The sequence below is a fragment of the Mustelus asterias genome, unplaced genomic scaffold (assembly GCF_964213995.1).
Source record: "Mustelus asterias unplaced genomic scaffold, sMusAst1.hap1.1 HAP1_SCAFFOLD_1867, whole genome shotgun sequence".
Classification (NCBI taxonomy): domain Eukaryota; kingdom Metazoa; phylum Chordata; class Chondrichthyes; order Carcharhiniformes; family Triakidae; genus Mustelus; species Mustelus asterias.
This window is the reverse complement of record NW_027591812.1, coordinates 2,069-73,060: the sequence shown is the minus strand read 5'-3', so window position 1 is coordinate 73,060 and position 70,992 is coordinate 2,069. Positions and strand designations below refer to the sequence as shown.

At 43.8% G+C, this 70,992-nt stretch overlaps 3 protein-coding genes across 5 annotated transcripts; 2 read left to right on the top strand and 1 right to left on the bottom strand.

The window, feature by feature from the left end:
* The first annotated feature begins 10,328 nt into the window (after positions 1 to 10,328).
* On the top strand, positions 10,329 to 22,676 carry LOC144488796 (synaptosomal-associated protein 23-like). The gene is made up of 7 exons (XM_078206904.1): positions 10,329 to 10,397; positions 11,130 to 11,171; positions 13,517 to 13,565; positions 14,490 to 14,607; positions 18,796 to 18,951; positions 19,491 to 19,635; positions 20,734 to 22,676. The coding sequence occupies exons 1-7, from the start codon at positions 10,341 to 10,343 to the stop codon at positions 20,797 to 20,799; spliced, it is 633 nt and encodes a 210-aa protein (XP_078063030.1). The 5' UTR covers positions 10,329 to 10,340; the 3' UTR covers positions 20,800 to 22,676.
* Positions 22,677 to 23,247: 571 nt separating this feature from the next.
* On the bottom strand, positions 23,248 to 36,060 carry lrrc57 (leucine rich repeat containing 57). Of its 2 annotated transcripts, none has more exons than XM_078206902.1 (6): positions 35,874 to 36,060; positions 31,539 to 31,718; positions 29,810 to 29,945; positions 28,859 to 29,127; positions 26,053 to 26,238; positions 23,248 to 23,898 (listed from the first exon to the last, which is right to left on the bottom strand). In XM_078206902.1, exons 2-6 carry the CDS (start codon positions 31,620 to 31,622, stop codon positions 23,857 to 23,859), a joined length of 717 nt encoding a protein of 238 aa, XP_078063028.1. In that variant the 5' UTR covers positions 31,623 to 31,718; positions 35,874 to 36,060; the 3' UTR covers positions 23,248 to 23,856. The 2 variants fall into 2 exon arrangements, with proteins under 2 accessions (XP_078063028.1, XP_078063029.1); XM_078206903.1 differs by having other exon boundaries at positions 35,768 to 35,906.
* A 154-nt stretch (positions 36,061 to 36,214) lies between these two features.
* haus2 (HAUS augmin like complex subunit 2) lies at positions 36,215 to 49,122 on the top strand. 2 transcript variants are annotated; one of them, XM_078206900.1, is made up of 7 exons: positions 36,215 to 36,240; positions 37,968 to 38,074; positions 39,552 to 39,656; positions 42,426 to 42,495; positions 43,336 to 43,468; positions 44,467 to 44,575; positions 44,986 to 49,122. In XM_078206900.1, the coding sequence occupies exons 2-7, from the start codon at positions 37,985 to 37,987 to the stop codon at positions 45,100 to 45,102; spliced, it is 624 nt and encodes a 207-aa protein (XP_078063026.1). In that variant the 5' UTR covers positions 36,215 to 36,240; positions 37,968 to 37,984; the 3' UTR covers positions 45,103 to 49,122. The 2 variants fall into 2 exon arrangements, with proteins under 2 accessions (XP_078063026.1, XP_078063027.1); XM_078206901.1 differs by lacking the exon at positions 36,215 to 36,240 and adding an exon at positions 37,025 to 37,070 and having other exon boundaries at positions 44,986 to 45,960.
* The last annotated feature ends 21,870 nt before the right edge of the window (positions 49,123 to 70,992 follow it).

Genomic DNA, 70,992 nt, shown 5'->3' with positions numbered 1-70,992 from the left:
AAATCTGAATTTTTGAGTACAATGAGTATGGATGTGTGAAATACATCAGTTAGAGCCTATTCTTTCGTAATCTGGCTGGGTCTGCTGGGAGTGTTGTGAGAAGTGTAACACCAAGATGACTTTTGTCCTGACTTAATCTGAGTTTGTTTATTTGGTTTGACCTAAAAAGAGGGCAAGCATCACAAACATCACGTAAATTTAGTGTGTTTGACATGAATGTTGGTACTGGACACAAAATAAACTTCCTGTTACTTGTTTTTCTGGAATAGAGAAATGTTGATTTTTTATTTTAGTGTATTATATCGAATCACAGAATCAGTACAGTACAGAAGTGACAATTTGGCCCATCGAGTCTGCACCGACTCTCTGACAGAGTGTATCGTACCCAAACCACCTCCTCGCCCTATCCCTGTAACCCCACACATTTCTCATGGATAATCTATCTAACCTATACATCTTTGGACACTAAGGGGCAATTTAGCATGGCCAATCAACCTAACCTGTACATCTTTGGACTGTGGGAGGAAACCGGAGCACTCGGAGGAAACCCAAGCATACACGGAGAGAATATGCAAACTCCACACCAGTCACCCAAGGCCAGATATGAATCCGGGTTACTGAAGCTGTGAGGCAGCAGTGTTAACCACTGTTCCACCGTGCCGCCAATATCAGAAAATATTTTGTTGCACAATTGCAACTTGAATCAACAGCAACTCAAATTAAGCAGTATGACGTGTTTTATCAGCTTTAAATTAGTTTGTGCGCATCTGGAGGTGTGGCTCCTCTGACATGTGACTAGGGATAAAAATAAACGGCTACCTATAATAGATTACCACTGAAATGTCTGACTAAATGTGAATGAATCCAATCTCCAGCCCAAGTTATCAAGCAATAGTTTGATCTCAACCAGTTGAATACTTATGGCAGACATGTTGCTGTCCATCCCACTTGCTGTAAAGTTCTAACTGAACTAATTTGCATCTATTTAGCAACTTTCACAACCTCAGGATGACCCGAAATACTTTCTAGCTAATGAAGCACTTTTGAAGTGACATGACATCGTAATGTAGAAAATGCTGCAACCAATCTGGGCTCAAAAAACTTCCTCAACCAGCAAATTATAATTAGATTTTTTTTTAGTGATGCTGGTTGAGGGATAGATATTGGTCAGGGTGTCCAGCAGAGCTCTCTTGTTCTTCAAAATGGTGCTACGGGATCTTTAATGTTCATTTGAAAAGGCAGCTGTTTAATGTCTTGGAGGGTCGTGAGTTTGAAGAACTCTCTTCCTCAAAAAGCAATGGAAGCAGAATAAATATTTTTAAAGACAGAACCAGATAGATTCTTGGTTAGCAAGAGGGTAAAAGGTTATCGGGGGGGCAGACAGGAATGTGGGATTGAGGTTACCATCCAGATCAGCCAGAGCAGTCTTGAGGGATCGAGTGGCTGACTCCTAATTGGTATGTTCGTACGTATGTAGTTGGCACCTCTAAACAATCTGGTACTGCATTGGAATAGCACTTAGGACTGAAGCCTCTGGAATGGATGGTGGTGACCTTCCTGACTCAGTGTGACATGGCTGATACTCCATTCTCATCAGGAAGCTGCAGCAATGACCCAACAAACTTATCTAGCAATGACTATCTGGGAAATGTTTCCATTATAGAAAGAAAGAAATAAAACTGGCCACAATGTACTAGAAGTGTTCTGTCTGCTTTCAGGATATCCTGGGCATGGGATTGATTGTATCACTACGCTGGATAAAGTTGTTTTTTTAATAGCAGTTCCGGTGTGTTCTGCTCAAAATCACTCGGGGAATATTTCCTCCTTGTGGCATATGTAACAGAATAGTAAATGAGGGTTATAATTGTTTCTCCACAAAGAACCAAGGTCTTTCCTTCTCCTTCATCCCCCAGAAAGTAAAGCAGCAAATATTGAATACTAAGTATCAACCTGACCATTTGATCCTGTATTTATTTTGCCCGGGTTTTGTGCAGATCCTTTCGCAGATACCGGACTTTGCTCTTCCTGTGCAGCTAATTGATTTATGGGACTTTATGTCACAAGCAGACAGCTGCTGCTTTTCCAACTGTATGTTTGGGGAGGGGAGGAAATCACTTGGTTCCTCCACTGTCGACCCAGCGAGGTAATGTAGAGCCCACTGTTACAGCTCGGTAATGTGACTGCTCTGTACAGGTCCACTCCAGCCATCAGGGAAGTGTATCACTTTTCAGGATGTTCCAAAGTGCTTTAAAGCCGATTAAGTACTTATTTAGCGTACAGTCACTGTTGTAATGCAGGAAACCTGGGACAGACAATTGTACACTGCAATGCTCAACAAAAAGCAATGAGATGATAGCCAGAATATCTGTTTTAGTGATGTTGGTTGATGGATAAATATTGGCCAGCACAGGGAGAATACCCCTGCTTCCTTGAATAGTAAGAAGTTTAACAACACCAGGTTAAAGTCCAACAGGTTTATTTGGTAGCAAAAGCCACACAAGCTTTCGAAGCTCTAAGCCCCTTCTTCAGGTGAGTGAGGTAAGAAGGGGCTTAGAGCTTCGAAAGCTTGTGTGGCTTTTGCTACCAAATAAACCTGTTGGACTTTAACCTGGTGTTGTTAAACTTCTTACTGTGTTTACCCCAGTCCAACGCCGGCATCTCCACATCCTTGAATAGTGCCATGGGATTTTTCATGTCCATTTCGGAAGGTAAACAGTGCCTCAGTTTAACGTCTCATCCAAAAAACTGTAGATGGTGCAACAAACCCTCAGTACTTACTGCACTGGAGTGTCAATCTAGATTGTGTGCTACAGGATCTAGAGTGTTGAATCCATAACCTTCTGACTCTGAGGTGAGTGCATTACTCTCTGAGCCACAGCTGATACAGGGTTTAGGGAAGTAGTTACAGAATGTAAATTTGCTGTGACTGCACATTGCAGAAAGATACAGTACCCTGGGGTGATAATGACATGTGATTACCTTTGTATTGCTCAAGCAAGAGTTAACTCAGAAGTAATGGCCTGTGGTTTTAAACTTTTGTGCTTGTTCAACAAGCTGCTGCAGATGGTGTGTGATTTCTGTGTAAATGGTATGTATGGCTGCCAGAAATCTCCACCTAAAAAAACTTGTAGAGTGCAGAGGGATGAGAGAGTGCATGTAGAGGCCTGTGACTGTACGTATGACTTTACCTCTGATTGCACTGCATTCTGGCAGTATCTTGATTTGATTTATTATTGTCACATGTATTGAGATATAGTGAAACGCATTGTTTATTGCACACTATACAGACAAAGCACATCGTTCATAGAGTACATGGGGAGAAGAAAAGGAGAGGGTGCAGAATATACTGTTACAGTCATAGCTGGGGTGTAGAGAAAGATTAGCTTAATATACGGTAGGTCCATTCAGAAGTCTGGCTGTAGGGAAGACGCTGTTCTTGAGTCGATTGGTACGTAATCTCAAACTTTTGTATCATTTTCCCGATGGAAGAAGGTGGAAGAGAGTATGTCCAGGGTGCATGGGGTCCTTGATTATGCTGGCTGCTTTTCCGAGGCAGCAGGAAGTGTAGACAATGTCAATGGATGGGAATGGTTTGAGTGCTGGACTGGGCTTTGTTCACGATCCTTTGTGGTTTATTGTGGTCTTGGACAGAGCAGGAGCCATATCAAGCTGTGATACAACTGGAATGAATACTTTCTATGGTGCATCTGTAGACGTTGGTGAGAGTTGTAATGGATGTGCCAAATTTCCTTAGTCTCCTGAGAAAGTAGAGGCGTTGGCGGGCTTTCTTAACTATAGTGTCCGTCTGGAGGGACCAGGACAGGTTGTTGGTGGTCTGGACACTTGAAACCCTCGACCATTTCTACTTAGTTCCCACTGATGCAGACAGGGGCATGTCCTCCATTACGCTTGCTGAAGTCGATGACTATCTCCTTCATTCTGTTGACATTGAGGGAGAGATTATTGTCGCACCAGTTCACCAGATTGAGTTGGAGATTCTCTACCTCTTTCCTGTATTCCGTCTAGTCATTATTTGAGATCTGATCTACTACAATGGTGTCATCGGCAAACTTGAAAATTGAGTTGGAGAAAAATTTGGCCACACAGTCATAGGTGTATAACAAATATAGTAAGGAGCTGAGGACACAGCCTTGAGGATGATCACGGAAGTGTTGTTGTTGCCAATCATTACTGACTGCGGTCAGTGGGTTAGGCAGTCTAGCATCCTGGTTATAGAGTTCATAGAATCCTACAGCACAGAAAGAGGCCATTCGACCCATCTAGTCTGCACCAACCACAATCCCACCCAGGTCCTATCCCCATATCCCTTTAACCTACGCATCCTGGGACACTAAGGGGCAATTTAGAATGGCCAATCAACCTAGCCTGCACATCTTTGGACTGTGGGAGGAAACTGGAGCACCCGAAGGAAACCCACACAGACACGAGGAGTATGTACAAACTCCACACAGTGACCCGAGCTGGGATTCAAACCCAGGTCCCTGGAGCTGTGAAGCAGCAGTGCTAACCACTGTGCTACCGTGCCGCCCATCGGAGGGATTCTCTGCTGTTGCAAAGGGAGGAACCGAGCCCCAGGCCATGAAGTTTGGTGATGAGTCTCATAGGAATAATGGGATTGTTAAAGGCTGAGCTCTAGTCTATAAATAGGAGTCTGACATAAGTGTCCTTGTTATCTAGGTGTTCCAGGGTTGAGTGCAGGGCCAGGGAGATGACATCTGCTGTGGACCTGTTGCGGCGATAGGCGAATTGTAGTGGATCCAGGCAGTCTGGGAGGCAGGAATTAATTTGTGCCATGGCTAACCTTTTGAAGCACTTCATAATGATGGATGTCAGAGCCACTGGACGATAGTCATTAAGACATGCTACCTGGCTTTTCCTTCGTACTGGGATGATGGTCATCTTCTTGAAGCAGGTAGGGACCTCCGATAGGTGTAAAGAGAGGGTGAAGATATCTGCGAATACCCCCGCCAACTGGTCCACGCAGAACCTGAATGCTCGTCTGGGTAGCCCATCTGGCAGGCTGTCCTGTCTGGAGACAATACACATCTCTTTAACCTGTGCTTAATGCTCCCTCCACCCACATTGCCTGTATCTTTAAGATCTGGTTGGTTGTAGGGATTCGCATTCTGATCAGTATTCTGTAACTCGATTTTGTGACTCTGTGCCTTGTTTGAGAGCACATTTCCACTCCATCTGACTAAGGAGCAGCGCTCCGAAAGCTAATGGTATTTGCTACCAAATAAACCTGTTGGACTTTAACCTGGTGTTGTTGAAGCTCTTGCTGTGTTTACCCCATCCGGGCCAGTTGCTTTCCGTGGATTGACTTTTGAGAAGGCTGCTCTGAGATCGGCAATGGTGACCTCAGATACAGGTTCGTCCGAGGTTTCCGGGATGGAGGGCGTGCTCTCAATGACCACCTGCTCAAAACGGGCATAGAATGTGTTGAACTCATTGGGGAGGGGTGCATTGGAGCCAGCAATTTTACCTGCCTTCATCTTGTAGCCTGTTATGTCTTGCAACCTTTGCCATAGTTAGCAGGAGTCTGTGTGGCTAGCCTGGGACTCTACTTTGGTCCGGTGCATTTAGGGCTATTTTTACTGGGCTACGTTCACAACGCTTTTTGGTTTCTTGCAGTCTTGGTCAGAGCAGGAGCCATACCAAACTGTGATCCATCCAGATAAGATGCTTTCTATGGTGCATCTGTAAAAATTAGTGAGAGTCGTAGCAGACATGCCGAATTTTCTATGGTATTTGTTTCAAGGAGAGTGTTTGAGACCATGCAGAGGAGGCTTTACTTTGTATCTAACCTGTGCTGGGCAGTCCTGATGCTCATGATGTGGAGATGCCGGCGTTGGACTGGGGTAAACACAGTAAGATGCTGACAGGATGTCTGAATTAGAAAGTGTTTGGCGTTGAGCTTCAATTTGAGCAGAAAAGTTAAGAAACATCCAATAGTGAGAAAAGTCAATTTTTCAGAAATAAAAGTAGGATCCCAAGCAAATGGGAGTGAGGGATTGTAAAGGGCACCATGTGAACAGAGTATATTGGTTGCTGTTAGATCCCACTGGTCTGTATCATTGTGTTTATTTGAATGATTCCAGTCTGTGCTGTGCAATGCCTATTTAAAAGTGTGTTTGACAATTAAGAAGCACCTTGGAATGTTTTATTAGGTGAAAGGTGCCATACAAAGGCAATTTTTTTTTGAATGAGGACACTTCTAGTTTGACTGTAATATCCCATGCAGTTGAATAGCCTGACTGCACTTGCTGCTTAAGATCTCACTTGAAATATGGCTGCTTGGCTTGAGTGCAGTGTGCATTCCTGTGGTATCCACAAACTGCAGGTAGGCCTAGAGATATCTGGAAATATGTTCAGCGTGAGTTTTAACTTGTGCAAAACTTGCGTAGAATCATGGTTAGACCACACTTGATGGGAGCACTGTTCTGGCCATATTCTAAATGTACTAAATTTGTTTACGTGAAAAAGGAATAGAAGGATATGCTGACAGTGAGATGTTGATCAATGGGAAAAGGCTCATGTAGAATAGAAAACACTGACATATACCGTAAAAAATGGAAAATGCTGGAAATACTCAGATCAAGCAGCATCAGTGGGGAGAGAGAGGCAGAATAAATGTTTCAGATCTGTAACCTGTCATCAGAACTCATCATCCACCTGAAACATTAACCCTTCTTTCTTATTAAATTGGTTTCTCTTTCCTGCATTTCCAAAATGTTCTGTTGCTTGCCGTGTTTTGTTTTTGTTCCAGCATAGATACACTGAGCTGAAAGGCTTATTTCAGTGCTGTTACACTCTTGTTCCTGGCTTGTTGAACCTGCTGCCACACCCAGGCCTGGAGGCAGATCAGCTGCTATGATCTGCAAATTTACAACTGGGTTCTGTATAAGGGTTCCTTGTTTATGTGTGTATTCCTGGTGCTTGTTTTGTTCCTGTGCAGCACTGCCTGTCTCCCTGAGGTGCTGGTCAGCACTGTAGTTTGGAATTCCTGTTCATTCATTTCCAGGGTTTCTGTGCAAACCACAATCAAGCAACTTGAATCACTTGGAATGGTTCAGTGAGGCAGACAGCCAAAGGAATGCTGTGGAGAGTAGGTTCTTCCTTTTAAATGCAGTAAGTGCTGGTAGGAAGCTTGGTTCAGTGAGTGTCAGTCACTACACAGGACAGGGATTGGTGTGCACAATGTTGAAACCTTGTATATAATATCCAAGTCCCAGCTATGATTAGTCCTTAGCAATCTCTCTGTGTTAATATCGCATTACGCCACTCGGATTTGGAATATCATAGAATCCTACAGTGCAGAAAGAGGCCATTCGGCCCATCAAGTCTGCACCAACCACAATCCCACCCAGACCCTATCCACATATCCCTACATATTTACCCACTAACCTATGTATCCCAGGATACTAAGGGGCAATTTAGAATGGCCAATCAACCTAGCCCACACATCTTTGGACTGTGGGAGGAAACCGGAGCACCCGGAGGAAACCCACGCAGACACAGGGAGAATGTGCAAACTCCACACAGACAGCGACCCAAGCCGGGATTCGAACCCAGGTCCCTGGAGCTGTGAAGCAGCAGTGCTAACCACTGTGCTACCGTGCCACCCGTAATATGGAATATATCAACCAATGGAATATATCAACCAATGAGCGAACAGTGCACAGAACAGCACCACGAAGCTTACTGAGGAGTGGGTAAAAATAAGTTTAAAGTTTATTTATTAGTGCCACAAGTAGGCTTACATTAACACTGCAATGAAAATCCCCTAGTGCCACACTCCGGCACCTATTCGGATACACTGAGAGAAAATTTAGCATGTCCAATGCACCTAACCAGCATGTCTTTCAGACTGTGGGAGGAAACTGGAGCACCTGGGGGAAACCCACACAGCATCAAATAGGACTAAGTAACCTGGGTTCAGGGGTTATCTGTGGCTTTAGGACCACATTAAATTACTCTGATTTTGACCAACAAGGGGGGTTGTCCTTTGAGAGAAAAAGCTAGAATGGATGTGCATTTAGGCAGTGTTTTTATGATTTTTGGAATAGCTTTACAGCAAATGTAAAAAACCCAGTAGCCAATTTACACACAGCAGTATTCCCCACAGCAATCAGATTATCAATTTCAGTGATGTTGAGGATAAATATTGATTAGATCACAGGGAAAATCTTATACATGGGGTGTCTCCGCCTACCTGTCTTATCTGAAAGACAACACATCCAATAATGCTGCACTGCCTCAGTACTGCACAGGGAGCATCAGTTTAGATTTTGTGATCTGGAAGGGAGGGAGAAAGTAGGTGTTGACCGACCCATTAGTTTAGTAGTTTTTAAAATCCATCACCATGATGATGGAACACTTGGACCAAAATTGAGCTGATCAGAGAGTTAGCATGGATTGTGAAGATAGTTCAGGTTTTGAATGACCTAATTGAATTACGTTGGAAGGTGTGGCTAGAGTTTTGGACAAGGAAGTGCCTGTAGAAGTTTTCCAAAGCAGTGTGCATTACATCATAGTAGTGTAGATATTAATGAGTTAATCATAGAATCCCTACAATGCAAAAGGAGGCCATTTGGCCCGTCGAGTCTGCACCAACCACAATCTCACCCAGGCCCTATCCCTGTGACCCCACATATTTATCCTGCTAATCCCCCTGACACTAAGGGACAATTTAGCACAGCCAATCAACTTAATCTGCACATCTTTGGACTGTGGGAAGAAACCGGAGCACCCGGAGGAAACCCATGCAGACGCGGGGATAATGTGCAAACTCCACAAAGACAGTGACCCAAGGCCGGAATTGAACCGGGGTCCCTGGCGCTGTGGGGCAGCAGCGCTAACCACTGTGCCACCGTGCCGTCAATTTGCCGTGCTGCCAGTGTGAATTTATTGAACAATAAACAGTAATGGAGGAGGGCAGTTTGAAACTTAAGATTAAGATGGATAGATTTATTTGTTTGCTAACAATATTGAGGGATATGGAATGAAAGTGGGTAAATAGCATCAGCCATGATCTAAATGAATGATGGAATTGGCTGCAGGGGCTGAATGGTGTCATCCTATTCGTGTATAATCCCATTATTGTAGGTTTCAGTGGATAGCTGTATTGCCTGGTGTGTCACAAGTTTCAGGGTTCAAATTGCACTCCAGGACTTAAATACAAAAATTAAGGCTGACACTCCAGTGCAGCAATAAGGGAGTGCTGCATTGTAAAAGGTGACGTCTTTCAGATGTGATGCTAAACTGAGGCCCCAACTACCTGCTCTGGTGAATGTTAGAGATAGTAAGAAGTTTAACAACACCAGGTTAAAGTCCAACAGGTTTATTTGGTAGCAAAAGCCACCTTTTGGCTTTTGCTACCAAATAAACCTGTTGGACTTTAACCTGGTGTTGTTAAACTTTTTACTGTGTTTACCCCAGTCCAACGCCGGCATCTCCACATCATGAGTGTCAGAGATCCCATGGCACCGTTTCAAAGAAGAGCAGGTAAAGTTTATTTATTAGTGTTACAAGTAGGCTTACATTAACATTGTAATGAAATTACTGTGAAAATCCCCTAGTTGCCACACTCTGGTACCTGTTTGAGTACACCGAGGGAGAATTTAGCCTGGCCAATGCTCCTAACCAGATTGTGGGAGGAAGCTGAAGCATCCGGAGGAAACCCACGCAGACACGGGGAGAATGTGCAGACTGCACAGATAGTGACCTAAGTCAGGAATCGAACCCGGGTCCCTGGCGCTGTGAGGAAGCAGTGCTAGAGACTGTGCCACAGGGCCACCCTAAGTTAACCCTGGTGTCCTAGAAAATATTCATCTTTCAACAGCACTGGAACAAGAGATTATCTGGTCATTATCACAGTACTGTTTGTGGGAGCCTGCTGTGTGCAAAGTTTGCTGCCACATCTCCTGCACTACAACAGTGACTGCGGGTCAAAAGGGTAAAGCACTTTGAGACTTCCGATTGTCGTGAAAGTGCTATATAAATGTGAGTTAGTTTTCTTGTGAATAGCATGATGGTAGAATTTATTTTGGATGGACCTTGGGTTTTTATTTCTCATTCTGTAATATCTATGTAGGAACCAAAGGAATAGATGTAACATCTTTGCCAAGCCTGTGTTGAGCAAGGCTGAGCTGTTGCCCCCACTAGTATTTGCAACATTTGTTTGACATAACTCTTCCCGAACCTCAGGAGGAAGGACATCTGGTTCTGTTTTATACGTCTCACTCTCGCTCTCTTCCCTCTCTATTCTCTCTCTCTCTCTTCCCCCCCCCCCCCCTTACAGGTCTGGGCAAATCAGCATGGCAGACACGTCTGTTGAGGATATACAGCTCCGAGCAAACCAAGTGACAGATGAGGTGAGTCTGAGGTGAGGGGAAAGGTTTCAGTGGAAAACAGGCTGTGGAAGAGTTGGGTGGGGCTGAGGATGTGTTCTTTTAAACAGAAATAGGATTTTTATTCATTTCCTTCAAACTTTCCTCCTTTTATCCCCTCTGGACCTCTATAAGACTGGGATTGGTGGAAAGGTTGTGGAATTCTCCAGAGTGGGGTCTTGACATCCTCCAGAATCCCAGCAGATGAATAATGGTATCCGATTATTCAGTCAATGTCGGACATCACACCTGAGCCCAATTCTGTTCTCTCCACCCCTGCTCTTTCAAACAGGAGTCACTCAATAGAGAGTAAGTGCCCAACAGAAACCTGAGAGGCAATTTAGTCCTTTAATGCTTTCCCAGCTGAAATCAACTTGTTTTTTGGGCAAGGCTGTTAACAGCGCTGACCTAATGTCCCCACTTCAAACAATTTGCTGCCATTCCATATGTCAGCTATGTTGGAGTTGGTTAGACATGCCCCACATGATGCTCCCATTGTGCTTGGTTCAGCATCGGTTTCACTGGTGCTGAACCAAGGCCAACGCCTTTCCAACTATCCTGAGTTTGTTTACTTTTTGAAGGGGGCTGACTGCCAAACAATCAGTGCAGAACCTAGCAGTAAGGCTACAGAAGTGCAAATTATCACGGCTAGTGAATATCAGGCTGCTGGTTTGTGTGTTAATGCTCCCAACATGATTTCGGTTTCTCTATTCACAGTCCTTGGAGAGCACCCGGCGGATGCTGCAGATGGCGGAGGAGGTAAAGTTGAACTACTACTTTTATTGGCCTTGCGGTGCTTAGTGCCGGACGCCTGTCGAGGGTCACGGTGTCAGGTGCCAGTCAGGGGTCAATCATTAGTCTTTGCTACAACTTTGGACCATGCATTGTTCAGGTTTAATATTTTCATTGGTGCACACTAGAAATGTTGATGTTGTAGCTTTCCAAGAACGATGGGTGGGAGTGTCAGTCAAGCGAGGAGCAGACTGGAGCTGATTAGGCAAGGTTGTGCTTGACCATATGTCAATATTAAAACTCTTGTGTTTGTACACACCTCTTGCTCAGCCTACTAGGTTTCCTTGTGTAATGTTGCCCCTTAAGCTTTTGTCATTATAAATTCTGATGTCCACAGTTATAATACTAAATATCTCCTATAAACTAGTTGCTTTGAATTGTCTGGTCACCAGGTTCACACAATTCTCTCAAAATAGTCTCTGAATCTTGCAGCAAAACAGCAAAGGAGGTCATTCAGTGCATCAAGACACTTTGAAAGAACTATCCAATTCCCCAAAGCCCTGTGTTTTTCCCCTTTAAAGAGATATCCAATTCCATTTGAAAGCCATTATTATTCCCTTTGAAAGATATTATTTCCACCAATTTTAACAATTGTGTTGAATCTGGATCCTCTGATTACTGACCATCCTGCCAGTGGAAATAGTTTCTCTTTATTTACTCTATCATAATTCCTCAATCTTGAGCATTTCTAAATCACCCCTTAACTTTTTCTGCTTTAAGGATATCTCCAAAATTCTGTCTTTTCCACTATCCTTGCTACCATTCCAGTAAATCTTCTCTGCATCCTTCCCATAGTGTGGTGACCAGAACTGAGCATAATATCCCAGCTGATCAGTCATTTGTAAAGTTTTATTACAACTTCCTTGCTTCTGTACTCTATAGCTGTTTATAAAGCTTGTATGCATTTATTTTAAACATTTTCAACTTGTCTCGTCACCTTTAGAGATTTGTGTTTGTACACCTCCAGGTTCTGGCAACTGCCTTAACATTGTATTGTTTATTTTGTGTTGCCTCTCCTCATTCTTCCTATCAAAGCACATTACCTCACACTTTTCTGTGTTACGTTTCATCTGCCAGGTCCCTGCTGATTTCACCAGTAACGTCCTTCTGAATTCTGACTATCCTATTTATTGTTTACCACATTTGAGTATCGTACCAAACTTGAAATTATGCCCTGTATACCCAAGACCAGGGTATATGTATACATGTATTAAAAAGAACACTGATCTCTGGGGAACTTCTTGCATGCTTACCTACATTCGGGTGAACAATTGTTCAGTGCTGTTACTCTGCTTTCTAACCCATACCCAACGTAGTATCCACACTGCCATTATCCCTTTAATTCCATGGATTTTATTTTATTTGATTTATTATTGTCACATGTATTAGTATACAGTGAAAAGTATTGTTTCTTGCATGCTATTTAGACAAAGCATACCATTCATAGTGAAGGAAAGGAGAGACTACAGAATGTAGTGTTACAGTCATAGCTAGGGTGTAGAGAAAGATCAGCTTAATGGTCTATTCAAAAGTCTGATGGCAGCAGGGAAGAAGCTGTTCTTGAGTAGGTTGGTACGTGACCTCAGACTTTTGTATCTTTTTCCCGACGGAAGAAGGTGGAAGAGAGAATGTCCAGGGTGCGTGGGGTCCTTAATTATGCTGGCTGCTTTTCTGAGACAGCGGGAAGTGTAGACAGAGTCAGTGGATGGGAGGTTGGCTTGCGTGATGGATTGGGCTACATTCACAACGTTTTGTAGTTTCTTGCGGTCTTGGGCAGAGCAGGAGCCATACCAAGCTGTGATACAACCAGAAAGAATGCTTTCTATGGTGCAGTTGTAAAAGTTGGTGAGAGTTGTAGCAACATGCCAAATTTCCAAATTAACCAAATTGGTTAAGTATTGGAGAACGGGAAGGGCAAAAATGCATAATGAAGGAGGACACTGCAGATGAAGAGCTAGTGCAATGTTAATTTACAATCTACCTCAAGCAACCAAGTGGTTTTTGAGATTATTTTGACTCTTCAGATTCATGGTCCCAGTGTGAACATTGTAAACAAGGTGCTAGGCTTATTGGGAATTTGAAGCAGAGGCTGGAGATGCATAGACCTATTTTTCTGGGCTTTTAAATTGCAGATTGGCATCTTGAATATTGGTGGTGGGGATACAAAGGGAATGTCTGTACCATGGTTTCATTAAATCTGGCACAATGGTGGATATGGAGAATCAAGCTCTGTAGTACCATGCACACTGTTTCTGCTACTGTGCAACACCCTCCTCTGATTAAAAGTATGCTGACTTTTCTTTTCGTTTCAGAGCAGGGACGCTGGTGGCAAAACTTTGGTCATGCTGGATGAGCAGGGAGGTGAGTATGCAGTTCTGCCTGATAATCAACAAGGAGGTGGGACCCTGGGACTAATATTATTACTACATGGAGACCTATGGCTGGATAGGTTGCACCCATACTTGCGGGGGATGGGGTGGAACAAAGAACATGGGGGTGGCCCTGCAATGAGCAACAGGCAGTTTCCTTTAGAACAGCTGGGCTGGTTGAGGGCAGATTGTTGGGTGTATATGGGGTCATTGCCTCCAGTTCTGAATGCTGTCAGCCACTCAACTGTTGGGCCTTCCAATGGAGAGAAATTTCCTATTTCATTGTCCCCTCTCCTAAGTTAAACATTAAAAGTGAAGTTATGTTCCTCAGCAACCTCCAGACCTTTCAGTCTGTTTGACGGAGAGTTGGCTGAACAGGAATGATTGTGGAGAGGGGAAGTATTGGTTCTTGTGTTTCACATATTTGTGTGCTGATTCCTGGATGGAGTGAGCTTGATCTCTTTACATAAAAGTAAAATATTGATGCTGGAATCCGAAAAAACAGAAATAACTGGAAAATCTCAGCAGGTCTGAAAGCATCTTTGAAGAGAACTCTGATGAAGGGTCATCCAGACTTGAAACATTGGCTGTTTTCTCTCTCTACAGATGCTGTCAGACATGCTGGGATTTTCCAGCATTTTCTGTTTTTGTTTGAGCTTGATCTCTTACTGGATTATTCCCACTATGAGGGAAGTGGACCATGCCCTTTGTCAGAACTGGTAGGATGAAGCCTGATAGATGAAGTGTATGTGTGGAGAGGAAGGAGCTTCTGGTTGTTCCAGTAGACTTTCCCACTTCACATTTTGTGGCATTCTAAAGATTCATACAGTAAAATCTGGGTGAGTGCGGGAAGGGAACCCAATGGAGAGCAGTTCAGCTACACCTGACTTTACGATTATGTGCTGTTTTTGTTTAGAACAACTGAGGCGCATCGACGAGGGGCTGGATCAGATCAACCAGGATATGAAGGAAGCGGAGAAAAACCTGACCGACCTGACCAAGTGTTGTGGCCTGTGTGTATGTCCTTGCAGTAGGTAGGTGTCACTGGGCACATCCAGTGAATGGCTTCCAACTGACCCCATAGTTCCCAACCAAACCAGAGTACAGTCGAAAATTGGGCTTACATTTGTATCACACCTTTCATGGCCTTGGAAAGTTTCAAAGTTACAGGCAGTGAAGTACTTTTGGAGTGCAATCACTATTGTAATGTAGAAAATATCAGTTTATGCCTACAAGCTCCCACAAATGGCAACGTAATAATGACTGGATAATCTGTTTTAATGATATTGGTTGAGGGGTAGTGGCTGGGACATTGGGGAGAGTTCCTCTGCTCTTCTTTGAAATAGTACCATGAAATCTTTTGCACCCAACTGAGAGGGCACGCAGTTTAACATCTCACTCAAAAGATGGCATCTCTGATAGTGCAGCACTCCATCGGTACTGGAATATCAGCCTAGTTTATGTACTCAGGCCTCTGGAATGGAACTCTCAACCTTCTGACTCCGAGGTGGAAGTAATACAAATAAACCACAGCTGACAATATGTCACAGTAGGAAATTAATACGACGCTTTCAGTCCAGGCAAGTTACCAGACATTGTCCTTCAAATTAGATCCCCTGACGGTAAAATGGAGAGACTGAAATTGATCGAAGAATATATCTGGGCAATGGCTGTTTTACACGGTTACAGATGGGCATGCTGCTAGGGTTAAGGAATAATGTGGGAGCAATGTTGAGGGAAATTTACTCTGTATCTAAGCTGTGGTGCAGTTACCACTCCAGTTGTTGTTGTGTTGAGGGTTAATGTGGTGTTACTTGCTGTGTTGCAGCTGAGAGCTGCCAGTAGATTTGCTTCATGCTGACTATTTATGTAAAGTTTGTGCAAATGTGACTTGTAAATTGGACAGCATTTAACTTTAAAACCATAGGAGTCTTATCAGAATTTCAAGTTCTGGAACAGAAACTGTGGTTAAAGTGTGACATGCTCAGCATGAAGTGTGATTGTGTTTTTGAGTCTCTTGTGTCAAACCAACTAACTTTCTCCTCGTCACAATTCAGCTAAAACAATTAATTCTAACCAGCACAATCTGTTTGCTTTTGCTCCCATTGTTCATTAACTGGTTAACCAAACCAAGCTATGGCTGATAGGAATCTTAATTTCAGTGAGCAGCTCAGGGGGAGTGCTCCAGGCTTTTTCTGCAATACACAAATCTTCATTAACACTGCTCTACCTAAAATGTCTAATCTTTTGAGTTCGTTTTCTTGCTCTCTTTCTCTCATTCGCCCTCCTTTTCCCACCCACCCCCTTTTTCCTCCTAATGCTTCATTCGTTGGAGATTAACCTTAATATAAACCTGAGTGGAAAGTGGGAGCCAGTCAGTGACGTCCAGCGTGGAATCTGATACGGAGAACACATCCGATTTGGGATCATATCCACATATTAAGTAGGTGGTACGTTTAACTGCATGCTGCATGAGCCTGTTGTGTGCCTATTTAATTGTGTAAGTCTTGCAATTCCGTGCCATTAAATCAAAGAACATACAAACAAAGAACGCTTCTATAACATCTTTCACAACTTCTTGTCAGAAAGTGCTTCACATTCAGCTAAATACTTCCCTGTAGTATAATCGTTGTTGTAGCTCATCAGTGCACAGCAAGACCCCCACAAACAGCAATGTGATAATGACCAAATTATTTGCTTTTAGTGATGTTGAAAGAGGGATAAATGTTGATCAAGGCCCGGGGAAGGTCTGTTTGAACATAGTACCGTGGGATCTTGTCCACCTGACCAGGTGGAAATGGCCTCAGTTCAGCATCTCATCCGAAAGCAGTGCAGCAATCGCTCATTACTGCAATTAGTATATCAGTCTGGATTATATGCTCAAATCAAAAAGTGTAAGGAGAAGGATAAAGGAGATTACTAATATACTGGAACCACCAACAGAATGTCAAGATATGGGGGACAAAGAAGGAACTGGGAATGAGCAAAGTGTTGAAACTAAACCTAACAGGAAGAAATTATTCTGTAAATCATGAGAGAAAACACGAAGTGATTACTTCCTAGAAGTATTAACTAGAAAGGACAGAACAGTCAACTACATGATCTCCCCTAATTTATCCCTAGTTATTTTAGAGTCAGAGGTTTACAGCATGGAAACAGGCCCTTCGGCCCAACTTGTCCATCCTGCCCCTTTTTTTAACACCTGCGTTAGTCCCAGTTGCCCGCGTTTGGCCCATATCCCTCTATACCCATCTTACCCATGTAACTGTCTAAACTCTTTTTAAAAGACAACATTGTACCCGCCTCTACTACTACCTCTGGCAACTTGTTCCAGACGCACACAACCCTCTGTGTGAAATAATTACCCCTCTGAACCCTTTTGTATCTCTCCCGTCTCACCTTAAACCTATGCCCTCTAGTTTTAGACTCTCCTACCTTTGGGAAAAGATATTGATTATCTAGCTGACCTATGCCCCTCATTATTTTATAGACCTCTATAAGATCACCCCCTAAATCTCTATGATTCTATAAAAAGCATTTAGATAGTTACAAGGGTACGATGGGTATAGAGGGATATGGGCCAAATGCGGGCAATTGGGATTAGCTTAGGGGTTTAAAAAAAAAGGGCGGCATGGACAAGTTGGGCCGAAGGGCCTGTTTCCATGCTGTAAACCTCTATGACTCTATGCCTCCTACGCGCCAGAGAAAAAAGTCCCAGTCTAACCAGCCTCTCCATGTAACTCAAACCATCAAGTCCCGGTAGCATCCTAGTAAATCTCTTCTGTACTCTTTCTAGTTTAATAATACCCTTTCTATAATAGGGTGACCAGAACTGTACACAGTATTCCAAGTGTGGCCTTGCCAATGTCTTTTACAACTTCAACAAGACGTCCCAACTCCTGTATTCAATGTTCTGACCAATATCAATGGTTCCAGTACACTGGACTGTCCTGATATCCCTTGTATAAATCCATACTAACATTTGTCCATTAGTTTATAACTCCTTGCAAGCTTTGCTAGTTTGACCTTGATGATCGATTTTAGAACTTGCCTTGGTTCAGAACTTCCTGGATCATCCAATCCACGCTCCATCAAGGTGCTCCATTTGCTTTTTCCAGTTGTCTGATATCAGCTTTTATGGAGTGTCCCTATAATATTTGTGGGTTATTCTCAATTTTTAAAAATTCATTTATGACCAGACCAGCATTTATTGCCCATCCTCAGTTACCCGTTGAAACTGTGAATGGATTAAAATTGTATTTTCTTAGACTCACGATACCTTGGAGTGAGAGGGATGTTGTTTCGAGAAAGCTCCATGATTGAGTAAACGGCTCTCTCTGTCCCCATGTACATCTCAATGCATGTTCATCTAGCCATGAAAAGCACAGATGACCGAAACAGAGACTGAGAGTACAATGTTTGCTTCCTCTATCTTTTTCAGGAACTAAACAGTACGTCACAGAGGATATCTCTTACAAAGATCTTTTCAATTTTTTTCAGATCCTACACTCCTCTCCATACCCTGATCGTGTTAGTTAAATGCTCCCTGTTGTAGCCTCTGACTTATTATTAGAAATGCTACATTAGGGGATAATTGCATAAGTAGATACCTTTATGGTTCAGTTGGTTGCAGGCAGTGTGTAACTGACCAATTTGCCTTGGTCAATGTCTGATTCTGTCCCTGATCTGTGTTGAGTTAGCTGATCTCAGTCAGGCCACCATGATAAACCCATGTGCTATTGTATCAGGGATGGAGAAAGCAACTATGTCTCTATTCCTGATCCTTTGGCCCTGTTGGGAATTGTTTAGCGAGGACCAAATTGGACACTTAAAGGGACTGAATTGTTAAAGATGGTCTTCTGAATGAGGTGGCAGAGGCAGGACCTGTGGCAACCAACTCCCAGTGGTCCATGAAGGGAGGGAAACTTTGGAAAGGATCTCCAGATTGCAGTGCAGACTATTATAAGAGAGAAACAGGGCACAGGAAGAGGAGATTGCTCACAGCTACAGCAGGTACTGTTATGCTCATGCTAGAGAAAGACCTGTATTTACACACCACATTTCACAATCTCAATGTCTCTGTGCACGCTACAGCCAATGAAGTAATTTGTGTATAGTCATTGTTGTAATGAAATGGAGTAAACGCCTACCTCCCTCCCCAATGGAGGGATAAGTGGATGTGATTCCTCAATAACTCATTGTCACCTATCTTTCTCTCTCAGGGTGAAAAACTTTGAGATGCAGGATGCTTACAAGAAAGGCTGGGGCAGCGATTCTGATGGGAACACAGGCAGAGTTGTCTCCAGTCAGCCAGGCAACACGCATAACAACCATGAGATGACCAGACGGGGTGGTGAAGGAGAAGGCTACATTGCCAGGTAGTCAGGATGGGGCTACATCACAATCCAAAACCAGGGCACAGATAGCTGGAAGTGGTCACATACACAAGTCACTTGTCACTCCTCACATGCTGTGATCGGCGAGCAGACAAAGGGTCTTTTTAGCATTGATTGCCAATGGAAGCAGCAAGCACAGCCTTTCAACCTCTATTTTGTGAGAAGGTTCATGATCTTTTCACCTCTTCTTCCACTGTCCCTCAAGTCAGCATGATTTTTCCACCCATGAGAACGGGCGGCACAATCTCTCCAACCTCATCAAAGCCCCCCCCCCCCCCCCCACCCCCAAAGGGGGAGAGTAGGCATACCTCCCATCCCTTCTATTCCCCTTGGGAGATCTTTGCACGTTTCCAGAGTGTAGAAATCACCTCTTTCCTAATGTCTGTCTCACACTACCCCTGATTGTTAAGCGCCCCACTGGTGAATTTATTTTAAAAAAAGGATAATGATGGAGAAGCATTCAGTACACCAAGTCTCTAATGTCACATAGATCTAACTTGAGAATTTTGGTTCCATTTCAGGATAACCAATGACGCTCGAGAGGATGAAATGGAAGAGAATCTGCAAAATGTGGGCAGTATCATCGGAAATTTGAAAAACATGGCCGTTGATATGGGCAATGAAATAGACAGCCAGAACAAAAAGATTGGCAACATTACCGAGAAGGTACTTGCTGTGCTTTTACCCTCTTTCCTCAAAATGCTAATAATTTCAAACTGTAGATTACACTTAGAAGACAAGTGCTAGCTCCCTAACGTCTTGAGTATCTCCTCTTGAGAGCAAGATAACAAGCCCGGGAAACCCATCCTTAAATTACTGTGGTTACTAGACCCACCCAAGAGACTCGCATTGGGTCACGTTCCAGGTCTTTATTTTAAAAATGACCAGGTGAATGTCTAGCACATTATGGAAAATATATTTGTAGAAACTGTGCTAACCTGTTCCTTGCAGGAAAATCAAAATATAAGCTATTCCTTTGTGGATGGCGTTTTTAGGTTTCTTCAACTTGTCAGTTGTATGTGACTTCTAGTTAGTGTAACCTATTCATCTCTGAGGAAGACTGATAGACTTGTCTTAACTTGGTTGAACAGTTGTTGACTTATTACAGCTATGAACAACTTATAAGGCTTCCTGGATTTGAAGAACTCAGACACATCTAAAAATAACCAGTCATAGAGATCGTAGCAGATTACATGTTATGTTTGTTTAAATGTGGCTTGGCTCCTCCCTCCAGCCTGGATTGATGAACATTTATATTGTTACAAAGGGGTAGAAGTTACACTACATTGTAAAATGGCTGTTGTTAATGTGTCCCGTGTTTAATTCTGAGTACTACATCTCTCAAAGGATATAGTGGCCTCAGAACACAGTGCAGGTTCAGAATGATATTGGAGCTAAAAGAGTTAAATTGCAAAGACAGGTTAAGTAGCCTCGGCTTGCATTCCTTTGAATAGATTAAGGGGTTATCTAATTCATGTGCTTAAGATGATTAAAGGATTCAACAGGGTAGACATTTCAAAATTGAAATTGATAAAGACTTTTGTTAGGCACGGCTTTAAGGGATGTGGAATCAAGGTGATCTATTGTTCCTATATTGAGTTAGGCTATGGTGTAGATTTTAGTTGCAGCTAGTTATAAATTTATCTTGTGTTATATGTTCATTTTTAAAACTCAAAATAGCAACAGCAAACTTAATTTTGTGTGTGCAATTAGTACAGGAAAGGAGTGTGTGCACAAGATGCTGACTGTCTCTATGTTCAACAGGCTGATGCCAACAAAGCTCGGATCGATGATGCCAACCTGAGAGCAAACAAACTCATCAAAAACTAATATGGAGCTGAACTCGAGACTTGGCCTTGAATGTACAGCTTCACCTTGAGTCTGATTTCTGCATCCCTTTCTGTGGAAGTTATTATGCCATCTTGTGCCTTCCTGCACCTTGTTTTCACCCAATGAGCTGACTCCCTAAAATTCACATTGGTGCTAAGTGACTCTGTGCTTTTAATCAGTGCAGATTCCAAGCTGAACTCTGGAACCAGTCAGGAAGTGTCTGATTTCTTTTGCTCTCCTCCACATGTCCCCCTCCACCTTCCTCAGCACACACTGGCTTGATGTTTAAATGCGTTTTCGCAGCAGTACATTTATTTGTATGTTTCCAGTGTCCTGTTGACCACCGATACAAAGACTGTGGAAGGCTGACTGCAAGGGTCAAAACTGGGAGTTGTGAGCAATCCTCCAAATCAGCAATATCAGGGAGACTGGTAACTCTTTTCTCCCACTCATTTTTGCTCTTGCATCCTTCTTTCTTTCACCTCTTGCTGTGTTTGTCTGCTCTATCTTTAACTATTCATTTAAACTAAATATCTCAGACAGAGCTACATTGGCCAAGTAAGATGAGGATAATGTTGCTGTGAAGGAAGGTGAGGAGTAGTTTAATTGTACATGGTCTGGAATGACTATTTTCAGTTTGATTGTGATGAACTCATATTGAGAGTTACAGTGATTCTACCCACTTCAGTCTCTGGGTTATGGCATTAATCCAGATACTTACAGCCTCAGTGTCTCCCTATCCTTGCTCTGATTATTCCTTATTTCTTACCTGCTCTTGTTTTAGCTGTGAATGCTTCTCAATTGTTAATCATATTTAGTTTGGCAACCTAATGTTTAATAACACAATTCTGTTTCCTTTTGGTCAGTGTTCCCTCCCTTTTGGGGGAGGGGAACACTGACCAAATGTTACGATATGATGAATCCGCTGGAACTCGGACATTGAGAGGGAATTGAACCAGATTTGAAAAGTACTGCTGTTTGATGGTGACTGTGGAAATGCTACATCATATCAAACCACCTGGGCCTTCCTGTCAACCTCAAACCCTGCCTGTCACAAACCCCCACCCTTGCATTTCTGGCTTTGGTCTTCCCATCTACCCTGGATCATGGGTTTTCCTGTCAAATTCGTAGCACAGAGGCTGCTGTGACTAGGCCTACCCATCAACTTTAAACCTTTTCCTTAACCACAAATGACAAGGGCACCAATCATTTGGATTTCCCATCTGCTTCAACCACACCCCTGTCCCAATCCATCAACCTAAACCACCCAGTACACAGACCTTCAGTGAATGAGCCTGCACCCAGCGCACCATAGCAGCTGGATTACAACACTTGTCTTGCACCACACAGGGGAGCCACCCCCTCCCTTCCCCCCCCCCCCCCCCCCCATCTGTCCTTGTAGCACCGGGTAGGGAGCTGATCCAATGATAAAACTCTTCAATGGAGTAAAGTCAGTGGCTACTGAGGGCCAGCTGCAAGAACAATCTGAAATTAAAAATAATGATCTGCATACGGCTGAAGGGTGTGTGCAGGTTGGATGAAGCTGACTCCCCCCTTGGGCAGTATGCTCTATATAAAAGTCTGGTCTTCAGCCAGTGTGCCCCTTGCAGCTTCACATCACTTGCTATCAGCTACTTTTGTACAAAAGAAAAGATGATGAGTGGTGGTTGGGGCTGCACAGACTGTACAGTAGATATTACCATGCTTGTGGCTTGCTGTTATATTGCACATTTAATCATTTCTCTACTCTTCAATTGCATTGAGCTCATTTGGAAGTAATAATGTTTAATAGAAATAATGTGATTGCTAACTGCAACCTGACTCTACCTTAAATATGTTTCTTTTTCTAAAATAAATAAATCATCTTAAAAAAATCATGACTGAAGTAAAACTTGACATTGTATCAGATCAGGACTGTCGGACCCAGAGAATTATGGAATATTAATCAAAAACATTTAATTGTTAATTAACTAGTGTGGGAGGGAGGCCCCCACTCAGTACTTTCCTCACAACTAGCTAGCTCTTCATTTAGCCATTTTCAACGAATCCCCACAACTTTAGACTGATTTCTTCCGGCCTCTCCTAGATTGTACCTGTAGTAATAATCAAATCAGCTTATTTCTGGCAGGAAAAATGCCCTGATATTACTCTGTTCCACCTTTTCAAAGTTTTCCTGAAGGATTGAATTATTTCTGTTCTGGTGCAATTATAAGGGGCATTACTTCCCCTTCACAGTGGACAATTCTTGCTGTAATTTTGGTGACCATGTAGCTGAATTCCAGGTTCCCTTTTGCTCCTCTTACCACTAAATGTTTGCTGGAGTGGGGTGGGCGGGGTCTTGTATTTTGCCTCCTGAACCCCTTACCAAAACAAGTGATTATCTGGCTGGCCTTCCTGTTCCTACTGCTACTCATCAAACCAAAAAAGGGAAAATAATTAACAATGAAGCATTTTATATGTATGTACTTTATTTTATATATACAATGCTGTTTGAAATGATGGATAGAATGGAGCAAGAACTCTCAAACAAGTTGTTGGCACAGGGGCTGTGGCTGCATCATCACCTTTAACCAAGAATACTGAACCTTATCAGCATAGATACCAGCCCTGATCCCAGGCAGCAGCCTCTTTGCCAACAAGTTATAGCTTCAAGCTAAGGTTGAGCTGTTGTGGAGTAGGAAATACAGTGAAGAATGGTCAAGATACCCAAGCCATCTCTACCCAATTCCAGCTCCTATCCCAACTTAGGATATCATATGAGAAGTGTTACTGTTCATACAAAGTGTAACTGTAGTGGATTCCATCAGGAGTGTGCAGGACTGTTCACAGCAGTTTAAAGACACTAAAGTACAATGCATTTTATAAATTAAAGGCAGCATATCAGTTTTACTAATCCCAATGACTGGAATGTAGGCAGGGCTGAAGCCCTCGGTATCACATCATACTACCCTTCCCACTGTCTCCTTCAATGGGTTGGAATCAACTCCACGGTATGGTCTATTGCAAGTTACTACTACTGTTTAACCAGCTGTCCAGATAAGCAGTGACTTCAGATCTTCAAGAGAATTTCTTCTTTGTTGCTGTGAAGCGTTCCATATACTGAGGGAAGAGAAACACAAGTCAAGACCCATACACCCACTCAGGTATGGTGCAAATCATCACCACACTCAACCACCCACACCTGTCAGACTGTGCCATTTGCTAATCTATTGCCACACTCAATTTCACCCCTGCCACACACTGACTTCTCAGGTCTACCCTTAATCACTCAACCATGCCCTTATACTCAGTCCTTCCATGCACAACAACCCCATTCAGGTGGAACTAACCTTCTCACCTAGATCTCAGCCCTACCGACGAGTTTCTGCAAATTCTCAAACTATTTGCCTTCCCCACTCTGGATTGTGCACTGGAGTCAGAGTGGCATCAGGCTCTCGACAGAAATGAAAAGAATTCTGTGGATTCAGTTACATCAGTGAGTGGCACAGTGTTTAGCACTGCTGCCTCACAGCGCCAGGAACCCAGGTTCAATTCTAGTCTTGGTCACTGTCTGTGGAGTTTGCACGTTCTCCCCGTGTCTGTGGGTTTCCTCCTACAGTCCAAATATGTACAGATTAGGTTGATTGGCCATGCTAAATTGACCCTGTGAGGAATTAGCAAGGTAAATGTGTGCTGTTATGGGAATAGGGTCAGTACAGTAACAATGGGCCAAATGGCCTCCTCCTGTATTGTAAGATTCTATGAACATCGACATTCACATCAACAGAACACCTCTCGATCACTAATCACTACACCCTTCCCTTATTAATCTCATGTTCCTACTTGGGCCAATTTTGAGGAGTGGGTTGAGACTATGGGGAATGAGTGGGATATCAAAAGGATATAGGGAACTAGAGCAGGACAGTGGGTTTATCCAAGGTGGGACAAAGAAGGTGGGGGGGCGGGGCGGGGGGGGGGGGGGGGGGGGAGAAAGAGTGGATTCCAGGAGAAAGGTATAGAGTCAGAGGTTTACAGCATGGAAACAGGCCCTTTGGCCCAACTTGTCCATGCTGCCCTTTTTTTTTTGAACCCCTAAGCTAGTCCCAATTGCCCACATTTGGCCCATATCCCTCTATACCCATCTTAGTCATGAAACCATCTAAACACTTTTCAAAAGACAAAATTGTACACGCCTCTACTACTACCTCTGACAGCTTTTTCCAGACACTCTCCACCCTCTGCGTGAAAACATTGCCCCTCTGGACCCTTTTGTATCTCTCCCCTTAAACCTATGCCCTCTAATTTTAGACTCCCCTACCTTTGGAAAAAGATATTGACTATCTCGCTGATCTATGCCCCTCATTATTTTATAGACCTCTATAAGATCACCCCGAAGCCTCCGACACTTCAGAGAAAAAGTCCCAGTCTATCCAGCATAATGCATTTTGGTAGGTCCAATGCATGTAGGAGTTATACAGGTGGTACCCTTTGGACTATTGGTAGGCAGAGAGATCTGGGCGTACATGTCAACTGAATACTGAAAGTGGCAATGCAGGTGGATAAGGTAGTCAATAAGGTATACGTGCCTTCATCGGTCAGGGCATTGAGTATAAAAATTGGCAGGTGATGTTGCAGCTGTACAGAACCTTAGTTAGGCCTTATTTAGAATATTGTGTACAATTTTGGTTGCCACACTACCAGAAGGATGTGGATGCTTTGGAGAGGTTACAGAAGAGATTTACCAGGACGTTGCCTGGTCTGGAGGGTATTAGCTGTGAGGAGAGGTTGGATAAACTCAGTTTGTTCTCATTGGAACGACAGATGTTGAAGGGTGACCTGATAGAAGTTTACAAGATTGAGTAGCAAGGACAGTGTGGGTAGTCAGATGCTCTTTCCTAGGGTAGAAAAGTTAAGTACTAGGGGACATAGGTTTCAGATGCATAGGGAAAAGTTTAGAGGAGATGTGTGAGGCAAGTTTTTTTTAAACACCGATATTAGAGTTGATAATTTATGAATCAAACACTAGTGTAGACTAGATTAACCTGTTTTGTCCTGGTACACTAACAGACTTGAGTAAGCACTGACAATGCGAGTACAGATGTTAAAACCTGGCTCCAATCTGATTCCACAGCATTCTGCAAGCACAAGGAATGTTGTCAGGGTTTCAAATGGGATTCTTTGCCAGAAGTGACACATGAACCTGCCTATTCTGTTTAAGGTGTTGGTTATCCTATTGGCACTACTAGTCCTTGCCCTTTACACACTGTAACCAACCTTATCGTACCCCTCCAGATCTCGCAGATTCTTAATTTCAAAAAGATTTCCTTCAACAGCCAGCAGGGAGATCTGAGAGTCAGCCAGAATGCTGACAGGGATCATGGAGATTTCTAAACAGTTCTCCTCAATCCGCAAAACCTTCAGCCGTGGACAGCGGGAGATGTGCGATGAAATCAGAGAGACCTGAAAGTACAAAATGGTTACTTTTAAACTTCAAACCAAGACATAAAACCAGTAGCTTATCATGCACAGGCCTCATACTGTAGATGTACTGCTCTTATGTAGTATATTCTACCTACACCTTTTCCCACCTATGGGTTCTTGAATCAGTACACAATTAATGGCATTTTTTCCACAAAAAAAAACATTGTACTGATGGATTTGTACAATAAATTGAATTGTATTGATGCTTTTGAGAAAAACACTGGTTGCCTAATTTATGGGGATCAATATTGTTTTAACAGTTATTAATAATGCACACCCCTCATACAGTGCACAACCCCCAGTGGATAACCTTTACTAGGTACAGGAGGCCATTCAGCTCCTCAAATCTGTTCTGCCATTCAATTAGATGAGGCTGACTTGTATCTTGACTACAAACCCACCTTAGTTCCATAACTCTGAATTCCCTTGCCTAACAAAGATCAATCTCGGTTTTGAAATTTTCACCTCGCTAACAGCTTTGTGTGAGAAGAAATATTTCCTGACATCACCGCTGAACGCCTAGCTCCAATTTTAAGATTGTGCCCCCTGGTTCTGGACTTCCACAAGAGGAAAGAGTTTTCTAACTACCCTACCAGACCATTTAATCAAATACTTTAATCAGATCACCCCTATAACTTCTAGACTCAAAAGGGTTACCAGCCTAATTCATACAAGATCTGATAACTGAACCCTTTTAGCCACTATGATGATCAATTTGTGCTCCAAGACCAATATATCTTTGAGATACATTGTCCAAAGTTGAACAGAGTCAAACCAGAGAGTACTATAATTTCCACTGCTTTATATTCCAACTCTCAGCTAGTACTTTTCCATTAGCTTTTAGTGATCTCTGTATTCAAACCTCAATCTCTCTCTGCTCATCCTTGGTTCATTTTTCATCATTTAGAAAATGCTCTGATCTATCTATCTTGGGTCCAAAGTGGTTTTCTATTCCTCCTTCCAAACAAGAGTGAAAAGCTGTGACTCTGAACCCTGGAGGCACCAGTTGTCCCACCTACCACTGAGTACATACACATCAGGCCCAGTCTTTGTCCCTTCAATTCATAGAATCATACAGTGCAGAAGAGGCTCTTTGGCCCATTGAGTTTGCACTGACATGAGAAACACCTGAACTCCCATCTACCAGCACTTGGCCCATAGCCTTGAATGTTATGACATGTCAAGCGCTCATCCAGGTACTACTTAAAGGATATGAGGCAACATGCCTCTACCACCATCTGGGTAAAAAGATTTTTTCCTCACATTCTCTCTCTTTCTCTCTCTCTTCCCCCCCCCCCACAAAAACCACCTGCTCCTCACCTTGAACCTATGTCCTCTCACGACTGACTCTTCAACTAAGGGGAACAGTTGTTCCCTTTAAACTGTCCATGCCCCTCAATCGGGTTGCCCCTCAGTCTTCTCTGCTCCAATGAAAACAACCCAAGCGTATCTTCATAACTTTATTCCAGGCAGCATCTGGCTGAATCTCCTGAGCACCCCCTCCAGTGCAATCACATCCTTCCTACAATGTGGTAACCAGAACTGCATACAGTACTCCAGCTATGATCTCACCAAAATTCTATACAACTCCAACATGACTTCCCTGCTTTTGTAATCTATGCCTTGATTGATAAAGGCAAGTGTCCCATATGCCTTTTTCATCACCCTACTAACATGGTCTTCAGAGATCTATGGACAAATGCGCCAAGGTCCCTTTGTTCCACAGAACTTCGTGTCATGCCGTTCATTGAATACTTGTGAAATTATTCGTTCCAAAGTGTATCACCTCTCGCTTTTCAGGGTTAAATTCCATCTGCCACTTATCTGCCCATTTGACCATTCTGTCTATATCTTGCAGCCCAAGACACTCTGCTTCACTTAACCACCCAACCAATCTTTGTCATCCATAAGCTTACTAATTCTATGCCCCACAGTCATCTATATCGTTTTTGCTACTACGATCCTAGGTATTATGTATGCCTCTGTGGACTAAGGGGCATAAAGAATCAAGTAGACTTCAATACTAGGAGTTTTTTATTGAAGGTGTGCACTCATACATAGTTAAGTCTAAGATTACTCAATGGGATCCCACACTGGGCTGACCCATACTCAAAGGGGCATTCTGCATCCCAAACCCAACATACAATATATATATACACATCTCATTAGGTGGAACCTTGTCAAGTGCCTTCTGAAAATCTATAAAGATAATATTCACAGGCAATCCCATATCTATATCAGCAAACCCTCAAAAAATTCAACTAAGTTCAATAGACATGGCATAACCGTTACAAATACATTTTGGCTTTATCTGCGTAGGCAGTCACAATTAATAATGGACATAGCTCAGTGCTAGGCTTATACCGAGAAGAAGAAATAATGCAGATTGTAGTGTGGGCAATAATGCATGCAATTTATGGTGTACATATAATGACACACAGTTCACATTGTGCACAACAATACAAATCTTGGTGTACAAATAGTGTACACAAACTGTAGTATGCACAACTATTAGCACACCCAACTCAAAGTGCACAATTAATATACACAGTTCATCCTCTTGTACTATTGAGCAGTGTAGTGCTTGCCTGTGACAGACCTGGTTCTGGTTGACATTGAGTTCAATGGCCTGCAGCTGCTCCAATTCATCTGGAAGTCGCTGGATTCGGTTTTTGGACAGATCCACGACGTCCAAGTGTCGGAGGCGGCAGAGCTGGAGTGGGAATTCTCGAAGCTGGTTCCCAGAGAGATTCAGGGTTTTCAGGGCTGCGAGCTGGCCAAAGCTGGAGGGAAGCTGTTTCAATGAGTTATTGTTGAGGTGAAATGCTTCCAATTTCTTGAGCTTGCCCACATCCTCGGGGAGAACAGCTGACAGAGAAAAATGTCAAGAAACCTGTTCAATGAGTAGAACTGCCAACCACTGAGGTACCAAGCTACATGTTAGTTACTGGGTCATTCTGGGCCTGGGGACATGATATGAAAGGGAAGGGCTCAGATTCATGGTGCATTAGGATCAGTTTGGAGGCAGGATGGGTCTGTACAGGAGAGACAGGGTACATGAGAGATGGATTCAGGTTCCTGAGATTGGGATCAGTGAACATAGTTTGGGGGGGGGGGGGGGGAAGAGGAGGAGAGGAAAGAGGAGGAGAGGAAAGAGTACTTTATACAAGATGGACAGGCTTCACATGAACAAGGCTGAGACAAATGTCCTTCCTGGCAGAGTATCCTAACTAGTGTTTTGGGGATGAGTTAAACTATAATGGACAAGTAGAAAGAGAAAGGACAATGAATGCAGGAAAGAGAGAGAAGAACAGGTAAATTATAGAAAAGCACATCAGGAGGAAGAGCAATTAAAAGAAAACCTTAAATGGAAAGTAGTTTGCAGTAATAAACTCACATTTCAAAGGATTGTGAATAAAATTGGTGAGCTGGAGGGACCGAATGCTTTAGGGCACAGAGTGATCTAAAGTAATGGTATCAATGAAGATGTATGCTGCATGGGATTGGAATGGATTGGGCTGTGTGCCACTGATGGCCTACTGAGTCTTACCCAATTTATTGCTATTCAGATTCAAACTCTTCAAAACTGTGAAATGGCCGATGAGAGAAGGTAACGTTTCGATCTTGTTTCCTGAAAGATCCATTGTCCTTAAACTCGATGCGAGTCTTTGCAGGTCCATGGGAAACTGAACATTAAAAGAACAAATCCAGAAATCAATAACCTTTAAAGAACCGTTAAAGAAGAAAAAAGGGAATTCCACATGCACCACACACTACACAAGAGTCTGAACCAAATACCTTCCCTGAATAACCTTGTCCATCATAACCACCTGCTAGGAGAACATATGGGTGTAAAGGATTTAGGTAATTAAGCACTACTTTAATTTCAAAGGGCTGCAGTTTTCTCAACAGATTAATGAGGTTTGCTCCTGTATCTTGTGCACAGTTTCACTGGAATAGCACAGGAGGTTAAAATAGTGAAGTAAAAGAATGGGAGGGGGTGTTAAAGGAGAGTGAGAATGGAAGTGAATGTTAAAGTTGCCGAGATGAGAAATGTCTTACTCTAATCACTGATTCCTCAGATCAGCGAAGTACATTATGTACAAGAAACAATCATTTTCACATTCCGTTCCCAAGAATTAGAAACATAATGACCTAGATTAAGAGCTGATCTGATTGGAGATGTTTAAGATGATTAACGGTTTTTGTAGAGTTGATACAGAATAATGATTACCTCTGGCAGGGCCACTCCAGAACAAGGGGATACAACCTTAAAAGTTAGAGTTAGGCTGTTCAGTGGTCATTTCAGAAAGCATTTCTTCACAAAGGATAGTAGAACTCTTTCCTCTCTCTCTTTCCCACCCATCCACGATCTGTGTCACAGAACAGTTCAAGGGGCTGAATGGCCTCCTCTCCTACGTTCTATTGACTGGTTACTTATGATTTTAGCCTTAGCAGTAAGTAAGTTAAAAAAGGTATAGAAAAGGATCATTGTGTCTCACTCAAATTGGCCTTGCTGTTTATCTCATTTTGTGAAGGGAAGCATCAGTCTGGGTCGCTGTTTTCCATTACTCTCCCATGACTGTTATAGTGAAGTGTGAAAGGAGATATATCATTGGGAGTAGTACAGAGGTGGTTTACTGGGATGATCCTGAGTATGGAGGGACTGCCATATGAGAAAAGATTAAGCAGGTTGTGTCTGTACTGCTTGGAGTTCAGAAGATGAGGGGTAATATGATTGAAACATAAGATTCTTAGGGGGTTAGATAGGATAAATGTTTCCATTCATGAGCGAGTGCAAGACCAGAAGGCATAATCACAGAATTAGGGGGTGCTCATTTAAAATGGATTTGAGAAAGAATTTCTTCTCTCAGAGTGGTGAATCTTTGGAATTCTTTACCCCAGGAAGCTGTGGAGCCCGAATCCTTGAACATTTTTCAAGGCTGAGATTGATAGGTTTTTAATCAGTGGTAGAATTAGGGTTACAGAGATAAGGCAGGAAAGTGGATTTAGTGAGGGTTAGATCAGCTATGATCTTATTAAATGGCAGAGCAGCCTCGAAGGGCTGAATGGCCTACTCCTGTTCTTTTTTCTTATGGTCTTATGCAGAGGAAGGGACAAGATCCAGGGTCGAATGTGAAGTCCCCCCCCCACAGTTTTTTTCAGGCTGCTGGCAATCATGATTTGGACACAAACACAATCCTCGACCACTGTGACAAGACATCACTAAGATCCAACACAAATATCACAATTCTCTCAATTTTGCTGCAGTTTCTTACCTCATTCAGCCCTTTCCCTGTGAGCTGGAACACCCCCGTCTTCTGTGCAGTTTCCAGATGAGCTTTCAGGGCACTGTTCCCCATGGCAAAACTGTGCAAATCCAAAAAACACAATTTCCCCAATCTCTGGTCACATCCACGTCTAGTCTAGACAAGACCCGCAATCCCACCAGAACATACCTAAGATAAAAACACACAAGTCAACAAACTCAAAATCCCATCGGTAAATCTCAACCACTCATCTACTCAGAACAGTTAAAATAATCCCCCCTGGGACAACATGCCTAACATTCCCCAGAGGTCAATATGATTCCTGCCCCCAACTCGGGTGAACCCATTCATGTCCCCCTAACCCCATGTCAAGGTGCTCTCACTACAACATGCTCCATTTGTCTCACTTCATTTCCCAGAAATGGATCCAGCATTGCTTCCTTTCTCGTTGTGCAGGAAACATACTGACCAAGAAGATTCTCCTGCACACATTTCAGGAATTATTTCCTTTTACACTGTTATTACTGAAGTACATTAGAATAATTGAAATCCCCCATTACCACTACATTGCTAACCACTGTGCTGCCAATGCTGCCTCACAGCGCCAGGGACCCAGGTTCAATTCCCGGCTTGGGTCATTGTGCAAACTCCACACAGACATTCTCCCCGTGTCTGCGTGGGTTTCCTCCAGGTGTTCCGGTTTCCTCCCACAGTCCCAAAGATGTGCTGGTTAGGTGTATTGGCCATGCCAAATTCTCCCTCAGTGTACCTGAACAGGTGCCGGAGTGTGCTGACTAGGGGATTTTCACAGTAACTTCATTGCAGTGTTAATGTAAGCCTACTTGTGACACAAATAAAATAAACTTTTAAACATAATTCACACACCATTTTGCAATTTTCCTGAAAATATTCTCCTCTATCTCCTTCCATTATTTAGTGGCTTATAATATATAAGGTGTAGCGCACAGCTTATAGCATCAGCTGTACTTCAAGCCTCTGTATCACTTGTAGGTTCAATTCCACTCCTGGAATTGGACAAAAAAAAAATCAAAGCTGACATCTCAGTGCAGTACTCGGAGGGAATGTTGCACTGTCAGAGATTTTAAAAGACATTTACAATATTTAAAAGACATTTAGACAGCTACATGGATAGGAAAGGTTTAGAGGGATACGCAGGCAAATGGGACTAGTTCAGTTTAGGATACCTAGTCAGCATGCATGATTTGGGCCCAAGGGCCTGTTTCCGTGTACATCTCTCTATTTCTAGGTGGCACTTCCAGATCAGATGTTAAATTGAGGCTCTGTCTCTCCTTCAGGTAGATGGCACTATTATTGTGAAGATAATGAAGGGCAGCACGGTTGCATAGTGGTTAGCACTGCTGCCTCACAGCGTCAATTCCGGTCTCGGGATCACTGTCTGTGTGGAGCTTACACATTCTCCCTGTGTCTGCATGGGTTTCTTCCTGGTGCTCCAGTTTTCTCCCACAGTAATGCTAAATTGACCCTAGTGTCAGGAAGATTAGCAGGTTAACACGTGGGATTACAGGAATAGGGCCTGGGTGGGATTGTGGTCAGTGCAGATTTAATGGGCTGAATGGCCTCCTTCTGCACTGTAGGGATTCTATGATGTGGAGATGTTAGCGTTGGACTGGGGTAAACACAGTAAGAGTTTTAACAACACTAGGTTAAAGTCCAACAGTTTATTTGGTAGCAAATGCCATTAGCTTTCGGAGCGCTGCTCCTTCGTCAGATGGAGTGGAAATCTGCTCTCAAACAGGGCACAGAGAGCAGATTGTTTGAGAGCAGATTTCCACTCCATCTGACGAAGGAACAGCACTCCGAAAGCTAATGGCATTTGCTACCAAATAAACCTGTTGGACTTTAACCTGGTGTTGTTAAAACTCTTACTGGGATTCTATGAATCGGGGAAGTTAGCCCTGATGTCCTAGCCAATATTTATCCTTCAATCACCATCACTAAAAAGCTTCCTGTGTGCAAATTGGCTGCTACATTGCCTACATTACAAAGGTGACTATATTTAAAAAAATATTTCATTGATTGTAAAGTGCTTTGCAGTGGTCATGAAGGATGCTACAGAAATGTAAATCTGTCTGTCTTTATTCAAAAAAAAAACTAAGTCTTCATTAGAGAAGAGGATGTTGTCAAAATTAAGCAAAACTAAACACTATGGGATTAAAGGGTCTAAGGCAGCATGGATACTACATTGGGTAAGGAGCAGAAAGTAGAGCGCAGTGTCAAGCAGTTGTTTCTTGGACTACAGAGAATGGCATTGTCCACAGATCATTGTTGGTATTGCAGTTCTTGTTGATATTTAATGACTTGAAATTGTGTACACAGGGTAAAATTTCAAAGTTTGCAGATGACACAATACTCAAAAATAGTAAACAATGAGAAGAATCATGATTGACTTTAGCAGGGCATAGATAGATAAATGGATGGAATAGGCAGATGCATGGCAGTTGGTTTGCAAATGGAAGTGTGGAGCGAGACATTTTCGGTAGAAGAATGAGAGGCAACATAAACTAAAGGGTATAATTTCAAAAGGGGTTGCGAAAGAGAGACACCCAGGGATATTTGTATATAAATACAGATGCAGAGTGTAAAAGGCTTCAGCAAGAATATTCAACTACTTGCATTTATATAACACCTTCAACCAGTACAACATCCCAACATGCTTCACAGGAGCATTATAAAACAAAATTTAAACTGCACCACACACGCGATGTTAGGACAAGTGACCAAAAGCTTGGTTGGAGGGGTAGCTTTGAAAGAGCATCTTAATGGAAAGAAATGTATAGAGAATTAGGGAAGGAGTTCTAGAACTGAAGGTATGGCCACCAATGGTAGGAGGTAGGTAGATCAAGGAGTGGAGTTGGGATTTAGGAAATTACCCAAGGAGGAAAAATGAAAGGAGACATGATGATAAGAGACTGGTCTAGCAGGGATAAAAGAGAAAAGTTAAAATACTGAAACTAGAAGTGATGGACTCATGTCCTGGAGTGCCAACTAAAAAATGCAAGTGAGTGGATACAAGAAAAACTCAAGTTACATAGGTCTGGTTTTGTAGTAATTAAGATACTTATGTCCCAGTAGAAAAAGACAATACGAGGGAGTCCAGAGTTGAAGTCAGAAATCCTATGGTTGAATAAAGTTGATACAGGTAGGGTCAAGTTGGCATGGAGCTTTCGTGAATTGTTGTCACATTTTAGAGGATGGGATTTCAAGGCCATACAGTGGATGCAAAGAGGACTTCAATCATGTGGAGAATCTGGAAAGGCTGGGTTGTTCTCCTTAGAGCAAAGAAGGTTAAGAGAAGATTTGACAGAGGTTCAGGAATAATTTTGGTAGAGTAAATAAGAAGTGGCAGAAGGATCAGTAACCACAGAACACATTTAAAGGTGATTGATAAAAGAACCACAGGTGACATGAGGAAACATTGGCCGGAGTTTTACCGTTCCACCTGCCATGGGAATCAGAGCAGGCAGGGGGTGGAGCATGGAAAGGTCCGTTGACCTAGGGCAGGATTTTACAGTTTTGGGAAGAGCAAGGCCTTAAAATCCCACCCATTACCTTTTCCACAGCACGTAGAATCATAGAATCCTTGCAGTGCAGAAGGAGGCCATTCGGCTTATCAAGCCAGCACTTACAACAATCCCACCCAGGCCCCAATCCCGTAAAACCACTTATTTATCCTGTTCATCACTTTAACACTAAAGAGGTAATCTAGCAGGGCCAATTAACCTAACCTGCACATTTTTGGACAGAGAGGAAACCCGAGCACCCGTAGGAAACCACGCAGACACGGGAAGAATGTACAAACTCCACATAAGACAGTGACCCGAGGCAGGAATCGAACCCAGGTCCCTGGCGCTGTGAAGCAGCAGTGTTAACCACTGATGACGATCTGCAATGCACTACCTGAAAGGGAGGTGGCAGCAGATTCAATAACATTTGGCGAGAAAATTGCTTAAATACTTGAAGGAGAAAAATAATAGGATTACGTGGAAGTAGGACTGTTGGCTCTTTTAAAGAGCTGACACAGGCACAGAGACCACTTCTGTGCAATTCTTTGATTCGATCTATGCATTTTTCCAGTATCAGTTATAGGTAAGACTCAGAGGAACCCACTGTCCACAGGCTGTCAGGGAGAAGATGAGACAGTTAAGTAGTGGCTGGGCAGCTTGGATTTTAAACGTAATAAAAAATGTTGTAAATACTGAGCAGAAGTGGCAGCAGTCCCCTCGTCAGATTTTCGAGCTCTGCTGATTTTAAAGGAGATTGAATCTTGAAGGGAGTTAGTCTCCCTTGGATCCCGGTCAGTACCTGTCTCTGCGGCCTGCTCCTCCATTTGTTGTGGGTGGACGGGCGGCGCCTTTTCCCAGTTACAGGGTGGAGCCAGCTTCACTCCATAATCCGGAAACCGACTACAAAACGATCCCCCAGGCATTTCCGCTGGGCCCGGACTCGGAGCCTGTTCCAACCCCGTGACCGTCCCACTCACCGTCACACCGCCCGCGCCTTGCAACGTCTCCAAGGTAACCGCCTCCTTGCAAACTCCCAGGACAAGTGCGCCAGTCGCTCCTGACCGTACCAACATGGCGGGACCTGGGCAATACGTCATCATTCAGCGCCCAAGATCATAAATGACCTCACAGTGCGCGTCGCAGAGTGAAGATCGAGCGCGCGAGCGGTGAGTAACGGTCGGAGCGGGAAATTGCTGCTTTGGGACCCTGTCCGCTCGCCCCCTAAAACTAATCAACCGCCTCCCCGATCACATCCCCGAACCCCCATCATCCACCCCGCAACACTCACCTCCGCATCACTCACATCAACACCCCCATCACCGGTCTCCCCCTTCACCCACTCCCGTCACTCTTGACCCCCCATCACCCACTTTCTCAGAAGGCTAAGGACATTCGGCATGCCCGCTAGGACTCTCACCAATTTTTACAGATGCACCATAGAAAGCAGCCTTTCCAGATGCTTCACAGCTTGGTATGGTTCTTGCTCTAGCCAAAACCGCAAGAAACTATGAAGGGTAGTAAACAAAGCCCAATCCATCACTCAAACCAGCCTCCCATCCATTGACACTGTCTACACTTCCCACTGCCTCGGAAAAGTGGCCAGCGTAATCAAGGACCACAGGCATCCCGTACAAACTCTCTTCCACCTTCTTCCATTGGGAAAAAGATACAAAAGTCTTAAGGTCATGTATCAACTGACTCAAGAACAGCTTCTTCCCAGCTGCCATCAGACATTTGAATGGACCTACCTCATATTAAGTTGATCTTTCTCTACACCCTATCTATGACTGTAACACTACATTCTGCACCCTCTATAAAAGCAAATTACTCTGGATGCTGGAATCTGAAACCAAAAGAGAAAATAAAAAGACAAAGGGTCATCTGGACTCAAAACGTCAGCTCTTTTCTCTCCTTACAGATGCTGCCAGACTTGCTGAGATTTTCCAGCATTTTCTCTTTTGGATTCTGCATCCTCTCCTTTCCTTCTCTAAGAACGGTATGCTTTGGCTGTATAGCGTGCAAGAAATGGTACTTTTCACTGTATATTAATCCTTGTGACAAATCAAATCACCCACTCCTGAACACTCCATCAACCACCCTATCACTCACCACCCAACCCCCCAATCAGCCCCCCCATATTGTCCACCTCCTCATCATCACCCACTCTGATCTGACCGCCCATCGTTTATGCCATGGCATTCCCCTTCACCCACCACTATATATGAGACCACAATAAATAGGAGTAAACCACTCAGCCCATTGAGCCTACTCTACCATTCAATATGATCATGGCTGATTTGATTGTGGCCTTAGTTGCACTTTCCTGCCTTCCCTCCATATCCCTTGATTCCCTTGTTGACACAAAAGCTATCTAACATAGCCTTGAATATATTCAATGAGCCAGCCTCCGTTGTTTGCTGGCAAAGAGAATTCCATAGACTAAGAACCCTCTGAGAGGAGGAATTTCTCCTTATCTCCATCTTAAAATAGGAGACTCCTTATTTTGAAATTCAAGTTCTAGAAACATCCTCTCAGCATCTACCCTGTGAATCTCCCTCAAAATTGTATATGTTTCAATATCACCTATCATTCTTTTAAAAGCTAATAAGTATAGATCCCCCCAGCTCTCGCTCGAATTCATGAAGATGACCTGGGCGAGATAACTTGGGCTTGTACAAATGACTAATTACAGAAAATCCTTTGCTCCAGACTCATAGGGCAGGATTTTCTGGCCTCGCTCTCCCTGAAACCGGAAAATCTTGCCTGAGGTTAACAGACTTTCCCATGGTCTGCCCCGCGCCCGCTCCGATTCCTGTGGCGGGCGGGTGGTAAAATTCACCCCTCAGTTTTACTGATGCCAGCTGAATTCCTTTTTTTCTGCAATCTTTTTCAGCCCATCTTCAAGTGAGAATGCAGTCCGCAAACCCATGGGAGCCAGTAGCAGCGAACCCAGCAGCCTGTTTCCTAGAGAAGTGCCTGGGAAAGGGATTGTTGACACAGGTATTGCTGTCTAAGCCTTGGAGCAGTTTAATGCCTCTTACACTTTTCAAAATCCATACATTTACTTTGTCCCTTTAAAATACCAGTTGTTTCCTCAGCCCTGCTTGCCTTTGCAAGTGTTCCTTCACTCTTGAATCCACTCAGTGATTGTCCCTATGAGGAAGACCCCAACTGAGCTTCATCTGATGCTTGGTTATGTTGACATCAATACATTCAGATATTAGCATTTTGTGTGAGAATTCCCAAAACCCGCAAGAAAGACTTTCATTTATATAGTTCCTTTCACAACTTTAATGTTCCAAAGTGCTTCATTGCCAGTTAAGTACTTTTGAAGTGTAGTCACTGTTGTAGTGTAGAAAATGCAGTGTCCAATTTGCGCGCAGCAGAGTTCCAGAAACCGCATGGTGACCATGTTTTTGTAATGTTAACTGACGGATAAATATTAGCCCGGACACAATAGTGCTATGGGTTCTTTTAAATCCACCTGCTTGGGCTGAGGGGCTGCGGTTTAACGTCTCATTGGAAAGATGACACTTCTGACTCTGCAGCACCTCTATATGCTCAAGTCCCTTTCCTAACGCTTGAACCCACTACTTTCTGACACAGAAGCAAGAGTGCTAAGCCACAGTGCTGTGGCTGACATGGACATTGAACCTATTTGTAGCAATCACCTTCTAATGTTCTGTAGAAGAGTCATATGGACTCAAAACTTAACTCTGTTTCTCTCGCTGTTTCTCTCTTCATAGATGCAGCCAGACCTGCTGAGGTATCCAGCATTTTCTGTTTTTAGTTCAATCCTCCAGCATCCACAGTATTTTGCTTTTATTGCTCGCCAGTGTCTACCTGACTGTGATCAGCCATTGAACTTGTCATCAGCCTTGACATGGAAAGCTGGTGGATTTTAAAACAAGATGCATCTCACAGGCCCTTTCCTGTCCTTTGGTGCCCAAATGCGCACACTTCCACTAAATGTTTTTCCTTAGCAATCCAAATTGAAATCCGGGCTCAATATTATGTTCTTCTCCCTTTGCTCTGGATGATGAGGCCAGTTAGAGTATTCAGCCTCTGCTGAATGGAAAAAAAACTTCACAGACCAGGAGTTCTGCTCTCTGACTTGAGTGAAAAGTTTTCCAAAAGGCTGATTTACATGGTGGTTTCCTCACCCTCTCCTGGACCACTGTGCCTCCTCCCACAGCCTGCAAATGTTAAACAGTCCTGCTTGGATACCATCTAACAAGCTTTCTAAAATTAAAGCTGAGCTCCTGATTTCAGCACAGCCTATCCCACTGCTGTCTTCTGTGCTGCAGGATTCTGTTCTTCAGGAAAATCTAGCATAGGATGTCATTGCTCGTCCAAGCATTGTGCCTGGCAGCATTGGAGAAATGGGGAGTGTGCTGACTGTTATTGTAATTATAATTTGTGCATTTGTTTTATTCCCAGATTACTGACATGTAGGTTTTTTTCCCTTGTCGAACAGGATATGTTAGATTTAAACAAGGTAGAATTTGGAAACACAGTACCATTTGTTCAACGCTTCAGATTAATAGATGAAATTTCACACACCAAGGCAGAACTTGAGCAGGTACTGGCATTTCTCACTCTAGACAATAAAATTGTTCACTTTGTAAAGGACGGGTAGGAGCTAAGTCCAACAGCAACTTGACCTTGTATAGAGCCTTTAACTTGCATCCCAAGGTAGTTTGCAGGAGTGATATCAAAACAAAACATTTGACACCAATTTAGGGGAGACATGCCATGGACACTTGCTTGTGCAGGACTATGTTTCTAGTATGCAATAGGATTTAATAACAGCTGCAGCTGCATTTATACAGGATCTTATTGTGAAGAAGCATCTGAAGATGCTTACATAAATAAGTGTAAATAGGATGGAAACTGAGCCAGGAAGGGAGATGAGGCGTGACCAAAAGCCTGATGGAAGAGAGAGAGGTCCAACAATGATTTCCAGCTAATTAACTGTGGTCACTGCTGTCTTGTAGGGAAATGCAGCAGCCAAATTGTGCACAGTAAACTCCCACAAACAGCAACGTGATAATGAGCAGATAATCAGTTTTTTGTGATGTTGGTTGTGGGAGAAATGTTGGCTTGGATACCAGAACACTCCTGCTCTTTTTCTAAATACTGACGTGATTTTTTACAGTCAACTGAAAGGGAAGACTGGACCTCAGTCTCATAACACCACATCGAAAAGATGGTACCTCTGACGTTGCAGCATTCCCTCAGTATTACACTGAACTATCAGCCTAGATTTTATACTCCAAGTGTCTGGAGGGAGCCTTGAACCCACAACTTTCTGACTTTCTTACTTACTGAGCCATGGCTGACTTCTAGAAAAAGATATAAATAACTAAATCATGTGTAGGTGTTTCAGTAGAGGCTGATAGAGTAGAAATGATACCCACGTAGAGATTAAAGCAGTGACTTAAAAACAAAGTAATTAATTGTCTGTAAGTAATTATTTGGTTGTAAAGTCCTTTGGAATGTAGTGAGATTTTGAAAGGCATTGTATAAACTTAACTTTGTTCTTTATTGTTTGACTTTTACCATGTTCATTTTGCAGAATTTGTACGAAATCTTGCCTCAAACTGTTTCTTAGCTCTCTCCCCTTATTCCCTGAAACAATGATGCAACTGAGATCAGGTCGCTTGGATATTGTCCACACTTTGACATCTTATCTAAGTGGCCATTCCTCATGTGTGGATCTCAGTAGTGAGTGTGAGCAGGATATTATATAGCTGGGGGGGCCTACAACAAATTACTGACTAGGTTTGGAAATTGGCTAATTGGAAGGAGACAGCAAGTAGGGATTAGTGGGCAGGTACTCTAATCAGCAAGATGTGACTCGCAGAGTTCCACAAAGATCTGTATTGTTAACCCTGTTTCTCTCTCCACAGATGCTGCTAGATCTGAGTTTTTCAGCATTTTCTATCTTAAAGGGGCCTCAACAATTAACTATTAGTGAATTTAGCTGGATGGAAAACCACATATCGAGAAACAGGTGGCATTGTAAGCAATAAATGGAAGCATCACATTACAAAGAGATTATAATATATTAAGTGAATGGACAGATCAGTGGCAAATGAATTTCAGTGTAGGCAACAGTGAGGTCATTCACTTTGGACCTATAAAGGATAGAACAGGATACTTCTTAAATGATGAAAAGCTAGAAACAGCTCCAGAGACTTTGGGGCAAGGGGACGGTCCAGGTACACAGGTCATGAATAGGTATAGAAAACAATCAAAAAGGCTAATGGAATGTTGGTCTTTCTATTTAGAGGGACAGAATATAAGGGTATATTCAATAATACAATCCCTGGTTAGACCACAGCTGCAGTTACTGTGAGCGGTTCTGGGTACCATACCGTAGAAAATTTATATTAGCTGTGAAGGAGATGTAGCATATGTTTACCAGTGTTAAATTACAAGAAACTTTTTGAGGTTATTTTTTGTGGAACTTCGAAGGTTAAAGTGTGATTTCAAGATATTATGGGGAACTTGTAGATAGAGAGAGCTGGCTGGGGAATCTAGGTCTAGAGATTAGAGCCAGACCTTTCAGGAGTGCTTCTCTTTTCATCTTTTCATGCTACGTGGTGTCCACAATGATGTCGTTGATCACATTTTCCTCTCAATTTGCGCTTTTTTTTGATTTAGTGGATAATTTTAAAGCTAGGTGCTCTTCCTACTGCTAACCCTTCCCATTTATCTGGGCTGGAGATTAGCATCAATACACCCTGGCTTACCTGCACCATTTTCCATGGCCATCTATTCCTGAAGTGGGATTTGAACTCAGGACCTATCAGCTGGTAGCACTACAATTGTGCCACTCAGGCTCCAGACCTTTAAGGAGTGAAACTGGGAAACATTTTTACACACAAAGGTGATGGAATTTTGGATGCTCTTTCACAAGTAGCAATTGATGCTAGATCAATTGTAAATTTTAAATCTAATAGATTTTTGTTTACTGAGGGGTCTGGGGGGCAAAGTTGGGTATATGGAGTTGCGCCACAGATCAAACATGATATCACTGAATGGAGGAACAAGTTCAAGGGACTAATTTTTCTTTGTCCCATTCACAGACAACCTGATCTTGCCCTTCCCCCAAAATTTACGCAAATACATGTTCAGGCAAGAGGCACTGAACAACAGACATTTTGGCTAATCAGCCAAGGGGCACTGAAGCCACTGATGTGACCCAAACTTTCAGCCCGACTGAAAGCAGATCACTCAACACAGTTCAGTAAAATATCTAATCCTGGTCTGTGTGGCCCTTCAAGCTATTTGAGGAATCTCTGCCATGTACTGTTGTTAATGTTTCTTCACTTTTGACCATCAGAAATCTATGGAGTTAAAGCTGCTGAAGTTGCAGAATGACACTGCAGATATCGCCCATCCTGTGCATTTGAGTAAGTCTGCTGCTGGTACTTCTGGGTATATGAAGTATTAAATGGGGCAGAAAGGTTACTGGGTGAGTTTGACATATTCCTGTAAGGGACTGTAATCACATGTAGGACAGACCAGGGTGGTGTGGTAGGTCCCTTCCCTCTAGGATATTTATTGGATTTTTACCACAGCCCAGTGGCTTTGTATCTGTTATCAGCCTATAAGTGACTAGATTTATTGAATTAAGCTTCATGACATTCCCTAGAGGGGATTTCAACTCCCATTCCTAGTTCAGTACCAGAATCACTTGGTTACTGTATGGTCTCCTCCTGCTAAAATATCTCTTACTAATACATGAGCCCAAGTTTGGAAGAAGGTAAACAGTTTCTAATTCGTTACATTGCATAGGGAGTGAATGGAATCGACTGCCGAGGGAGGCAGATATGTGAGAAATGGGTAATTGAGGGAGTGTATGAGTGAGAGAGATTAGGGTTCAGAACCACAGAACTGACTGGGCCAATCACTAACGATGTGACCCAGTGCTGAATGTGCTTAGATGAGTTTATCATGCATTCATTGTGGACCTTGAGCAGTAATTTCAGAGGGTCTCAGTCTCTCACTTGAGTTTGTACTGAATTACCCAAACTCACTCCTGAACCAAGTAGGGGTGAATCAGCCAGAGTCCTGCCCCTGATTTCTGGTTGAATGGCCTGACAGGAGGGCTCAATGCAGAAACGCCATTTAGATAAGCTACCCACCTGTTAAACTCTGCCCAGTGTGAGTTCGCACCTTCAATATAAAGGGGGAAAACATTAGCAGAGAGGGGAAGGACTCTGTACTGATTTGGTGTGTTGTATCTGTAGCTGAGAAATACAGTCGGCTTCAGTCGATGAACAGCCACTTGGAAGCGATCTTGCAGGAGACGGTGTTACTGAAACAGCGTTTGGTTCAGCCTATTTGCCATCAATGCCTTCCAGTTGAAGCCAATTGTCACAGGTGAGCTCTAGGACATCTCAACTACAACTGGCTTTAGTGATGTCAACGACACAGTAATTGATATATAATTCAGGCCCTGAGAATTCTTTGGCATCTCAAAGCCAGTTTCTGCAACAAACCCAGACAGATTGGTATAGGAATGTAGATTCTGCAGTAAGGCTGGCCATTATTTGAAGACATCTCAGTTTGATTTTAGTATTAGGTTTTGTGGGTGGTATTGGGAGCGTTCAGTTCACTGAGTATTGATTGTGGGTTCAAGTCCTATCCCAGGGGCTTGAGTACATTGGGCTGCACTGTTGGGCCTGCAGATGAAACATTAAACCAAGGATCATCTGCACATTCAGATTGATTTATTACCTTTTATCTAATTATCTGTTATCATGTCACATGGATGGCAGATGGCGAACTAGACAGTCTTTCTTCTAGCACTTTCAATGTTCCTACGTAAGTACTGCTAAAACATGTTGCCTGGTTATCATCGCTTTGCCATTTGTGAGACTTTGCTGAGTGCAAATTGTTTGTGGCATTTTCTGTATTACAACTGTGGCTGCACTTTACTTTATTGACTGTAAAGCACTTTTGGACATCCAGTGGTCATGAAAAGTACTTTATAAATGTAATCCTTCTTTAAATGATAACCCAATTGTAACTAAATCCAACAATATGAGAGAGCTGGATTAATATCAGTACAGAGATAATTAACAACATATGGCATAGGAAAGAGGCACTACTGTCAGTGAAGGAGTAGGAATACACCAGTAGAGTTACAGTCGGGAGCATAGGGGGGGGGGGAAAGAGAGCTTCTGAATTGAAGTAGCTGGATTAACATCAATAGAAATACTCAGTAACAGGCTGTTGAGGAGGGATTACTGAGTGACAGTGAAGGAGGTGATTAACATCAGTAGGGATACAGTCAGTAACATTGCACACTTGAAATGAGACTGAGCCCTTTCCCTATAACCTTTATCTCCCTGCTAATCACATTATTGTTTCCCTAGGTATGTCTCTGAACTCCTCCCTATGATGGTTAATTTCATTGAGAAACTGGACTCCAATCTGCAGCTGATAAACAGCATCCCTCAGGTGACCAAGAAAGTGAAGCTGATAGTAAGTAAACAGTTAAAATTTCCAACTGTTTGTGATTTTTTTCTCTTTGTGTAGAATGGAATGTTTTCCATTTCAGTCACCCATATCACAGCCTGAATCAATGCACAGTCTATTCTACACTGTCCCATCAAGCACTCTGACTGAAAAATGCAGCCCCAGCTCAGTGAGTCGTGGATGGGAACTTTAAAGGGAGCTTTACTCTATATCTAACCACATACTGACTGGGGTGTTTGATGTGTAGAGGAGAATTACTCTGTATTGTGCCTGTCCCAGAAATGCCCGGAACAAGCATTGGTGTTAGAAATAAAGAAGTGTTCTTCCCAGCACTGATGTTCGTCTACTTGTAATCACTGTAATAGAAAGATGCACTAAGAGTATCGGCATTTGAAGACTGTCTGTTTTCTGTTTAGGAAAATCTTGTTGCCAGAATGGTATCTGAGGTGCTGGAGCTGAAGGAAGCAATGGAGTTTATTGTGAGATGGAGAGAGCAGCAGAAGACTGAATTGGAGAGCCTGGGAACTAAATGATGACTCTGCTTTCTGGCTGGAAGGCCATAATCACCCAGAGAATTGGGCCATTTGATACAAGAGCTTTTTGAGTTTCTAAATTTGAATATGTGAACTCACTGTGGATAGTCTTATCAACAGAACTAAATCAGTGTTTGTGATTGGGCAACAACTCAGCTGCTTCCTTGGGACATCAGTTGTGGGGAATTATCTGGGCAATCTGCCAATACTGTAAATGATCAGCATCCGTGGAGAGAGCAAAGGAGCTAATACGTCAGGTGTGAACCCTTGGTCATTTCCTGTAGTGCTGGTATTGTACATGTCTGACGGGTTTTACTTAGCAGTGTCTGTGGCTGCTGTGACTTTTCTTGGGTATCAATGCTCCTCTGGTATCTCAACTCAAGCAACCAATCTTCCTGTCAGCCCACGCAAAGTGTCAGCAGGGCTATTTTACGGTGTAGCCAAGTCCAATCTTGTCCCAACTTCGTGTCCATCCGTGTGCAATTTTCAGCAAGTGCCACTGAATCATGACTAGCACCAGGACTATTGTTTCCCAGTCTCAACTCATTGTCCCTAGCCTTGAAACTTGGGGCTCTTCACTCAGTGCCTTTACTCTTGAAGCCACTGGGGATCTGTTTTCTCAGGTAAATAGGGTCTTGATTTATCCTGACCGGACATGGCACTTCATTGGAGAGAGTCAGTCCCAAACACAGCACTTGAATGAATCCTTTATTGTTGAATAGGTTACTGTATCGAATTTTATACTCCCAATAATAATCTTGCTTTTCTGCAAAGGGTAATAGATTTTCTCACATTCCTTTTTATAAGAAATTGGTTACGATTATGCTCATTTGTAAATAAAAGTTTTTTTGCATAATTAATAATTTTTGGAATTTTATTAAAATAAATCAGGTTCACTAACTGGAAGCGTAAGGGGACCAACAGTATCGGTGTTGGTGCTATGAGAGCGATTAGTGCCTTAACTCCTGACCCATAAAAGCCTCCACCGTCTACCAGGTATAAATCACAAATGTGATGAAATATTCACCATTGGCCTGGTTGGTGCAGTTGCAACAATTTGCCATGCTTGACGCCTTCCATGATACAGTAGTTTGCTTTGTCAGCAACTTTTCTACTGTTGCTGGCAGAGTTTCTGCAGGTCAGGGTAAAACTTGGAAAAGTAATGGAAATTTCCAAAAAAAGGCCCAAAGTAATAGAAAAGCCATGAAATATTATAAAGACAGGGGTGAGACTTTTCTGACTTGGGCAGAATTCCAATCTTTTCCAATGTTTTTCCAACGTCCACTTCCCCCTATCTGTAATTGTTTGGTTTGCATGTCCAGAATCCAGTACAGGTTTTGTTTCCCCTGCCTGATCCCATTTCCACTACGGATTGGCTGTTTTGGAGACTTCCAGAACAACAGCAGTCATTGGCCAAGTAACTATGTGCCAGGTTGGTTGCTTTGGAAACCTCCAGAAGAACAGCAGTGATTGGCTGAGTGGGACGTGCCAGATTCCTCAGTCTTTTCTTGCTTGCTTTGTGTGAGGAGACACAAAAACAGGACTGTTTCTTATTGCAATTTCACACAAAATCCTTGCTGTCTCTTAACTGTTTAAAGTCCATCAATTACAATCTGAGCCCAGTGTCTGATTCTAAGCCTGTTTCCCTGTCTACGCTGCAGATATGAGACTTAATTCTCTTTTCAATGATTGGCCAAACAAGATTTATAGCAGCAAGTTAGAATTGATTCAGTAAGTTAGTAGTGAGAAAGCTTTCTGCTATTTAGCCTTAATCCACACAGAGCAGAGATACCTGGTGTCTGGTGGCCAAGTGTGGCAGCTTCATTTCTCTTTCTTACCAGAGACATTTTGAAACCAGTTGGTGCTTTGCCTGAAGTGAACTACTGCTCTATGGCATTCCTCAGTCCCATGCCGTTGTTAACTTTTCTTGACTAAAGCTTGGTGAGGCTAATTCAATATTTTAAATGCTGCTACTTGAGATTGTTTTCCTGTAAATGAGGGGGGGTTCTGCTTCACCAACCCTCTTTCTGTCCCTCGGTGGCTGTTGCTGCTCCGTTCATCAGCAGCTTTATTTGAGAGGAAGTATTTCCTAGCTTAATATGGATACTAGCTATGCAGAACCCCTACTTGCAGCTGAGGCAGAAACATAAAAAGAACCAGGGATAAGACAGGTATGGCCATGAAAGATGCCAAAAATATCAGAAGATAGATATTGAATTTGGATGCTCTTGTGGCAGTGAGGAACTACAGTTTAGCAGCAATTTTAGAAACATGGCTCAATCGAGCCAAAAGTAAGTATAATATTTGGAATTTAATGTTCAGTACAGAGAATGGATAGATAAGGAGGTGGGATAGCGCATTGTAACAGGGCATGTGAAAAGTATATGAGATGGACCCTGTGGGATGTGCAATGCAGTACTCTGATTATATATCTCAAGTGGAAATGCTCAAGCTCCTACTTGGGATCTGCAAAATAAGAAGAAAGACAGTTTGCTCTTTCAAGAGATAAGATGGGCTTGTGAAAACAGACCAGTCACTTCATTTTAAAAACAGACAAATATAAACTGTACAAACCTAAATGGTTTAATGGTAGAGCTGGTAGATGTACATTGTGAAGACCTTTGACCCGGAAGAAGTACAGTAAAGAACATTTGTAATTTCTTTCAAGACTCATGGTGTAGGGGGTAACATATTGGCATGGATAGAAGATTGGTTAGCTAACAGGAAACCGAGTAGGCATTTTCTGGTTGGTAGAATGTGATGAGTGATGTGCCACAGGGATCGGTGTTGGGGCCATAATATATATAAATGACTTGGATGAAGGAACTGTAGTATGGTTGCTAAATTTGCTAATGACATAAACTAGGTAGGGGACTCCTGATGATCTTAAAGATACAGGAGTAAGGAGGAAATACGTCAGTTATACACAGCATTGGGAGACCCTATCTGGACCACTGCGTATAGTACTGGTCTCCTTATTTAAGGAAAGCTGTAAATGCATTGGAATCAGTTCAGAGAAAGTTTACTAGACTAATACCTGGAATGGTCACATTGTCATATGAGGAAGGCCTGGACAGGCTAAACTTATATTCACTGGTGTTAAGAGTAAGAGGTGACTTGATTGAAACATACTAGATCCTGAGGGGATTTGACAGGGTGGATATGGAAAGGATGTCTCCTTTTCTGGAAGAATCTAGAACTAGGGGCCACTGTTTAAAAGAAAGAGGTCACTTATTTAAGATGAATATTTTTTTCTGAAGGTTGTGAGACTCTCAAAAGGCAGAGTATTTGAATATCTTCAAGACAGAAAGAGAGATTATTTATGAGCAAGCGAAGAAAGGTTATCAGGAATAGCAGGAATGTGAAGTTGATATTAAAATTAGATCAGCCATGATCTTGTTGAATGGTGGAGCAGGCTCGAGGAGTCAAGTGGCTTACTCCAGCTCCTAATTCGTATGTTTGTATGAATCTAATTGTTTTTAAGAATGAAAAGGACTGAGTTTGCATCAATTGTAAATTTCTTGGATAATAAGTATTATTGCTGGTCCATATGACCAGGCAACCTTTGACCTGGAAGCAATACCAACAGGAAGTGAAGGAAAAGAGTTAAGAAAAAGAGACAGGAGCTGTTGGATATGTTGTGCAAGCTGGCTAAAGATGTCTAAAATCCAAATAGCTTGGAGATAGTAAAGAGCTGGCTGTTTTCCTAGAAATTACCAAACAACCGGGGTGTTAGTGGTTGGTTAGTTGAAAGGGAGTTCTGGAATGCTACACCAAAACTGTCATGACCCGGAGGAGAGAAGTGTGCTTTGCAGATGACATTGCGTAAAGAACAGCACATTGTGGAACTGGGTAGCTGCATAGTTTCACATTTGTGTAGAATGTGATGAGATTGCTTGTTGTTGTTTATGTATCTTTGTTGTATCGACAAATAAAAGTAATATTTACCTTTTTTATTTGAAGTATGTTAATTCATGTGTTATTTGTGTTAGTTCTGATTCACATTAAAATAAAAGCTACAAAAACTAGAATCTTGTTGGTAATTTCTTCACTTGGAGTCATTTAATGAGTTTGGTTATTTTGGTTTACAGTTTCCCTCTGGTTTTATTATGTATTGCTGTGCTTGACAATGCAGAAAGGCAAGTAGTTGGCATAGTTTGGGCAATGCAAACCAAAAGCCACACCTGGCTAGTACTTGGTTAAACTTGGCATGTAGCAAAATGCCAAGATATGAAGATTCTTAATGTGCCATAAAATAAAAGCACTGACAAAACTGCAAAATTCTGGTTCTTTTATGCAGTAGTCATCATACTTGTAGTCTTCAATGCACGGGATGTGAATGTCATTGCCATTGCCAGCATTTATTGAAATTGCCCTTAAGATGGTGATGAGTGATTGCTTTCTACAGTCTGTGGTGAAAGTATTCTATCGCTATTTTTATATAGGGACTTCCAGATTTTTGACCCAGTAATGAAGAAGAAATGACAATATATTTCATAGAATCCCTACTAGAAGAGAAGAGGCCATTCGGTCCATAAGGGGGCGGCACGGTAGCACAGTGGTTAGCACTGCTGCTTCACAGTTCCAGGGACCTGGGTTCGAATCCTGGCTCGGGTCGCTGTCTGTGTGGAGTTTGCACATTCTCCCCGTGTCTGCGTGGGTTTCCTCCGGGTGCTCCGGTTTCCTCCCACAGTCCAAAGATGTGTGGGCTAGGTTGATTGGCCATTCTAAATTGCCCCTTAGTGTCCCAGGATGCATAGGTTAGAGGGGTTCGTGGGTAAATATGTAGGGATATGTGGATAGGGCCTGGGTGGGATTGTGGTTGGTGCAGACTCGATGGGCCGAATGGCCTCTTTCTGCACTGTAGGATTCTATGATTCTATGTCTGCACTGACTCGTAACAGCATCTTATCCAGACTGTCTCCTCCACCCTATCCCTGTAACTCCACACACATTTCCCATCTAATCCTTCTAACCTACATATCTTTGGACTGGCAAGGATAGTACATGCTTTTATGATGAAATAACCTCAGGTCAAATGGAGTATGTCTGGCTTCACTATTCACAATAAAACAAACACCACCAGCAGGCATAGTCACTTTGTACAATTTAGTTGATAAAGGAAATGAGTTTTGACTGGGTAGTAGGTTTAAGATGCTAAGAGATGTATGGTGGCACAGTGGTTAGCACTGCTGCCTCACAGCGCCAGGGACCCAGGTTCAATTCCGGCCTTGGATGACTGTGGAGTTTGCATTCTCCCCGTGTCTGTGTGGGTTTCCTCCAGGTGCTCTGGATTCCTCCCACAGTCCAAAGATGGGCAGGTTAGGTGGATTGATTATGCTAAATTGCCCCTTACGTGTAGATTAGGGAGATTAGCAGAGTAAATGTGTGAGGTTATGGGGATAGGACTTGGATGGGATGCTCTGTGCAAACTCGATGGACAGAATGGCTTCCTTCTGCATTGTAAAGATTCTATGTTGCTGGACAGGTTGATGCTTTATTTCTAGTATGATCCATGTATGAAACCTTTCGGGGACCTTTAATCAATTGAAGGTTTCTGCAGCCACTCAGGTCCCTTGGGAATTAAGTCAATTGTCAGCTCTTCAAACAGGCAGATGTGCAGTGTTCATTGTACTTTGTTACATATTTTGTGTGGCCAGCGTCTGGAATTATTAAGAGAGGCTTCAGACCTTGTTTGGAACAAGGAAGGTATTTATTGAATAGAGCAACTTAGGTACAGGAGGTTTATGCAGCACGAAGGCTGCTCTGGGGCACAGCCCCAGTTCTACATGCTTACTCCATGCTTCCAGAAGGTTCTGCTGAGAGACAATGCCACACTCTGGTGTGAACACTCTCGGTTTCCATTGGTCCCTCAAGTCAGGCGACCCTCTTATTGCTGTACTGTCTTAAAGAGACAAAAACCACATACACAACATCCCTCCCCCTTTAACTTTCTTATACAATCTTCAACATCAACACACTCAACCCACATTGTAAAGAAACATTATACACACGTTAGACATTTATAAATTGATGTAGTAATATTCAATGGTCAGATCTTGAGACTTGCATTTAACATAACACTTCTAGTAGTAGGCTTCAACTCGGCACAATTCCAAATATGGTCTTGTCAGGGATTCATCCATACAGGCTTGTTGCCTTCTAAGTTCTGTCCTAGACTGTGCACTGATCAAGGACGATATACATTACTCTGCGGTCAATGTCACTCTCCAATCCTCCACAGATTCTTTTTTCTGTTACACACCTTATTCTGCAATGCATGCAGGTACCAACATCACAATACAACACAGTCTTGTATCTTAACAGCTCATACATAATCTTAGTTTGTCACTTGTGGAGGAAATGGTTGTGGTACTCTATTTCTGGTACTTAGGTTGTGTCATAGAATTCCCTCTCTTCACAGCATTTCAATTCAGCATCTTTTTCATCGACATGGTGACACAGCGGTGACCACTGCTGCCTCACAGCACCAGGGACCTGGGTCCAACTCCCAGTTCTCCATCCTCCTCCCCATGTCCAAAGATATGCAGGCCAGGTGGCAATGTCCGGGGCCACAGGGCGGGGGAGTGGGCCCAGGTAAGTAGACACAGACCCAACGGGCCAAAAGATCCCTCCCCCCCCCCCCCCCCCCCTGCACTGCAGGCACTCTATGGATTCTGCTTGGACTGGAGTTATTTTTTATTCCATGCATTCACTTCTTCCTCTGCACCGAAAGTGTCCTGCACTCTGTCTTCACCAGTTGCAGTTTGGTCTGAGCCATTTCCAGCTCCATCTTCAAGAGTTAATAACTTCTTCAAAGAGAAGTGTAAGGAGTTTAAAGAGCGGGAACACAGAGCGGTGACAGTTTAAGGAGCGGGAACACAGAGCGGTGACAGTTTAAGGAGCAGGAACACAGAGCGGTGACAGTTTAAAGAGCGGGAAGACAGAGCGGTGACAGTTTAAGGAGCGGGAACACAGAGCGGTGACAGTTTAAAGAGCGGGAACACAGAGTGGTGACAGTTTCAGGAGCGGGAACACAGAGCGGTGACAGTTTAAAGAGCGGGAACACAGAGTGGTGACAGTTTAAGGAGCGGGAACACAGAGTGGTGACAGTTTAAAGAGCGGGAACACAGAGTGGTGACAGTTTAAAGAGCGGGAACACAGAGTGGTGACAGTTTAAGGAGCGGGAACACAGAGTGGTGACAGTTTAAAGAGCGGGAACACAAAGCGGTGACAGTTTAAGGAGCGGGAACACAGCGGTGACAGTTTAAAGAGCGGGAACACAGAGTGGTGACAGTTTAAAGAGCGGGAACACCGAGCGGTGACAGTTTAAGGAGCGGGAACACAGAGCGGTGACAGTTTAAGGAGCGGGAACACAGAGTGGTGACAGTTTAAAGAGCGGGAACACAGAGTGGTGACAGTTTAAAGAGTGGGAACACAGAGTGGTGACAGTTTAAGGAGCGGGAACACAGAGTGGTGACAGTTTAAAGAGCGGGAACACCGAGCGGTGACAGTTTAAAGAGTGGGAACTCAGAGCAATGACAGTTTAAAGAGCGGGATAACAGAGTAATGACAGTTTAAGGAGCGGGAACACAGAGCGGTGACAGTTTAAAGAGCGGGAACACAGAGCGGTGACAGTTTAAAGAGCGGGAACACCGAGCGGTGACAGTTTAAAGAGCGGGAACTCAGAGCAATGACAGTTTAAGGAGCGGGAACACCGAGCGGTGACAGTTTAAAGAGCGGGAACACCGAGCGGTGACAGTTTAAAGAGTGGGAACTCAGAGCAATGACAGCTTAAGGAGCGGGAACACAGAGCGGTGACAGTTTAAAGAGCGGGAACACCGAGCGGTGACAGTTTAAAGAGCGGGAACACCGAGCGGTGACAGTTTAAAGAGTGGGAACTCAGAGCAATGACAGTTTAAAGAGCGGGAACACAGAGCAATGACAGTTTAAGGAGCGGGAACACAGAGCGGTGACAGTTTAAAGAGCGGGAACACAGAGCGGTGACAGTTTAAAGAGCGGGAACTCAGAGCAATGACAGTTTAAGGAGCGGGAACACAGAGCGGTGACAGTTTAAAGAGCGGGAACTCAGAGCAATGACAGTTTAAGGAGCGGGAACACAGAGCGGTGACAGTTTAAAGAGCGGGAACACAGAGCAATGACAGTTTAAGGAGCGGGACACAGAGTGGTGACAGTTTAAAGAGCGGGAACTCAGAGCAATGACAGTTTAAAGAGCGGGAACACAGAGCGGTGACAGTTTAAGGAGCGGGAACTCAGAGCAATGACAGTTTAAAGAGTGGGAAGACAGAGCGGTGACAGTTTAAGGAGCGGGAACACAGAGTGGTGACAGTTTAAAGAGCGGGAACACAGAGTGGTGACAGTTTAAAGAGCGGGAACACAGAGTGGTGACAGTTTAAGGAGCGGGAACACAGAGTGGTGACAGTTTAAAGAGCGGGAACACAGAGCGGTGACAGTTTAAGGAGCGGGAACACAGCGGTGACAGTTTAAAGAGCGGGAACACAGAGAGGTGACAGTTTAAAGAGCGGGAACACCGAGCGGTGACAGTTTCAGGAGCGGGAACACAGAGCGGTGACAGTTTAAAGAGCGGGAACACAGAGCGGTGACAGTTTAAGGAGCGGGAACACAGAGTGGTGACAGTTTAAGGAGCGGGAACACAGAGCGGTGACAGTTTAAAGAGCGGGAACACAGCGGTGACAGTTTAAAGAGCGGGAACACAGAGTGGTGACAGTTTAAAGAGCGGGAACACCGAGCGGTGACAGTTTAAGGAGCGGGAACACAGAGCGGTGACAGTTTAAAGAGCGGGAACACAGAGTGGTGACAGTTTAAGGAGTGGGAACACAGAGTGGTGACAGTTTAAAGAGCGGGAACACAGAGCGGTGACAGTTTAAAGAGCGGGAACACAGAGTGGTGACAGTTTAAGGAGCGGGAACACAGAGCGGTGACAGTTTAAGGAGCGGGAACACAGAGCGGTGACAGTTTAAAGAGCGGGAACACAGAGTGGTGACAGTTTAAGGAGCGGGAACACAGAGCGGTGACAGTTTAAGGAGCGGGAACACAGAGCGGTGACAGTTTAAAGAGCGGGAACACAGAGCGGTGACAGTTTAAGGAGCGGGAACACAGAGCGGTGACAGTTTAAGGAGCGGGAACACAGCGGTGACAGTTTAAAGAGCGGGAACACAGAGTGGTGACAGTTTAAAGAGCGGGAACACCGAGCGGTGACAGTTTAAAGAGCGGGAACACAGAGTGGTGACAGTTTAAAGAGCGGGAACACAGAGTGGTGACAGTTTAAGGAGCGGGAACACAGAGCGGTGACAGTTTAAGGAGCGGGAACACAGCGGTGACAGTTTAAAGAGCGGGAACACAGAGTGGTGACAGTTTAAAGAGCGGGAACACCGAGCGGTGACAGTTTAAAGAGCGGGAACACAGAGCGGTGACAGTTTAAGGAGCGGGAACACAGAGCGGTGACAGTTTAAAGAGTGGGAACTCAGAGCAATGACAGTTTAAAGAGCGGGAACACAGAGCAATGACAGTTTAAGGAGCGGGAACACAGAGTGGTGACAGTTTAAGGAGCGGGAACACAGAGCGGTGACAGTTTAAAGAGCGGGAACACAGAGTGGTGACAGTTTAAGGAGCGGGAACACAGAGCGGTGACAGTTTAAAGAGCGGGAACACAGAGTGGTGACAGTTTAAAGAGCGGGAACACAGAGCGGTGACAGTTTAAGGAGCGGGAACACAGAGCGGTGACAGTTTAAGGAGCGGGAACACAGAGCGATGACAGTTTAAAGAGCGGGAACACAGAGTGGTGACAGTTTAAAGAGCGGGAACACCGAGCGGTGACAGTTTAAAGAGCGGGAACACAGAGCGGTGACAGTTTAAAGAGCGGGAACACAGAGTGGTGACAGTTTAAAGAGTGGGAACTCAGAGCAATGACAGTTTAAAGAGCGGGAACACAGATCAATGACAGTTTAAGGAGCGGGAACACAGCGCGGTGACAGTTTAAAGAGCGGGAACACAGAGCAATGACAGTTTAAGGAGCGGGAACACAGAGCGGTGACAGTTTAAAGAGCGGGAACACAGAGCGGTGACAGTTTAAAGAGCGGGAACTCAGAGCAATGACAGTTTAAAGAGCGGGAACACAGAGCGGTGACAGTTTAAAGAGCGGGAACTCAGAGCAATGACAGTTTAAAGAGCGGGAACACAGAGTGGTGACAGTTTAAAGAGCGGGAACACAGAGCGGTGACAGTTTAAGGAGCGGGAACACCGAGCGGTGATAGTTGGGAGTTTGGGTGGAAAGGATGGCAGTTAGGGCACTTCAATGCTCCTCTTGCAGGATGTGGGAGGTAAGGGTCACCATTAGTGACCCTGCTGACTTCACCTGTGGGAGGTGCACCCAGCTCCAGCTCCTCACAGACCGCCTTAGGGAATTGGAGCTGGAACTGGATGAACTTTGGATCATTCGGGAGGCAGAGGGGGTGATAGATAGCAGTTATCGGGAAGTGGTAACACCTAATAACGAAGCTAGCTGGGTGACAGTCAGGAGAGGGGATGGGAGGAAGCAGTCAGTGCAGGGATCCCCTGTGGTTGTTCCCCTCCAAAATAAGTATACCGTTTTGGATACTGGGGGGGTGGGGGGGGGGGTGACCTTCCAGGGGTAAGCCACGGTGACCAGGTCTCTGGCATGGAGTCGGGCTCTGTGGCTCAGAAGGGAAAGGGGGAGAATAGGAGAGCAATAGTAGTGGGGGACTCAATGGTTAGAAGCACAGACAGGTGGTTCTGTGGGCGCGAACGAGACTCCAGGATGGTAGTCTGCCTCCCTGGTGCCAGGGACCTGGATGTCTCTGAGCGGGTAGAAAGCATCCTAAAAAGGGAGGGTAATCAGACAGACATCATTGTCCACATTGGTACAAATGGCGTAGGCAGAAAGAGCAGGGAGGTCCTGCAAGTGCAATTTAGGGAGTTGGGTAGAAGGCTAAAAAGCAGGACCTCCAGGGTAGCAATCTCTGGATTACTCCCCATGCCACGTGCTAGTGAGGCTAAGAACAGGGAGATTGTGCAGCTGAACACGTGGCTAAAGAACTGGTGCAGGAGGGAGGGTTTCAGATTCGTGGATCACTGGGAAGTCTTCCAGGGAGGATGGGACCCGTACAAGAAGGATGGGTTACACCTGAACTGGAGGGGCACCAATATCCTGGCTGGGAGATTTGCTAGTGTGGTTCGGGTGGGTTTAAACTAATGTGGCAGGGGGGTGGGGATCAGAACAATAGGTCAGCAAGCGTAGAGACTGGGGACGAGCATGGGGCCAAGACAAGGCTATCTAAGAGGAAGAGCAATCTGGGGGAGGATGAACTCAGTGGGCCTGGAGGTTTGGAGTGCATCTGCTCAATGCAAGGAGCGTAACGGGCAAGACAGATGAACTTAGAGCCTTAATGCATGCGCGGAACTTGGATGTGGTTGCAATGACAGAGACTTGGTTAAAAGGACAGGACTGGCAGCTGAATATTCCGGGGTATAAGTGTTTTAGGCGAGACATTAGAGGGGCTAGAAGAGGTGGGGGTGTAGCAATACTGGTTAGGGAGCATATTACAGCGGTACAGAGGGTGGACAATTTGGAAGGATCATGTAACGAGACACTGTGGGTAGAGCTCAGAAACAGGAAGGGCGCAGTCACTGTGCTGGGGGTATACTACAGGCCTCCCAACAGCCCACGGGAAGTTGAAGAACGGGAATGTAAGGAGATTCTGGACAGGTGTAGAAAAAATAGGGTTGTTCTAGTGGGAGACTTTAATTTCCCTCATATAGACTTGGTGAGACCACATTTGGAATATTGTGTGCAGTTCTGGTCACCTCACTATAAGAAGGATGTGGAGACACTGGAAAGAGTGCAGAGGAGATTTACCAGGATGCTGCCTGGTTTGGAGGGTAGGTCTTATGAGGAAAGGTTGAGGGAACTTGGGCTTTTCTCTTTGGAGCGGAGGAGGTTGAGAGGAGACTTGATAGAGGTTTATAAGATGATGAAGAGGATAGATAGAGTGAACGTTCAAAGACTATTTCCTCGGGTGGATGGAGCTATTACAAGGGGGCATAACTATAGGGTTCATGGTGGGAGATATAGGAAGGATATCAGAGGTAGGTTCTTTACGCAGAGAGTGGTTGGGGTGTGGAATGGACTGCCTGCAGTGATAGTGGAGTCAGACACTTTAGGAACATTTAAGCGGTTATTGGATAGGCACATGGAGCACACCAGGATGATAGGGAGTGGGATAGCTTGATCTTGGTTTCAGACAAAGCTCGGCACAACATCGTGGGCCGAAGGGCCTGTTCTGTGCTGTACTGTTCTATGTTCTGTGTCCTATGTTCTATGGAAATCCCTTAGGGCTGGGGGTCCGGATGGGGAGGAATTTGTAAAATGTGTCCAGGAAGGTTCTTTGGAACAATATGTTGATAGTCCAACTAGAGAGGGGGCTATACTGGACCTACTACTGGGGAATGAGCCCGGACAGGTCATCAAAGTTTCAGTGGGGGAACATGTGGCAAACAGTGACCACAATTCTGTAAACTTTTGGATAGTCATGGAAAAGGATGAGTGTTGTCCTATGGGTAAGGTGCTGAATTGGGGGAAGACTAACTACAGCCGTATTAGGCAGGATTTGGTGGCTGTTGATTGGGAGAGGCTGTTCAAGGGTAAATCCACATCTGGCATGTGAGAGTCTTTTAAGGAGCAGTTGATAGGAGTGCAGGACAGGCATGTGCCTGTAAAAAGGAAGGACAGGAAAGGTAGGATTCGAGAGCCTGGATAACCAGGGAAATTGTGGGTCTAATCAAAAAGAAAAAAGAGGCATACATAAGGTCCAGGCAGCTAAAAACAGATGAAGCACTGGAGGAATACAGAGAAAGTAGAAAAGAACTCAAACAGGGAGTTAGAAGAGCAAAAAGGGGTCACAAAATGTCCTTGGCAGACAGAATTAAGGAGAATCCCAAGGCATTTTATAGATACGTTAGGAACAAGAGGGTTGTCAGAGAAAGAGTCGGACCTCTCAAGAACAAAGGAGGGGAATTATGCTTAGAACCCAAGGAAGTAGGTGAGATCCTAAATGAATACTTTGCATCAGTATTCACAAAGGAGAGGGACACGTTGATTGGTAATGTCTCAGAGGGATGTGTAGACCCGTTAGAACAAATCGCAATTACAAGGGAGGAAGTATTAGGTGTTTTAGGAAGCATTAAGGTAGACAAATCCCCAGGGCTAGATGGCATCTGTCCTAGATTACTGAGAGAGACAAGAGATGAAATTGCTGGGCCTCTAACAGAAATCTTTGTTTCTTCATTGGACACAGGTGAGGACCCAAAGGACTGGAGGATAGCAAATGTGGTCCCATTATTTAAAACGGGTAGCAAGGATAACCCGGGTTATTATAGGCCAGTGAGCTTGACGTCCGTGGTAGGGAAATTGTTGGAGAAGATTCTTAGAGATAGGATCTATACACATTTAGAACTGAATAGTCTCATTAGCGATAGACAACATGGTTTTGTACGAGGGAGGTCATGCCTCACAAATTTGGTTGAGTTTTTTGAGGTGACAAAAATGATTGATGAGGGAAGGGCCGTGGATGTTGACTACATGGATTTTAGTAAAGCATTTGACAAGGTCCCTCATGGCAGGCTGGTGCAAAAGGTTAAATCTCACGGGATCAAAGGTGAACTAGCTAGATGGGTACAGAACTGGCTTGGCCATAGAAGACAGAGGGTAGCAGTGGAGGAGTCTTTTTCTGATTGGAGGTCTGTGACTAGTGGTGTTCCGCAGGGCTCTGTACTGGGACCTCTGCTGTTTGTGATATATATAAATGATTTGGAAGAAGATGTAGCTGGTCTGATTAGTAAGTTTGCGGATGACACAAAGATTGCTGGAGTTGCGGATAGTGATGAACATTGTCAGAGAATACAGCAGGATATAGATAGGCTGGAAAATTGGGCAGAGAAATGGCAGATGGAATTTAATCCAGATAAATGCGAAGTGATGCATTTTGGTAGATCTAATGCAGGGAGGAGCTATACAATAAGTGGCAGAACCATCAGGAGTGTAGACACAGAGGGATCTGGGTGTGCAAGTCCACAGATCCTTAAAGGTGGCAGCACAGGTGGAAAAGGTGGTGAAGAAGGCATATGGCATGCTTGCCTTTATTTGATGGAGCATAGAGTATAAAAGTTGGCATATGATGTTGCAGTTATATAGAACGTTGGTTAGGCCACATTTGGAATACTGCGTCCAGTTCTGGTCGCCACACTACCAGAAGGACGTGGAGGCTTTGGAGAGAATGCAGAAAAGGTTTACCAGGATGTTGCTTGGTATGGAGGGTATTAGCTATGAGGTGAGATTGAGTAAACTAGGGTTGTTCTCCCTGGAAAGACGGAGGTTGAGGGGCGACCTAATAGAAGTTTATAAAATTATGAAGGTCATAGATAGGGTGAACAGTTGGAAGCTTTTTCCCAGGTCTGAAATGACAAACACAAGGGGTCACAAGTTCAAGGTAAGGGGGGCAAGGTTCAATACAGATATGCGGGGGACGTATTTTACACAGAGGGTGGTGGGGGCCTGGAATGCACTACCAAGCAAGGTGGTTGAGGCAGACACGCTAGGATCGTTTAAGACTTATCTAGATAGCCACATGAACAGACTGGGAATAGAGGGATACAAACGGATGGTCTAGTTAGGAACACATGATCAGTGCAGGCTTGGAGGGCCGAAGGGCCTGTTCCTGTGCTGTATTGTTCTTTGTTCTTTTGTTCAACCATGTTCTTCTACATCTTGATATTCATCTGAAGTACCCTTAGATACACTGACAACACTAAGTGGCCCCTCTTTGCCAAGAGAGCTCTCCTCTTTTCCATCTCACACTGTCTCATCAAGCTATCCTTCCTCTTCATTTTTGACTTCATGTGGGCAGCACAGTGGCAGTAGGAGGCACGGTGGCACAGTAGTTAGCACTGCTGCCTCACAGTGCCAGGGACCTGGGTTTGAGACCTGTGTTCAATTCCTGGCTTGGGTCACTGTCTGTGTGGAGTTTGCACATTCTCCCTGTGTCTGCGTGGGTTTCCTCCGGGTGCTCCGGTTTCCTCCCACAGTCTAAAGATGTGCGGGTTAGGTGGATTGGCCATGCTAAGTCGTCACTTAGTGTCAGGGGGGATTAGCTAGGTTAAATGCATGGGGATGGGGATGGGGCCTGGGTGGGATTGTGATCAGTGCAGACTTGATGGGCCGAATTACCTCCTTCTGCACTGTTGGATTCTATAATTTATCAACTATTTTTAGTTAGCTGTCAGTTATTCATCTTGTTTTGGTCTTTCCGACAACTTTGATTGTTTTTGGTGATTCCTTTCTATGTTTAATGCTCCTAGTCTCTGAAACTTCTGAGTCTCATTCTCAGCTTTCGCTAGTTTTACTCTTAATCCATTTGTCTCATGTAAGCGTTGCTCCATTAGCATTCCAACCTTGATTTCTAGTACTTTGCAAAAAATTTCCAGTCGAATTATATTTTTCGCCAACTTAACATTCAGTTACTGAACACATCGGATTTCTTCCTCAAATGACTGCATTTTTTCAGAATAACTTTCTCTTGTCACCAGAGAATCACAATCATTCTTTAGTCCATTGCTCTGCTTTGCAATCCATTCAGTTTATCTGTTTGATTTCTTCCAAGATGAAACCATTATTCCCTTCGAACAACATTTCTTCCTTCTTATCTTTTAATTAGACAATTCTCCTGAATTGCTAACTTGTTCAACAATTCTTTCTCCTTTTTTGTCTATCCATTGCTATGTCCTGGCCTTGGAGCGTGTCCAGAGGAGGTTCACAAGAATGATCCCAGGAATGAAGGGTTTGTTATTTGAGGAGCGGTTGAGGAGTCTGGGTCTATACTCAATGGAGTTTAGAAGGATGAGGTGGGATCTAACTGAAACTTACAAAATACTGAGAGGCCTGGATAGAGTGGACGTGAAGAGGATGTTTCCACTAGTAGGAAAAACTACTACCAGAGGGCACAATCTCAGGCTAAAGGGACGATCCCTTAAAACAGAGATGAGGAATTTCTTCAGCCAGAGAGTGGTGAACTGTGGAACTCAGTGCCACAGAAGGCTGTGGAGGCCAGGTCATTGAGTGTCTTTAAGACAGAGACAGATAGGTTCTTGATCAATAAGGGGATCAAGGGTTACAGGCAGAAGGCAGGAGAATGGGAATGAGAATCATATCAGCCATGATTGATTGGAGGAGCAGACCCGATGGGCCGAATGGCTTAATTCTGCTCCTATATCTTATGGTCTTCCGCAGCACCCTCGAACACTGGACTGTTTCTGCCTCTCAAGCTAGTGTCTCAAGGTCATTCGTGTTTTCCAACCGACTGGTAGTTCAATCGTTCAATTGAATCTCTAGAAAATTCCCAGTAATGGCTCTGGTAAATTATACCTCTATTCTGATTTCTGCTTCAATAGTATGGCAACTCTTTCAGTCGATGATACAGGATGTCCGACATGAGTGCCCTCTGGTAAATGATACAGAGGTATCATTTACCAGAGCCATAACTGGGAATTTTCTAGAGATTCAATTGATGATGCATTTCGCTCTTTGACGAGCAGTTTTCACATCCATCACCAACTTAATAGCATCAATTACGTGGGATTTCCTTCGAGTTCCATGCTATGACCTCTGTTGCTGAGTTCTGCATGTATTTTTCTTTCGACTCTTTTTATCTTTTATTCACATCTTCATGTTCTAACTCCAGTTCCTTCACTGCTTGTTGGTGAATGTTGCACAACTTCCATTCCTTTTCATGGTGCTTGTGTTTTTTTCCCAGCTTAGATACAGCTGGGCTGCTTCTCATTAGATTACGGGTCACAAAGTTTTACTGCATTTTCTACTTACTGTAGTTCCTGGGTGAAGTTTATCCAACTTTTTTTCATCTCTTACTCTTTTTTCTTTTCTGTAGTTTGTCTACAGCTTGTCTACAGCTTTATTGTTTGCTTGCATTTCATTGCTAAAATTTTCAAGGAACCTCTCATTACAGTACAAAAGGACGGACACAACTGAATCTTGTTGCCTTCAACTCTTCAATTAATCAATAAGGGTCTTCCGTTGCCCTCTTTCTGGGTTCTCTCTCCATGCCCCCCCTCTCCGGGGTCTTCCAATACTTCCCCCTCTCTGGGATCTTCCAGTGCTCCACCCACTCCAGGTTTCTCAGCTCCCCCTTTCTACAGGGTCTTGCAGTGCACCACCCTCTCAGGGGTTTCCCAGCACCCTTCCCCTTCTCTGAGGTTTCCCAGCACCCTTCCCCTTCTCTGGGGTCTTTTATTGCCACTTCCTTGAGGGCTTGTTACCTCCTCTGAGCTCCAGTGTTACTTACTTGAAGACTTAATTTACTCTGCTGATGTCTTGCGTTGCTTGCAGACCTTCGTTATCGAATTTCCCTCTATCTGGCTCTCATCCTTTGTTCCTTTTTGTGGCTGTATCATTAAATGTTGTACCATGTTAAATACATTACCTCTTTAAATGCATTACCGCTTTAAGACTAGTTTTTTTTTACACACAGGCTGCTGTTGCTCAGACTTCCCTTTTGTAGCTATATCTTGCAACAGTGTCTGAATGTTGGTATAAAGTGTCTCCAGCTGCTGTTTCTTTCTCAAAACTGTAGCAATGCTTTTGAGTTTCAGCCATTTTGTTTTAAACTAGTTTATTCTCTTGTTTAAAACAGTTTCCAGAGCAGATCTGCTGGAAATTCCTCTGTGCAGGGGTCTATCCCTGGATCTCTTGTAGGTTCTGTTCAGATTGGGAACCTGCAATAACTCTCTGGGGCTTTTCTTCCCCTTTTTCTCTTTTAAATTCTTTGTTTTACTCATTTGTGGGACATGGGCATTGTTGAGTGGCCAGCATTTATTGCCCATCCCTAGTTACCCTTTGAGGGCAGTTGAGTCAACCACATCATTGAACTTGTTTAACTGCAACCAATATCTTCTTTGAAAAAAAAACTTCTTCAGAGATTTCACCTTTTAAAATCTGAAACACTGCTTTCTTCTAGCTGGGTATATATTCCTTCCATTTCAAACTCCTGTCCTTCCCACTCTTTCACTTTCCTTGCTTGAGGTCGATCTCGTCATTTTAGTTTTTCTTATATCTTTCCAAATCTCAACTCGGCTGGCCACACTGGGTTTGTCACTCCAAATGCCCCTCAGGGTCTGGCACTAGCCTCATAATTCTCGCTGAGTCTATCTGCCCAAGAGGTAGCTCTCTCTCCCAACCTAAATCAAACCGGATATTCACAGGTAGGTTGTGCCATTCAATTGATATCCCATCCTCGTCGCCAATGTTATATGTTTTGTGCGGCCAGTGTCTGGAGTTATTAAGAGAGGCTTCAGACCTTGTTTGGAACAAGGAAGGTATTTATTAAATAGAGAAACTTAGGTACAGGAGGTTTATGCAGCACGAAGGCTGCCCTGGGGCACAGCCCCAGTTCTACATTCTTATACTTGCTTCCAGAAGATTCTGCCGAGAGAGGACTCCACTCTCTGGTGTGAACACTCTCAGTTTTCATTGGTCCCTCAAGTCTGACGACTCTCTTGCTGTACTGTCTTAAAGAGACAGAAACCACGTACACAACACTTCAGTTTTGTTTTGAGGTACTCTTCCTCCAACAAACACTTATGCATTCAATATGCAACACCGCACCCCTGTGAGGCAGCAGTGCTAACCACTGTGCCACCGTGCAGCCCTAGTCACCCTTCAATCTTGTACTCAACAATAACTTGTATTTATGTCGCACTTTTAACATAATGAAATGACCCACAGTCTTTCACAGGAGCATTATAAAGCAAAACACCAAGCCACACGAGAGACTAGGTTAGATGGCCAAAAGATTGGTCAAAGAGGTGAGTTTTAAGGAATATCCTCAAGGAGGAAGAGAGGCAGCAGGCTGTAGGGAGGGAATTCCAGACCTTTAGGCTGAGGCACCTGAAGGCGAGGTCCAATGAAAGAGCAATTAACATTGGGGATGCTTAAGAGGCAAGAATTATCTGAATGCTGATATCTCAGGATAGTGGGCTGAGAAATTAAAGATGAAGGGTGAGGCCATAGAGAGATTGGAATTCAAGGATCAGGATCCCAAAATTTTTAGGTTAAGATGTCATGGGAATACAAGTACGGTGGCACAGTGGTTAGATCATAAGATATAGGAACAGAATCAGGCCATTTGGCCCACTGAGTCTGCTCCACCATTCAATCATTGCTAACAGTTTCTCAACCCTATTCTCCCACCTTTTCCCCGTAATCTTTGATCCCCTTACCAATCAAGAACCTATCTATCTCTGACTTAAACACACTCAATGACCTGGCCTCCATAGCCTTCTGTGGCAATGAATTCCATAGTTTCACCATCCTCTGGCTGAATAAATTCTTCCTCATCTCAGTTCTAAAGAGTCATTCCTTTACTCTGGGGCTGTGTCCTCGGATCCTAGTCTCTCCTACTAATGGAAACATCTTCCCAACTCCATCCAGGTCTTTAAGTATTCTGTAAATTAACATTGCTACCCCACAGTGCCAGGGACCCGGGTTCAATTGGGTGACTGGCTGTGCAGAGTTTGCATGTTCTCCCCGTGTCTGCGTGGATTTCCTCCGGGTGCTCTGATTTCCTCTCACACTCGTTTAATTGGCTATGCTAAATTGTCCCTTAATACCAGGGGTTTAGTGGGGTAAATACATGGGGTTGTAGGAATAGGGCCTGGGTGGGATTGTTGTCAGTGCAAGCTCAATAGCCAAATGGCCTCCTGCACTGTAGAGATTTTACGATTCTATGAATACAAACCAAGTTTGCAACCTGTCCTTATAATTAAGCCTTAAGGGAAACCATAGTAATGTTTATCTAGAAATGTGTTCAACCGTGAGCACCTTGCTAGAATTTGTTTGAAAAACATGTGAGCTTGTTAGGCCACTTCAGGGAACATGAAGAGTCAGTCATATATTGTAGAACTGGAGTTATTTATAAACCAGACTAGGCAGGGATGCCAATTTACCCTCTTTGAAGGATACTGGGTTACAAGTTTTTTTTATTGAAGAGGCAAAGGTGCGATTATAGGACAGTATTGGATGAATAAGTGCTCAGAGGATACAGGAAAAGATAGGAGCTGGGATTATAGCAGACTGCTTCAATTAAGGGTTCGTACAGGTGTGACGAGAGGGATGATATTGTACGTTGCAATGTGTACAATTTGGTTGCAACAACCTTAAGGGGCAGCCTCCCAGCCCTATCAAATCCCTGGGGTAAGTTTGCTGCTGGCTTACTTGCACTGTGTTTCATTGGTCTAAATAGCTGCCAACTGGTGGAACTCACCTGGTTCTAGGGATATGGATAAATTGGGACTCAAAATGTTAACTCTGTTTCTCTCTCTCCACAGATGCTGCCATACCTGCTGAGTCTTTCCAGCATTCTCTGTTTTTATTTCAAATTTCCAGTATCTAGAGTCTGCACATTCTCCCCGTGTCTGTGTGGGTTTCCTCCGGGTGCTCTGGTTTCCTCCCACAGTCCAAAGATGTGCGAGTTAGGTTGATTGGCCATGCTAAATTTACCCTAGTGTCAGGGGGATTAGCAGGGTAAATGTGTGGGATTACGGGAATAGGGCCTGGGTGGGATTGTGGTCGGTGCAGACATGATGGGCCGAATGGCCTCCTTCTGCACTGTAGGAATTCTATAATTCTATCTGCAGCATTTTGCTTTCATTATCAATGGAGGGGGGGGGGGGGGGGGGGGGGGGTGGCATTGCTAGTCAGGGAAAATGTTACAGCAGTGCTCAGGCAGGACAGATTAGAGAGTTTGTCTACCGAGGCCATATGGGTGGAGCTGATAAACAGGAAAGGTATGACCACATTAATGGGGTTGTATTATAGACCACCCAATAGTCAGCGAGAATTGGAGAAGCAAATCTGCAGAGAGATAGCTGACAACTGCAGGAAACACAAAGTTGAGATAGTAGGGGATTTTAATTTTCCACATATAGATTGGGACTCCCATACTGTTAAAGGTCTAGACGGGTTAGAGTTTGTAAAATGTGTTCAGGAAAATTTTCTAAATCAATACATAGAGGTACCAACTAGAGAGGATGCAATATTAGATCTCCTATTAGGAAACGAGTTAGGACAAGTGATGGAAGTGTGTGTAGGGGAACACTTTGGTTCCAGTGATCATAATGCCATTAGTTTCAACCTGATCATGGATAAAGATAGATCTGATCCTCGGGTTGAGGTTCTAAACTGGAAAGAGGCCAAATTTGAAGAAATGAGAAAGGATCTAAAAAGCGTGGATTGGGACAGGCTGTTCTCTGGCAAGGATGTGATTGGTAAGTGGGAGGCCTTCAAAGGAGAAATTTTGAGAGTGCAGAGATTGTATGTTCCTGTCAGGATTAAAGGCAAAGTGAATAAGAATAAGGAACCTTGGTTCTCGAGGGATATTGGAACTTTGATAAAGAAGAAGAGAGAGGTGTATGACATGTATAGGCAACAGGGAGCAAATAAGATGCTTGAGGAGTATGAAAAGTGCAAGAAACTACTTAAGAAAGAAATCAGGAGGGCTAAAAGAAGACATGAGGTTGCTTTGGCAGACAAGGTGAAGGATAATCCTAGGAGCTTCTACAGGTATATTAAGAGCAAAAGGATAGTAAGGGATAAAATTGGTCCTCTTGAAGATCAGAGTGGTCGGCTATGTATGGAACCAAAAGAAATGGGGGAGATATTAAATGGGATTTTTACATCCGTATTTACTAAGGAAACTGGCATGGAGTCTATGGAAATAAGGCAAACAAGTAGGGAGGTCATGGAACCTATACAGATTAAAGGTGAGGAGGTGCTTGCTGTCTTGAGGCAAATCAGAGTAGATAAATCCCCAGGACCGGACAGGGTATTCCCTCAGACCTTGAAGGAGACTAGTGTTGAAAGATATATTTAAAATGTTGGTATCCACAGGTGAGGTGCCGGATGATTGGAGGATAACTCACGTTGTTCCGTTGTTTAAAAAAGGCTCAAAAAGTAATGCGGGAAATTATAGGCCGGTAAGTTTGACGTCAGTACTAGGTAAATTATTGGAAGGAGTACTAAGAGATAGGATCTACAAATATTTGGATAGACAGGGACTTATTAGGGAGAGTCAACATGGCTTTGTGCGTGGTATGTCATGTTTAACCAATCTATTAGAGTTTTTTGAGGAGGTTACCAGGAAAGTGGATGAAGGGAAGGCAGTGGATGTTATCTACATGGACTTCAGTAAGGCCTTTGACAAGGTCCCGCATGGGAGGTTAGTTAGGAAGGTTCAGTCGCTAGGTATACATGGAGAGGTAGTAAATTGAATTAGACATTGGACCAATGGAAGAACACAGTAAGAAGTTTAACAACACCAGGTTAAAGTCCAACAGGTTTATTTGGTAGCAAAAGCCACACAAGCTTTCGAGGCTCTAAGCCCCTTCTTCAGGTGAGTGGGAATTCTGTTCACAAACAGAACTTATAAAGACACAGACTCAATTTACATGAATAATGGTTGGAATGCGAATACTTACAACTAATCCAGTCTTTAAGAAACAAAACAATGGGAGTGGAGAGAGCATCAAGACAGGCTAAAAAGATGTGTATTGTCTCCAGACAAGACAGCCAGTGAAACTCTGCAGGTCCACGCAACTGTGGGAGTTACAAATAGTGTGACATAAACCCAATATCCCGGTTGAGACCGTCCTTGTGTGTGCGGAACTTGGCTATCAGTTTCTGCTCAGCGACTCTGCTCTGCGCTGTCGTGTGTCGCGAAGGCCGCCTTGGAGAACGCTTACCCGAATATCAGAGGCCGAATGCCCGTGACCGCTGAAGTGCTCCCCAACAGGAAGAGAACAGTCTTGCCTGGTGATTGTCGAGCGGTGTTCATTCATCCATTGTCGCAGCGTCTGCATAGTTTCCCCAATGTACCATGCCTCGGGACATCCTTTCTTTTACTGAAAAATGGCAGATGGAGTTTAATGCAGACAAGTGTGAGATATTGCACTTTGAAAGGACAAACCAAGGTAGAACATACAAGGTAAATGATAGGACACTGAACAGAGGGATCTGGGAATGCAGATACATAATTCCCTAATTACAAGGACGGTCTCAACCAGGATATTGGGTTTATGTCACACTATTTGTAACTCCCACAGTTGCGTGGACCTGCAGAGTTTCACTGGCTGTCTTGTCTGGAGACAATACACATCTTTTTAGCCTGTCTTGATGCTCTCTCCACTCCCATTGTTTTGTTTCTTAAAGACTGGATTAGTTGTAAGTATTCGCATTCCAACCATTATTCATGTAAATTGAGTCTGTGTCTTTATAAGTTCTGTTTGTGAACAGAATTCCCACTCACCTGAAGAAGGGGCTTAGAGCCTCGAAAGCTTGTGTGGCTTTTGCTACCAAATAAACCTGTTGGACTTTAACCTGGTGTTGTTAAACTTCTTACTGTGTTTACCCCAGTCCAACGCTGGCATCTCCACACCAATGGAAGAAGCCAGAGAGTGGTAGTGGAGGATTGCTTCTCTGAGTGGAGGCCTGTGACTAGTGGTGTGCCACAGGGATCAGTGCTGGGTCCATTGTTGTTTGTCAATGATCTGGATGACAATGTGGTAAATTGGATCAGCAAATTTGCTGATGATACAAAGATTGGAGGTGTAGTGGACAGTGAGGAAGGTTTTCAAAGCTTGCAGAGGGATTTGGACCAGCTAGAAAAATGGGCTGAAAAATGGCAGATGGAGTTTACTGTGTTTACCCCAGTCCAACGCCGGCATCTCCACATCATGACTAGATGGAGTTTAATGCAGACAAGTGTGAGATATTGCACTTTGAAAGGACAAACCAAGGTAGAACATACAAGGTAAATGATAGGACACTGAACAGAGGGATCTGGGAATGCAGATACATAATTCCCTAAAAGTGGCGTCACAGGTAGATAGGGTCGTAAAGAGTGCTTTTGGTACATTGGCCTTTATAAATCAAAGTATTGAGTACAAGAGTTGGAATGTTATGGTGAGGTTGTATAAGACATTGGTGAGGCCGAATGTAGAGTATTGTGTACAGTTTTGGTCACCTAATTACAGGAAGGATATTAATAACGTTGAAAGAGTGCAGAGAAGGTTTACAAGGATGTTGCCGGGACTTGAGAAACTGAGTTACAGAGAAAGGTTGAATAGGTTGGGACTTTATTCCCTGGAGCGTAGGAGAACGAGGGGAGATTTGATAAAGGTGTATAAAATTATTATGGGTATAGATAGAGTGAATGCAAGCAGGCTTTTTCCACTGAGGCTAGGGGAGAAAAAAACTAGAGGACATGGGTTAAGGGTGAAAAGTTTAAAGGGAATATTAGGGGGGGCTTCTTCACACAGAGAGTGGTGGGAGTGTGGAATGAGCTGCCAGATGAAGTGGTGAATGCAGGCTCACTTTTAATATTTAAGAAAAACTTGGACAGGTACATGGATGAGAGGGGTGTGGAGGGATATGGTCCAGGTGCAGGTCAGTGGGACTAGGCAGAAAAATGGTTTGGCACAGCCAAGAAGGGCCAAAAGGCCTGTTTCTGTGCTGTAATGTTCTATGGTTCTAAATGACCATCATGCACAAGAAACCAATCATGCATCACTTAGACTAACCTCCGATTGATCACACATCCTTTAAAAATCTTAGGATAGAATCCCTACAGTACAGAAGGAGGCCATTTGGCCCATTGAGCCTGCACTGACAACAATCCTACCCAGGCCCTATCCCCTTAATCCTGTTAATCTCCCTGATGATGTGGAGATGCTGGCGTTGGACTGGTGTAAACACAGTAAGAAGTTTAACAACACCAGGTTAAAGTCCAACAGGTTTATTTGGTAGCAAAAACCACACAAGCTTTCGGAGCTCCAAGGGGCTTGGAGCTCTGAAAGCTTGTGTGGCTTTTGCTACCAAATAAACCTGTTGGACTTTAACCTGGTGTTGTTAAACTTCTTACTGTGTTCTCCCTGATACTCAGGGGCAATTTAGCATGGCCAATCAACCTAACTCCCACATGCTTGGAGTGTGGGAGGAAACCCACAGAGACATGGGGAGAACATGCAAACATCCAGCCAATTATGAATTAGCCTCACCTCTTTTGGGCCAATCAAAATGCAATATCATTGATCACAGAGTGGGTTGTGACTTGGAATGAATTAATAAGCAGCTGCTTTTACTGAAACCGTTTAAGACTTATCTAGACAGCTATATGAACGGAGTGGGAATGGAGGGATACAAAAGAGTGGTCTAGTTTGGACCAGGGAGCGGCGCAGGCTAATTGTTCCTTGTTTCTCGTTTCAAGGCTTCATTCTATGATCATCTTGCTGCTGCCAGTACAGAGCGAGACTGCGGATAGTTGGGAACCTGTCTCGGGGGCAGGGAATTCATATGGTGTTCGTGGAAGTGGAAATGACTAGGGTTGGGAAGCATTTTCCGATCAGGGCCATTGTGATCTCCTGGACTCGTTTCGATCGCCTCAGGGGGTCGGAGAGGAATTTCCCAGATTTTTTTTTTTCCCCATATTGGCCCTGGGGTTTTTCACTCTGGGTTTTCGCTTCTCCCTGGAGATCACATGGTCTGGAATGGGGGGGGTGGGGGTGAGTTAATAGGTTGTAATGAACAAAGCATCGTAGCTGTGAGGGACAGCTCGGTGGATAGGATATTGGTATGTAGATAGGCTGGAAAATTGGGGGGGGATCCTGGATTCAGGATTCAATCCTGGACCGGGGAGCGGCGCGGGCTTGGAGGGCTGAAGGGCCTGTTCCTGTGCTGTATTGTTCTTTGTTCTTTGTTTGTTCTTGTTCTTG

What these genes read in the sequence shown, in the direction of transcription:
- LOC144488796 (XM_078206904.1), top strand. Translation starts at nt 10,341, where the DNA reads ATGGCAGACACGTCTGTTGAGGATATACAGCTCCGAGCAAACCAAGTG. An exon ending in CATGCTGGATGAGCAGGGAG is followed by an intron (nt 13,566 to 14,489) that starts GTGAGTATGCAG and finishes GTTTTTGTTTAG; the next exon opens with AACAACTGAGGCGCATCGAC. An exon ending in GGAGAAGGCTACATTGCCAG is followed by an intron (nt 18,952 to 19,490) that starts GTAGTCAGGATG and finishes GTTCCATTTCAG; the next exon opens with GATAACCAATGACGCTCGAG.
- lrrc57 (XM_078206902.1), bottom strand. Translation starts at nt 31,622, where the DNA reads ATGGGGAACAGTGCCCTGAAAGCTCATCTGGAAACTGCACAGAAGACG. An exon ending in TCAATGTCAACCAGAACCAG is followed by an intron (nt 26,239 to 28,858) that starts GTCTGTCACAGG and finishes TTGTACTTTCAG; the next exon opens with GTCTCTCTGATTTCATCGCA. An exon ending in ATCTGGAGGGGTACGATAAG is followed by an intron (nt 23,899 to 26,052) that starts GTTGGTTACAGT and finishes CTCTTCCCTCAG; the next exon opens with TATATGGAACGCTTCACAGC.
- haus2 (XM_078206900.1), top strand. Translation starts at nt 37,985, where the DNA reads ATGCAGTCCGCAAACCCATGGGAGCCAGTAGCAGCGAACCCAGCAGCC. An exon ending in GAAAGGGATTGTTGACACAG is followed by an intron (nt 38,075 to 39,551) that starts GTATTGCTGTCT and finishes CTTGTCGAACAG; the next exon opens with GATATGTTAGATTTAAACAA. An exon ending in CCAAGAAAGTGAAGCTGATA is followed by an intron (nt 44,576 to 44,985) that starts GTAAGTAAACAG and finishes TTTTCTGTTTAG; the next exon opens with GAAAATCTTGTTGCCAGAAT.